The following is a 60948-nucleotide window of genomic DNA, read 5'->3' as shown; positions in this document are numbered from 1 at the left end:
ACAGAAGAGAATTGGGATGAAGGCTGGAGATTGCCACCCACTGTCCTCATCTGTCCACAAAGGAGAATTGGGATGAAGGATGGAGATCACCCTGCCCCTGTCCTCACCACACGGTAACTGTGTTTTTAGTGTCTTCTACTTCTGTAGGAGGAATCTTCATGTCATGAACAGGAATTTGAAGCTGGTCTCATCAGTGGTGGCAGTATTGGTGTGAAGATCCAAAAATCACATTTTTATTTTGTAGTAATGAATACATGAAGGAGTAACAATACAATATAAAAATGGAGGAATTGGAGGAAGGACAAATCACTCATTCCAGAAGAACGTTCAGTAGAAATCAGTCAGTAGAATCATCATCTGAATGTGAAGGAAAGGAAAATGATGAATATTCAGTATCATGAACAGGTCAATCTGATATTATTCCATTCTGGACATTCTCTTCATATCAGGATCCGAGTATTACCTATATAGATCTAGTCGCGTTCACAAAGACCATTTTCTAATCTTCTGGATATAGACACATTCCAGTAACCTCTACCCCTGCATAGAAGAATAAATGGAGAGTGTTAGAGGAGGAAATGTTCCTGTGATGATGGAAAAGGGGGAGCTCATAGTATGCTCTGTAAGAAATGATGGTCATTTTTATATATGTATCCCCAGCCCATCAGGAGCGGCTGTTGAATTTGGGTTCCCCTATAGTCCTGCACTGCCAGCCCATTAGCATTCCCCACATACACATTCATCCATGGTCAGAAATCAGCACAAGTGACTACGTACGCTCTAGACCTCTCTCCCGCACAATTCTTGCTCCACCACTCCTCACTCCCTTTTAAGATGTACCATAAATCGTTGGCCCTGTATATGGTAAACGCAGCAAAACAGTGTATCCCAGTTCATTGGCACTCCACACATGTCCCTACTATTCGAGAATGGTTTACTAGGATCAACAAAATTGAGGAAATGGAGGAACTGATTTCTGTGGTGCAGGAACGCCCCAGAGATTCAGGAAAACATGGGAATGTTGGAGTCACTTCAAAACCACCACTACCTACCACACAACACTGCATGTCCAATCTAGACCCCCAGACTGAATGGTTATACATAATGATGTTTCAGAGAATGCCCAGTTCATTAAGGAGATTTTAGATTTACAATTAGATGGGTTGAAAACTTGTTGCATAACGGGCGTCGGAGTGTTTGACCCATATCTTGCCCTATTGATTGTCCATATGCATATTATCTGCTAAACTAAATGATGACTTCACCGGCTCGTCTCCTACATAAGAATATGATCCATTTAACCGCACTTATCTGTCCCTCCATTGCTTCTTCTCCTTCCCCCAAATTCATATTTGGAGGAGGAGGGAAGGGGAGAAGGGAAAGGGGAGGAAAGAGAAGTAAAGGAATAATTTATTATCGTTATTGTTTTTTTCCCCCCCTCCCTTCCAATTACACCGCTTCACATTCCTTTCTCTACCTGTTCTATTTTCTCAGACTTAAATACTCACATCATCCACATTTCCTCAACAGAATATAGCAGTTACTTCCTTACAGATGCAAATACTTCTAGGTAACACATTTTCTAATCACAACACAGAACACGCAACCTCTTCAAAGCTACCCGACACTTCGTACCCCCCATCATAAAAGCTCATCATTACATGGGTCAGTTCCCTTTACTATCTACATTACCTCGTCTAGTAAACTCTTCATATCTGCATATATGTAATATACACTTGTCTTACTGCATTGTTACGCTATGATTGCATTGTAATCTATATGTCTGACCCGTCTGCGATACGGGACGCCGTTTATTGTGTCTATTCTCGGACTGCGATCCGTAGTTGTATTTGCTTTGCTATGCCTTTTTCTTTAATAAAATATTTTTAGAGAACAAAAAAAAAAAAAGAAATCAGGCCTTAAGCATTGGTTTTGTTTTTTCATTAAGGGGATTGAACTTGGATGGGTAAGGGATGCATAAGATGCCCAAGGGAACTGAAATCTTGAAGACACACTTCCTGAACTATTAAACTGGCTGTACAGGCTCAAGGTTTTTTTTACCATTATAAATTCTATGCATGAAGGTTAAAAAACCCTTCTCTGTGCAGCAGCTCCCCCCAGCCCCCCAATTCTCACCTAAGCCCCCTTTTGATCCAGTGATGGGCACTGGAGTCTAAGCTATCCTTGGATTCCCTCTTTTCATTGGCTGAGACAGCAATGGGAGCCAAAGAGAATAGAGGGGGCAGGGCCGAGCCTGAGGATGGGGGGGGGGGTGTTTTTTCTTTAAAGGATAAGTTCACCTTTTGAGCAAAAATAATAAATGCAGTTTTTTTGCAAAAATGTGCATTTATTTTTTTTGTCTACAAGAGCCTGGAAAGCATTGTGCCAGCGGTCAGCAGATCACTCGTGCCATGCAAGTTTTCTGCAGATCTGTTAGTATATCAACTCCCATACGGGATGTACGAGAAAGCAGAACTACTGACAGGAAGATTCAATGAACTACCATGGCGCTCCACAGCTCTGTGGTAGTTCATTGAAAACTGCAAGCCGACAGCCGCTAAGACTTGCAATTCATTCATTCACAGAGCGCTGTGAAGGAATGATGTGGTTGTGTGGGCAGAGCCCCACATGGCCACGTGGTTCTCAAAAACGGACTAGTATAGGGAACTTCTCCCCGTATTTCTGTCAGTGGGGGGGGGGCAGTGGGCAGCGACTGCAGTGTTAGGAACATGTTACATGCTCCACCCTAAAAGTGGGTGGAACATGTAACGTGTTCCCAAAGGTGAAATTATCCTTTAAAGGTAAAACCTTGTGGGAGTTTGTAGGACCTGGCTGATCTGATGTTCCTCATCCACTCATCTGTAATGATAAAACTTGGGATGAGGAATAAATTCTCAATCATCTGGGAAATCTGTGACTGGCACAGGAAATCTCAGTCATCTCATTATCTGTATAACTCCAGAGACCTTCAATGGGTTCTATAGACATTGTATAGAATGGTTGTCACCCCGTCCTTCCATTTTCATTACAGTGCAGCCTGGGTGTCAGAAGACCCCCCAACAATGTCCCCCTTCCATCATCTCATCACCATCCAATGTGGTCTACATTTTACTCTTCACATTCTAAGACTTAGTATGTGTGTTACTCCAAATATATCACTTCTTACCTTCTATATACAGTGAAGCCGGCATTTTTGAGGACCTCATAACAATGATCCATTTCTGAGTCTGACATCTTCTTATCATCATCCAATATTATCTCCAGTCTGGTCAGAGTTGGGTTTGTGGTGATAAGTGAGCGAAGATCATTACAGCACGATAATGTCACATTACAGGCAACAATACTGGTGAAAGAAACAGGAGAAGGGAGGTGAAATGTTCTTTCAGTGACTGGCAGAAGTAGTCACATTCCAATGAATAATCAGTGGGCAGGTCTCAGAGAATGAGATGTTGGGACATTCGGATGGATGATTTCATGGAATATTGGTTGGACCTCCCCTGTGAAATGGAGGTGAGTTGTCACCCACCTGAAAAGTCTGGATTTACACTCTTGCGGGTACATTGCAGCGTACGTGGTGATGTACACATTGGAGGGGTGAATGGCTCCATATAGATTCCCTTTCACACTAAACTGTGGCACATAGATGGGAACCGGCCACATAGGAAATAATGGGATTTCTACTTGACATGTGTCTCCATACAGCCAAACCCATGAGTATTGCTGCATGAAAACAATGTGAATAGGAGCTTAAGGCTGATATCACATGTATAAAGGAGACTTGACTCATCAATATTGAACTCCTTAACCCCTTCACACTGGCTCCTCCTGGCCCTTTAAGGGATTTCTGACACTAGGAGGCGGGGCAGGGTTTTGGGTCATGTGATCGCTGTCATGACAATCACATGATCGGAAATGTCCTGATCGCAAGGAAAGATTGGGACCTTTCCATGGGACTCCTACCCATGTGCTGGGAGCTCACAGGGCATGCACTCTCAGCATGTGTTTGTTTACAAATGGTATGCAAATATGCGGCTGCTCGGCGTCAAGGCCCAGCCGAATTTATGTGTACTGTCAGTGTGAAGAGGTTGTAGTGGTTCTAACGTTTTCTTTGACATTAATGAATTCTAAGGTAAAAAACCTTCTGTGTCCCAGGATCCTCCCCGGCTCCCTGTGGGCGGGGTTACTTGCTCTGCAGGCAGGGGTACTGCTCCTCTCGTGTGCTCACTCATCAATGCCCAGGACCAGGTGGGGCTGTGTTAATGTGAAAGTCAATGGTTAGGCAGAACCCCGGTCTACAGATGAGTTGTACACCATGTGCAGCTGTGTAATATACATCCCATGTCACTACACACCTTCCTCATTGTATGTAGCATTAGGAGGGACACACTGAGCCCATGTTCTCTCCACCAGCCCAGCGATACCTCTGCCACCTCACTCCCAGTGACAGAATGGGGTCCCCCTGTACACCTAGGACGTATCTCATGTGTTCACTTCACTTTACTCCTTCAGCTCTCCCATACCATGTGGCCAGGTACATGAGATCTCCGTACCATGGGTTTGGTCCCAGATACTTCTGGGGAACTGACCACTAGGAGATAGGCAGAACACCAACCCCCTCACTACCAGTAACAGAATGGGGTTCCACTGTGCACCTAGGACGTATCTCATGTGTTCACTTCACTTCACTCCTTCAGCTCTCCCATACCATGTGACCAGGTACATGAGATCTCCGTACCATGGATTTGGTCCCAGATACTTCTGGGGAACTGACCACTAGGAGAGAGGCAGAACACCAACCCCCTCACTACCAGTGATAGAATAGGGTTCCGCTGTGCACCTAGGACGTATCTCATGTGTTCACTTCACTTTACTCCTTCAGCTCTCCCATACCATGTAGCCAGGTACATGAGATCTCCGTACCATGGGTTTGGTCCCAGATACTTCTGGGGAACTGACCACTAGGAGAGAGGCAGAACACCAACCCCCTCACTACCAGTGATAGAATAGGGTTCCGCTGTGCACCTAGGACGTATCTCATGTGTTCACTTCACTTTACTCCTTCAGCTCTCCCATACCATGTAGCCAGGTACATGAGATCTCCGTACCATGGGTTTTGTTCCAGATACTTCTGGGGAACTGATCACTAGGAGATAGGCAGAACACCAACCCCCTCACTACCAGTGACAGAATGGGGTTCTGCTGTGCACCTAGGACATACAGTATGTCATGTGTTCACTTTACTCCTTCAGCTCTCCCATACCATGTGGCCAGGTACATGAGATCTCCGTACCATGGGTTTGGTCCCAGATACTTCCAGGGAACTGACCACTAGGAGATAGGCAGAACACCAACCCCCTCACTACCAGTGACAGAATGGGGTTCCGCTGTGCACCTAGGACATATCTCATGTGTTCACTTCACTTTACTCCTTCAGCTCTCCCATACCATGTGGCCAGGTACATGAGATCTCCATACCATGGATTTGGTCCCAGATACTTCTGAGGAACTGACCACTAAGAGATAGGCAGAACACCAACCCCCTCACTACCAGAGAACCTGTCACCTCTGCCAGATATGATGCTTATTGACCAGCTACTATACTATATGCTCCCTTGTTCTCCCTTTTCCTGGCCTACCAGTCTGCATGCTTGGATAAGGGTCTGGTATGTTTTTGGGGGGAGACCCTATTCTGTTTAGTTTTGGCATGGGGTTCCCCTCAAAATCCCCCTCAAAATCCATACCAGATCCAATGGGCTTGGTATGGATTGGGGGGACCTCTATGCTGTTTTTTTATTATTTATTTTTTTAAACCGGCACTTGTTTTGTTTACATACTGTTGACAGCGGGGAATCCCTCTGGCAGGATGCAGCGGTCGCCTCCTCCTTAACAACCTACTTCCTAATGTATCTGAAAATGTTGTTAGAACTTTTTTGGATTCATTCAGATTCATTACTATGTCTATTCGGATAGATGTCCGCTGCCACCTCCTCTTCACTCCCTCTCTCTGTTGGGGTCCATCAAGGTTCTGTCCTTGGACCCCTTCTCTTCTCCATCTACACCTCCTCCCTTGGTCACTTGATAACCTCCCAAGGCTTCAACTACCATCTCTATGCTGATGACACACAAATCTATCTTTCTACCCCTCACCTCACCCCCTCAGTCTCCTCCTCACCTCACCCCTTCAGTCTCCTCCTCACCTCACCCCTTCAGTCTCCTCCACACCTCACCCCCTCAGTCTCCTCCTCACCTCACCCCTTCAGTCTCCTCCTCACCTCACCCCTTCAGTCTCCTCTCGCATTCATAACCTACTAAGCGGCATATCGGCATGGATGTCACTCCACTTCCTCAAACTCAATCTTTCCAAAACGGAGCTCTTAGTACTCCCCCCAGCTAGAGACGTGAACAATCACAAGATGTCACATTTCCCAATCACTGCAGGATCACAGATTACACTTACTCTAATTCCTGAATTTTACTCTCCAGGTTAATCAGAAAGGAAAGATTAACAGAGTTCATTTGATCTTGTGAAAAGGATTCTTCAGCTTCAGCTTTGTCCTCTCCTGGACAATCTTTACTGGAAATAGTACAATACTGAAATCTAAAGCATAATAATGAGATATTAATTATCACCAAGAATGGATTACCTCTGACAACAAGAATAAAAATGTAACAATCAACATTTCCCTTCCACATGGCTGCCTTCCCTCTGACTCTACAGTCCCATACGGGATCTGATGAGGACTTTTCACTGGTGGCTTTGAGCAGTGTTTGAAGTTACACTCCAGACAAAACTTAAAGGAAGCCCCTGATATGTATACATGGTCTCCTGTCTACCTACACAGGGGTTTCCATAATCAACAGATTCTGGAAAATCCTGGAACACCACTTTGGTTCCAAATATATAATGCAATCCAGGCATTTCCATCTCCACCCACTTCTGCAGACAACTGGCCCTCTCCAATGTTGGGATGATGATGTCACACCCCTGGCATTATTTCCATCCCCAAGATCTCTGAAAACTAAGCTTTCCCCCCATTGGCTGGACCCATTCCTGCCCACCAATGAATGACTGGCAGATCACACCTGACCTGGCAGGAGGAGGGTGATATGTCAGACTGCACAACTGCTGAACACTGGACAAATTCTATGAGGTGCAGACACACTGAGAAGGTCATAGAATCTATTGATGGGACACAGTATCACAATCATGGGGGGTCTATGAAGGGAAATGTGAGGGATTGCTGTCATTTCACCTCACTGGTCATCTCATCCCCATACAATTTTAGGGGAACCCTCTGTATCTCTACTTATTACAAGACCCCATAATCCTTTCATGTTGGGGGTCTATTCTGTATATTAGACAATAGGAAAGGAAGACATGAAGAGGGAACCTTCTGACTTGTGATTTCCAGGGAGACAAGATTGGATTTGTAGTGGAGGAAAAAACGTCAAGGTGGAGGAATCTTAGAATCTCCAATTTCACCGACTTTTCTAAACGGAGGAATAACTCTGGGGATTCCAGGTTTCTCCAGAAGAAAAAATCTCTTTTTATTACCACTACAGGTGGAACAATTATGGTGGGACAGAAAGAGGTTGCAGACAAGGCCATGGACACAATAGAGGCCAGAAATGTATCTATAAATGTGACAGCTGGATTCACTTCTTCTTGTAGAACTCCTCCTCTTCCTTGTAAAACCCCCTTTGCTTGTAGAACCCATCCCCCTCCTTGCAGAATCCATCCCCCTTACTTGTAGAATTCCTCCCCCTTTGCTTGTAGAATCATTTCCACCTTCTTTGCAGAGTTCCTCCCGTTTACTTGTAGAACCCATCCCCCTCCTTGTAGAACCCCTCCCCTTTACTTGTAAAATCCCTCCCCCTTACTTGTAGAATCCCTCCCTTAACTTGTAGAATCCCTCCCCCTTTACTTGAAACCCCCCTTCCTTGTAGAATTCCTCTCCATTCCTTGTAGAACCCCTCCCTTTCAGATGTCCTTGATATGCAAGGTATTGGCCATAAAATGGGTATGGGGACTTGGGTACTGCCCTGAGGGACATGAATCAGTGAAAAAAAAATTCAAAAAGTACAGTTATTAAAGCGGCAGTCATTTTTCATTGCTTAAAAGTACAAAACAATTGAAAAATTCCTTTAAATATCATGCCTGGGGGGGTCCCCTTAAACTACCTGTAAAGTTAGACATCTGTACAATGTATAGAACCTGCTGCAGGAGGACTGACTTTTAAAAAAACAAAACAAAATACAAACAGAGTGTGGTCCCCCCAATCCTAACCAGGTGCTTTAGGTCTGATAGGAAGGTTAGGAGGGAACCCACAGTGAAAATGTTTTTTTTTTGTTAACGTGCATGGGGTTCCCTCTAAAAGCCATACCAGGCCCTCTTAGCTGTCTGTGAGCATCTGCCTCTTCTTCTTGGTCTTTCAGACATGATGGGGATTTATATCACTTTATTTTACTGTGTGGGATGGGATTTTGGTGCTTGGGTGCAATATGTTTGTGCACCGCACCAGGCTACCGCTATACCATGGCACCGAGCAACCGATATAACACGGCATCGAGCTACCGATATAACACGGCACCAGGCTACCGCTATAACACGGCACCAGGCTACCGCTATAACACGGCACCAGGCTACCGCTATAACACGGCACCAGGCTACCGCTATAACACGGCACCAGGTTACCGCTATAACACGGCACCAGGTTACCGCTATAACACGGCACCAGGCTACCGCTATAACACGGCACCAGGCTATCGCTATCACACTACACTGGGCTACCGCTATAAAACTGCACTGGGTTATATAAAAAGCTAATACACACTGACCCCTGCATTATCTATTCTATATTGTATATGACATACTCCTGACCCCTGCATTATCTATTCTATATTGTACATGACATACTCCTGACCACTGCATTATCTATTCTATATTGTACATGACATACTCCTGACCCCTGCATTATATATGTTATATTGTACATTGCATACTTCTGACCCCTGCATTATATATGTTATATTGTACATTGTATACTTCTGACCCCTGCATTATTTATGTTATATTGTACATGACATTCTCCTGACCCCTGCATTATCTATGTTATAGTGTACATGACATACTCCTGATTCCTGTATTATCTGTGTTTTAGTGTACATGACATACTCCTGATTCCTGTATTATCTGTGTTTTAGTGTACATGACATACTCCTGACCCCCCTGCATTATATATGCTATATTGTACATTGCATACTCCTGACCCCTGCATTATTTATGTTATATTGTACATGACATTCTCCTGACCCCTGCATTATCTATGTTATAGTGTACATGACATACTCCTGATTCCTGTATTATCTGTGTTATAGTGTACATGACATACTCCTGACCCCTGCATTATCTCTGTTATAGTGTACATGACATACTCCTGACCCCTGCATTATCTCTGTTATAGTGTACATGACATACTCCTGATTCCTGTATTATCTATGTTATAGTGTACATGACATACTCCTGACCCCTGCATTATATATGCTATATTGTACAACAGATGCTGGTTGCTCAGCAGTCACTGGTAATGGATTTTTTACAGATCAATATGCTGAAGTTTGTTCATGACTGCTGTACTCAGTAACTGCTTTAATTGCTGTGCTACAAGTGAGAGTCTAAGGACTGACCTATGTTACTGTGTACACAGGGAACAGGGTCAAGTTTACACCCCAATTTGTCCCACCCACATTTTGTCACATCGTGGCAGGCGTGCTGTCAAATTATTGTACCTTAGGTGCCCAAGGCTGAACCCCACCAGGAAAAAAAATTATCTACGGCCCTGATTAGAAAACATTTTGTGACTTCTTTGCAGGTTTGTTTTTAGGTTTATTCAATTTTACACAAATATACAAAATATAAACCCCAAAGACCATCTTTGTATTCTCCAGCCCATCTGCTTTAAGAAAATGGGAAGTTTTGTGGGGTTCAAGTGTTCCTAAACCCCCAACAGTGACATCAGGCTGTAGATGCAGTAAAGCATGCTTGTTATACTCACTGTGGAACCTAAGGGGTTAATCCTCTGCATTGTGTAAAAACGCTGTTTGATCCTGTCTTCTCTGATCCTCCCCTTCTTCCGCAGTCCCCATTTCATCTACTGATAGAACACAGCTTCGGGAACACTCTGCACATGCTCAGTTTGGTGTGTACTGCTAGAGAGGTTTTTTTTTCTTGGGAGAGTGCATGTGATCAGCACAGAGCCAATCAGTGCTGCCCAGACAGAGAGTCAGGGGTCATTCAATCTCATAGGGCAGTGAGAGACTGAAAACTCCTCCTACAAGCTTTAACCAGTGTTCAGCTGGACACTGATATAAGTCACAAGACTGCTATATACTGCAGATGAGAAAAGGTATTCAGCAGTTTATATTTATTAAAATAATTGCATTTCCATGTTGTGTGTACTGTGGGAGAGCAGATATGGAGAATGTGGGGTCTGGGGAGAGCAGATATAGAGAATGCAGGGTCTGGAGAAAGAGGAAATAGAGAATGCAGGGTTCGGGGTTTAGTAACACTTTCAGTAAATTTTGGTAAAATGTTATCATGTGTGTGATAAATGGTATAATTGGGTGCCAATGAAAGGGTTAATACAATATAAATAATGATTTTACCAGAAGTTGTGTATAAGGTGATATGTGGGGAAACACCATTTAGGACTGAGGAAAGCATGAGTTCCCTGGACTTGTAATAAGTGTGGTAGATGGAGAACATGTCTGATCATCACCATTATACTGTATGCAGGTTCCTGCCCATTCTCGGAGTTCAGTTAGGATATCCTCACACTCACTTACCCAACTTTCTGACTCCTGTGTAGGAATGGAAATAGGTTTTTCTGGCACTCTGGACCCACAGTGAGTGAATCAAAATCTAAAGACTGAAAACACTCTCTCTTCAAAGCTTTCAAGCAATAGTTCAGCTGCTTGGAATAATTACTGTCCATCCACAAGTGATCAGTACGTGAGCCGTACAGCTTCAACCTTGAACAACCAGACATGATGTTCCTAATGAAGTCCTCATCCTGAGTCTCATACAGACAGAAGATGGTATGAGTACGGAAAATGTAATAGTTGTTCTTCATGGCCCATTTTTTCATTGCAGGTTTGGCTCGGAGTGAGATGTTGATGCCTGTGCTCTCTGAGAATGTCTTCACCTGCTTTTCATTTAAGAGACCAAACAGGAACTGTATAGCTAATACTAAATGTGGGTAATCTGAACTGAAGCCAAAGAGTGATTCCCCTTTACAGATCTCCGGGAGGAAAGTGCCTTTCAGAAATCCAAACTTATTATCCATCCCATAATACAGAGCAGCAAGGAACTCCTGTACACTCAGGTGGATGAAGCTGTAGCAGGTCTGGGTGCGGACGTCCCAATGAAAGATGTTCTCATTCAGAAATACAGACTCCACCTCAGACAGAGAAAGTCCATGTCTTTCTAGATCTTTCTTCTCAAATAGGATTTGTTGGTTCAGAACTCCCTGATTGGCCAGAGCACACAGCTTCTTCAGACAGGTTTGTTTCCTGCGTACTGACTGCTCCTTCTTGCTGTGATGGGTTATCAGAACCTCCAGGTAGAGAAGGTAAATTAAAGTAATTGTATAACACCGAATTAATCCCAAATCTTTCTTTATTTCTTGTTTCATTACAGTGCAGACAATCCAGCATGTGATGGGGACGGCACACATGGTGTACAGAACTTCATTGTCTTTTATTATACTGAGAACCTTGTCTGCATCGTCTTTATTTCCAAAGAATTTATGGACATATTCCTCTCGATCTTCCCTTGTAAATCCCTGGATTTCCACATTGCAAGGATCATCAATGAATGTGTTAAGTTTCTCCATGGCCAGTGACCTTGTGGTGATTATCAGAGAAGACTGTTGGAGAACCTGTTTCCTGAGCAATCTTTGAAGAATTATCTCTTTATGGGTTTCTATAGTAATGTCAAGGCAAACCTCAGATGTCTCTTCCAGAGTCCACTTCAGTTCATCAAACCCATCAACTATAGTGAGAAGTTTTCTATGATTTCCAGGATCCTTCAGAATAGACAGAAGGTCATCTGAACTCGGCAGTCTGCAGTCTCTGGATAAAAGTCCCGCAAGGCTTATGTTTCCAGGGATGGTGTTGAATTCTCTACAGCTCAGATAAAACACAAAGTCAAACTTGTCTTGGTAGAGAATCCCAGAGGCCCAGTCCAGCATGATCTTCTTGGAGGTCATTGTTTTTCCAATCCCAGCAGGTCCTTGTAACACCACAATGTTAGGGATGAAACCATCTTCATCAGGGTCAAAAAGAGCCTGGATTGTGGTTGGGGAGTATTCAGATCTTTTCTCCATGATCTGTAGATGTCTTCTGCCTGAACTCCTTAGTTCTTCTTCCTTTTCCTTTTTATTCTGGTGTCCTCTTCTCATTGATAACTTGGTGTATCTTATTTGTAGATGAACAGCCTCCCCCATACAGTAGTTATAGTCTTTAATCCTCTGGTACCTCTCTTTCACAGACTTTCTGCATTCCTTTCTGCATTCTTTATGAGAGAAAGGAGAATATTTTATTCCTCATACATACATGAAATAGTATTTATAAGACAGAGTTGAAATATTGTATTCTAACTATAAATCCAAATATTAACCTTAAAAGAATATATTCCATCAAATACAGGAGGATGGTGGAAGCATGCAAACTATGTACACATCATCTAGACTACAACAGAACAAAATGTTCATCCAGAAGAAATTTCATATCAAGCATGGATGTCCTACTAACCTGATGATCTGTTGTCTTGTGTCATCTGCTTCAGTTTGACTGGAAATAAGATTAGGAAACGGATTAGTCCTGACAAACCTCTGAAATGTATAACATATTAGGAGAGTTATTAATGTATCAGATCCTCCCAGATACCATTATCCCACCAACCCTCTGGAGATTGGAGCCTCTCCTCTTCCAAATTCTACATGCAGGTGATGGGTAATGTTTTTGTCGCCTGGTAACATTTCAGCACATTGCAGTGATATTTGACCATAGTGGGGGGGACCAGAAAAGCACCCAATTCTCTTTGCAGGGTTTTACAGACACACACTTAAAATCTGGAGCCTCTGACTCCTCTTTCTGATGGCGGTTCAGGTGGATGCATGAGACACAAAGCTCAGAACACCGAACAACAGTCAAGAGGGTCCCCCAGGAATACAGCTATAAATGTAGAGGTTCTGTATAATAGGCAATAGTGCAATTGTTCTCTCAGTTGAGTGGCTTCTATCCATGTAATAGCTGTGTAATGTGTAAAGTAGAGTAAGGTGGAAAAAAGCCACTAGCTTTTGTTCCATTAGTACAAGGAAAGACTATGAGATCGCATCCTTCCTCACATGTAATACTAGATTTGTAGTTTACTTACTGCAATGTCCCTGCAGTAAACAATATGCACACAGGCTGAGGGACATATTGAGAGAGCACATTTAAAATATTTCAGGAGGACACAAGGCACACAGTTTATCTACCCACTTTAGGAAATGCCACCACAGAAATCCAAAAGGTTTGCAGTTTTGGGCTATAGACACAATAGATCCACAATGGAGGGGTTCAAGTAGGGTACAACAGGTGTCTAAATTAGAGACATGGTGGGTATATGAGATGAAGTCAACCACACCATTGGGTCTTAATGTGGATATTGATATTATTTGTTTATGGACACTAATTTATGTATTTATATATTTTTCAAATAATATTTTTTAGTAGTTTCAAAATTTCAAGTGTGCATAGATGGTAAGCATCAAAATGTTTTCTAATCAGGGACGTCCATATAACATACAACACTACTAACACTTGGAAAGGAATAATTTCTCTGTTAGCAATCCAAAACTTAAGTAACGTAGTTAAACAGTAGTACAGTGGTTCAACACCAATCTGACCACGGTTTCCATATTTTATCAAAGATATCACATTTGCCTTAGCTAATGGCTAGGGAGCCTTCATATGAATAGTTCAATTTGACTAAGGCTATAGCCCCCAATGTATTAGGGGCCTGGCACTTTTTCCGTTGTGTGGCTATCAATGTTTTTGCTGAACAGTGGTTGTTAGGAACGGCGGAGGAATTTCATAAATCTTTTAGTTCAAAATGGCTAAAGCAGGATTGGACAATAACAGTGCACCTGTTGTGGCAGATATTTGCTTAAATATCACATTACAAAAATGGGTAAGGTCTAGAATATATGCTATATGTTACCTACCTGGTCTCCAGCAGAGGGCTGAGTTCTTTGGTGAAAATTTGGACAGTTGGTAGGGAGTAAGGTACCATCTAGTGGTTCATTTTTGAAGTAATTCCCAATGATTAATGCAGTAGGGAACTTTATATGTATTATTTACTGTAAATGCCCAGAGCCATTGAGAAGGAGTAAAAGATTAATGAAGGTCTGATTCCCATTTGAGTAGTGGGGAGGATTAATAAACATAATTTTGTGTTAAAGGAGATTATAAAATAAGGAGAATTCTCTAATGTTTGAGGAGTTGGAAGAAGGATACAGTGGGGCTAAAAAGTATTTAGTCAGCCACCAATTGTACAAGTTCTCCCACTTACAAAGATGAGAGAGGCCTGTAATTGGCATCATAGGTAGACCTCAACTATGAGAGACAAAATGAGAAAACAAATCCAGACAATCACATTGGCTGATTTTGCATTTTCTGCCCGCTGCTTTGTACCGCACTGCTCCCACGGCTACCGACTCGGCTTGTCTGACCACACTCCTCCTCATCCATCCATCCATCCACCTCGCTTTGGCATATCCGCCTCTTCACATCAGGCTCTCCCCCTGCAGAAACCTCTGGCAGATCCCTCTACCATGGGAGGGTGTACTAAGGAGCCGCAACCTGGTCTTGGTTCGCTCCAAGTCCATCCCCACCATCAGGGGCCATGGTGAACCGGGACTTAAACTCTGTGCTCTGGGGAAACCTAACCAGTGGGCTGCTAGAGGTACCACCAGGCGGTTCTTTACAGTACCAAACGGCCATGACTGAGCCTGGGAGAGGACCATCCCCATTGGAAGATATATGCCAGCACCTGGCGGCCCTGACCCAAGCCGTCAAGATGCTGCAAGATGGATTTACCCATCTAGAAAACCGTATCCAGACATTGTCTGCACCTGTCGCCACCTCCCAGGGCCTGGCCTCCCCTGCCCCATTCGGGGGAATCTCCAGGACCATCCACAGGGGCTTCAGCCGCACTGCCTACTTCTGAACCCCACGTCCCATTACCATAACGCTTCTGCGGGGACCGAGCACGTTTCAGGGCCTTCCAGAACGCATGCCTCCTGTATTTCAAATTGCAGCCACGCACGTTCTCTACGGAATCAGTCAAAGTGGGGTTCATAATATCCCTGCTCCAGGATGAACCCCAAGATTGGGCTCATCGATTGATGGAGAACCACGACCCCCACCTGGAAACAGTCACAGATTTTTTTGAGTCGATGGCCATACTTTATGATGACCCGCAGCAGGCAGCCTCCGCAGAATCAGCCCTATACTCCCTTAGACAGGGCCGCCAGGCAGCAGAAGAATATGCATCGGAATTCAGACGGTGGATACAAGGTGGAACGCCGCCGCCATACGCCACCAATTTTGCGTAGGGCTCTCCGAAGCTCTTAAGGATGAACTAGCCCGAGTAGGTCTACCCGAGTCCTTGGAGGAGCTCATTGTCTTGGCCATTCAGATAGACCGCAGGCTGTGGGAATGCAGGTTTGAAAGAACCAGCCAGGGTCAGAGAACAACATGGGCACCCTTCCGGGGAACAGTCCAACCTACGCTAGAGGGGAACCGTACTTCAGAACCTATGGATACCCACGAGCCCATGCAGCTGGGACTGGCTCGGCCTTCATTATCAGCAGAGGAGCGCCAGATGAGACGGTCAAAGAACCTTTGCCTGTATTGTGGAGAAGCCGGTCACATGGTGCGTTCCTGTCCGCTGAAAGCGAGTAAGTCTGCCTCTACTTTTTTCAGCAGAGATAGAAGAAAAAATAAACAGTCCAATTACTTAGCCTTACCTATTTCCTTCCAGCTCCCAGGAAGAACCGTGGAAGTGACGGCCATAATCGACTCCGGAGCATGCAGTTGCTTCATGGACCTAAACTTTGCCCATCAGCAAAAAATTCCCCTCCAGACTAGAGAACAAGGCCTTAACATATTTTTGGCCGATGGATCGCAAATTAAGTCGGGGTTGGTGGATCAGGAGACTCCTCCTATTTCCACTATGGTAGTGGGTCTTCAGCAGGAGTTTCTCCAACTAGACGCCATAGCCTCCCCTCTTTTCCCAGTTATTCTGGGGCTTCTTTGGTTGCAGGCCCATAACCCCCAGATTGATTGGGAAACCGGTTCTGTTCAGTTCTTATCCCCATATTGTCGGGAACACTGCCACGCCTCGGGCCCCGCAGCTCCCCAATTCCTCCTATGCTCGGATGGAGACTCCAATCTAAGGCAGGTTGTCCCTTCGGCCTACCACAGTTTCTTGGACATCTTCAGCAAACGAGGGGCAGACGTCCTACCTCCACACGGAACATATGACTGCCCAATTGACCTTCTACTAGGCTCAGAGATCCCATTCAGTCAAATTTTTCCCCTGTCCGAGTTAGAATTAGGAGCTCTTAAGGAGTACATTGACAAGAATCTCCAAAAGGGGTTCATCCGCCCCTCCACTGCACCAGCAGGGGCTTGAATCTTCTTTGTAGAAAAGAAGGATAAGTCCCTAAGACCCTGCATTGACTATCATGAACTAAACAAGGTCACGATAAAGAATCGTTATCCATTGCCCCTGGTCCCCGAACTCTTCCAGAGACTTAAATCTGCAGCCATTTTACTAAACTAGATTTGAGGGGTGCGTATAATCTGGTCCGTATAAGGGAGGGTAATGAATGGAAAACGGCATTTCGTACTCAATTTGGCCATTTCGAGTATTTGGTCATGCCATTCGGACTCTGCAATGCCCCGGCCACGTTCCAACATTTCATTAATGATGTATTCAGAGACTATCTTGATATTTTTGTGATTGTCTATTTGGATGACATACTAATATTCTCTTCCTAACTCAAAGCTCATAGGGGCAATCTCCGTTTTTTGCAAGCTATGGGTTCCATCCCACATTCCTACCTGATTTGGTTGCCGAAAGTTCAGTTCCTGCCACTCAAAGCACACTCACTTTTTTTTCCACCACTAACAAGTTGCTTCAGGAAGCTATTTCAAGAGCTCAAGAAGACAACAAAAGAGCCTTCAATAGGAAGCGAAGGGGAGAACTAGTGTTGCAACCGGGGGATCAAGTCTGGTTGGCAACAACAAACCTGAAGATGTTGTGTCCTTCGAAGAAACTGGGACCGAAGTTTGTGGGTCCATTCCGAGTGAAGCAAATGATTAACAAAGTGGTGTATGAACTCGTTCTTCCAGAGACTTTCAAAATCCACCCAGTTTTCCATGTATCACTTCTGAAGCCAGCTGTGCCAGGTCCATTTCCAGATCGGGAGTCCAGACCTCCAGAGGCTATAACCATTGAGGAGCATGAGGAATTTGAGGTGGAAGCAATCCTGAACTTCCGGAAAAGGGGGGCCAGACCCAGTTTTTGATCAAGTGGAAGGTTATGGTCTCGAGGAAAACTCATGGGAACCAGCTCAAAATGTTTATGCCCCCAGGCTTATCCAGGAGTTCTATCCTAGTCACCCACGGTGGAGAGTTCAGTTGGGCACCCGGAGGTTGCCCGTAGGGGGGGCAATGTCAGGAGCCACCACAATCCACAGCTCAGCGCAGGTGCACTGTGCCCGTTCACGCTAGTGTACGGGCACTAGGTCCTGGCCGGCCATGGCGGAGACAGAATCCACGAATGCGCACTTGAAGCCGTGGGTGCGCGCCTGGCACCAATGACAGCGCAGGGCACGGTATTTAAACTTCCCTGCGCTGTCAGGAGTTGCCGTTTGGTCTCCCTGTTTTCCTGATTTGCTGTTCGTGATCCCTGATTGTTGCTGACTGGATTGTTCCTGACCTTGCTGTATTCTCCTGCTCTGACCCCTGGCTTGCCTGACCTCACTCCAGGTTGCCCCCTATTGGACCTGATATTCTGTTGCTGACCTGGCGTGTGACCCGACCATTTTCTGCCCGCTGCTTTGTACCGCACTGCTCCCACAGCTACCGACTCGGCTTGTCTGACCACGCTCCTGCTCATCCATCCATCCACCTCGCTCTGGCATATCCGCCTCTTCACATCAGGCTCTCCCCCTGCAGAAACATCTGGCGGATCCCTCTACCACAGGAGGGTGTACTCAGGAGCAGCAACCTGGTCTTGGTTCGCTCCAAGTCCATCCCCACCATCAGGGGCCATGGTGAACAAGCGTACCGGGACTTAGACTCCGCGCTCTGGGGAAAGCTAACCAGTGGGCTGCTAGAGGTAGAGGTTCTTTACAGTGTCCATCTAATAACTCCTATAAGCTCAGTGCATAAGGTTAAGACTGTTCATTGGTATCAGAGACGGATATTTTATTTTGGAGGTCAAGTGTATGGATATCAGAGAGCAATTTGGAGAGACGCATTTTTATTATGTTTTAGATTTAGCACTCAATTAGGATGCCTGTCATAAATTGTATGTGGGCATTCCATAGAGTGGTTGACTTTTCTATCTGGCAGATTGTTGTCCAGAGAAAGAAATTTTTGAAATGTTGGAGAAAAGTACAGTTGTGTCCAAAATTATTCAACCCCCACTGAAATTGAGTGTTTTGGCCAGTTTGACATTGCTTTTGATCATTCAGTCATCTTGCTTACATTTACATTAAAGAGGCACTTGTAGGTCAGACAAATATAACATAACAGTTATAATGAAATAACCACAAATGTCTTTTCTGTGCTCACAGCATTATCAGTTTTATTCAACCCCCAAGTGACATTCAATCTTAGTACTTAGTACAGCATCCTTTTACAGTTATAACAGCTTTTAAACGTGAAGCATAGCTTGACACAAGTGTCTTGCAGCGATCTACGGGTATCTTCGCCCATTCTTCATGGGCAAAGGCCTCCAGTTCAGTCACATTCTTAGGCTTGCGCACTGCAACTGCTTTCTTTAAGTCCCACCAGAGGTTCTCAATCGGATTTAAGTCTGGTGACTGCGATGGCCACTCCAAAATGTTCCAGCCTTTCCTCTGCAACCATGCTCTAGTGGACTTGGAGGTATGCTTGGGATCATTGTCCTGTTGAAAGGTCCAACGTCTCCCAAGCCTCAGGTGTGTGACGGACTGCATCACGTTTCCATCCAATATCTCCTGGTACTGAAGAGAATTCATGGTACCTTGCACACGCTGAAGCTTCCCTGTACCTGCAGAAGCAAAACAGCCCCAAAGCATGATTGACCCTCCACCATGCTTCACAGTAGGCAAGGTGTTCTTTTCATCATAGGCCTTGTTCTTCCTCCTCCAAACATAGCGTTGATCCATGGGCCCAAACAGTTCTAATTTTGTTTCATCAGTCCACAGAACACTATCCCACAACTTTTGTGGTTTGTCCACATGGCTTTTGGCATACTGCAGTCGACTCTTCTTATTCTTTGGAGACAGCAAGGGGGTACGCCTGGGAGTTCTGGCACGGAGGCCTTCATTACGCAGTGTGCGTCTTATTGTCTGGGCTGAAACTTCTGTACCCACATCTGACAAATCTTTTCTCAGTTCCTCAGCAGTCACACGGGGACTTCTCTCCACTCTACGCTTCAGGTAGCGCACAGCAGTCGAAGTCAGCATCTTCTTTCTGCCACGACCAGGTAGCGTTTCAACAGTGCCCTTTGCCTTGAATTTGCGAATGATGCTTCCTAAGGTGTCTCTTGGTATGTTTAACATCTTTGCAATCTTCTTATAGCCATTGCCCTTCCTGTGAAGAGAAATCACCTCTTCTCTTGTCTTCCTGGACCATTCTCTTGCCTTCACCATGTTTGTAACCACACCAGTAAATGTCTAGAAGGAGCTGAGTATCACAGTCATTTTAAAGCTGCCTAATTGGTGCTTATTATGCTTGATTGCTGCTCGGTGACATCCACAGGTGTTTTCAATACCTGATGGAAAGCACCTGTATGAACCTCTGTTCTTCAGAGTGGTAGTCTTTAAGGGGTTGAATAATTGTGGCAATGAAGAAACCACATAAGAACCATTTACTACTGTATTACATAAACAATTGATGTCATTTTAGTTGCATTTGGGTAGTTACAACGTCCTTGTAGGATTTGATTCTGAATACAATTCCAAATGTACACTATAGTCCCTAAACCCCTTTACAGCATTGGGGGTTGAATAATTTTGGACACAACTGTAGATTGGTACATAGGGGATTGCACAATGGAATTATTACAACGCCAAACATACATGGGAGAACAGGAGTCCTTCTCCAGGGTAATAGAGATGACAGCATGGTCTGACCAAGTGATATCATATATGGCGGAGGACACCTGTTTTAACATCCACTTATCCACAATAAACAGGTCAATACGGGAGTAGCGATTATCTCTAGCTGAGTGGAATGTAAAATGTCTCTCACTGGTGTGATGGCAGCACCAAACATCATATAATTCATCTCTATGAAGAAAAAGCAGCCAGGGAAGATCCTCTGCATCTTGCCAATGGTATGCAGTCTAGGATAGGTTGTGGTACCACAATACAATCTCCACACACACAATAAGATTACCATATTGCACCGTTGAGATTTTCAGGAAAGTTTACGGATGAATCACAATTGGTGGGTGTTAGGTACATACACTGATACTGTGGTATAAGGTTTAGTGTTAGGATCACATTGCATTTTATAAATCTGCCATCTTCACCAGAAATCATACCTTTACGTACAAAGGATACTGTATCTCTAACAGGTATTAGCGCTCCTCTCTTTTTTGCTGTAGTTGATGAAATACATGAGGAAAGTTTTTATGTGAACATTTTAGGGTAGTCTCTATGGAAATGTGTCTCTTGCACTGCTCAGACATCTGATTTATGATGTACAGCCTCTTGCCATAAAGAGCAGCATTTGGCTGGATGATTAAATCCATGAACATTAAGAGATATCCATTTCAATTCAATATTAGCCACTTCCCGTCCGCCGTTGTATATAAATGGCTGGACGGTGGCAGTGCAGGGTCGGGCGGCCGTTTATAAATGGCCTCCCCACCCCCTGCTTGTGCACGCTCCCTGGGAGCACGCAGCACCGCGATCCGGTGCCCGCTGCGTCCTTTTGAACACAGTGGAACACTGATCGTCGGACGGGACCTCTGTGCGAGGTCCCGATCATGTGATCACTGGTTGGCCAATCAGTGATCACATGCAGAGTAGTAAGCAAGATGTCACTTCTGACATCATTGATTACTAAGTGTGAAATCTGTGAATGATCACAGAGGTCACATGGTACAGGGCTATTCACAACAGTCTTGTACCATTTGACAAGCTGTGACCAATCACAGCTCACTCAGTAGTTCTCAATGGCTGCAAGAATGCAGCTAGAGAGAAGGAGAAATGATTGCTTTTGCAGCATTTATGGGTGTAAAAGCAATCAGTGTAAAAAAAATAAATCTTCATCACCCCCCCCCTGACAAGTAGTATAGTGTCACCATGGTGACACTGTACTGCTAGGGTGACAAGTATGTAAAAAAGAAAAAAAAACATAGATAATATAAAAAAATGTTTAAAAATTATACAATTTTTGGTTATAAACTAATTTGGGTTTTTTTTTTTGCTAAAAAGATAATGGAATACATTTTGGCCAAGATTTATTATGAAGTACTATTTATTTGCAACATTTTATAAGAAAAACACTTTTTTTCAAATTTTTGGGACATTTTCATTTACATAGCAAAAAAAATAAAAATTCCAGTGGTGAATAAATACCAACAAAATAAAGCTTTATCTGTCTCAAAAAAATGCTAAAAAAATTCATATGGTTATAGTGTTGCATGACCGCACAATTGTCAAAGTGTGATAGCGCTGAAAGCTGAAAATTGCACTGGACAGGAAGGGGGTGAAAGTGTCCGGACAGGAAGAGGGGGAAAGTGTCCGGACAGGAAGGGGGTGAAAGTGTCCGGACTGGAAGGGGGTGAAAGTGTCCGGACTGGAAGGGGGGTGAAAGTGTCCGGACTGGAAGGGGGTGAAAGTGTCCGGACAGGAAGAGGGGGAAAGTGTCCGGACTGGAAGAGGGGGAAAGTGTCCGGACTGGAAGGGGGGGAAAGTGTCCGGACTGGAAGGAGGGGAAAGTGTCCGGACTGGAAGGGGGGGAAAGTGTCCAGACAGGAAGAGGGGGAAAGTGTCCGGACTGGAAGAGGGGGAAAGTGTCCGGACTGGAAGGGGGGAAAGTGTCCGGACTGGAAGGGGGGGGAAAGTGTCCGGACTGGAAGGGGGGAAAGTGTCCAGACTGGAAGGGGGGGGAAAGTGTCCGGACTGGAAGGGGGGAAAGTGTCCGGACTGGAAGGGGGTGAAAGTGTCCGGACTGGAAGGGGGGTGAAAGTGTCCGGACTGGAAGGGGGTGAAAGTGTCCGGACAGGAAGAGGGGGAAAGTGTCCGGACTGGAAGAGGGGGAAAGTGTCCGGACTGGAAGGGGGGGAAAGTGTCCGGACTGGAAGGAGGGGAAAGTGTCCGGACTGGAAGGGGGGGAAAGTGTCCAGACAGGAAGAGGGGGAAAGTGTCCGGACTGGAAGGGGGGGAAAGTGTCCGGACTGGAAGGGGGGAAAGTGTCCGGACTGGAAGGGGGGGGAAAGTGTCCGGACTGGAAGGGGGGAAAGTGTCCGGACTGGAAGGGGGGGGAAAGTGTCCGGACTGGAAGGGGGGGGGGAAAGTGTCCAGACTGGAAGGGGGGGGGGGAAAGTGTCCAGACTGGAAGGGGGGGAAAGTGTCCAGACTGGAAGGGGGGAAAGTGTCCGGACTGGAAGGGGGGGAAAGTGTCCGGACTGGAAGGGGGGGAAAGTGTCCGGACAGGAAGGGGGGGAAAGTGTCCGGACTGGAAGGGGGGGAAAGTGTCCGGACTGGAAGGGGGGAAAGTGTCCGGACTGGAAGGGGGGGAAAGTGTCCGGACTGGAAGGGGGGGAAAGTGTCCAGACAGGAAGAGGGGGAAAGTGTCCGGACTGGAAGGGGGGGAAAGTGTCCAGACAGGAAGAGGGGGAAAGTGTCTGGACTGGAAGAGGGGGAAAGTGTCCGGACTGGAAGGGGGGGAAAGTGTCCGGACTGGAAGGGGGGGAAAGTGTCTGGACTGGAAGGGGGGGAAAGTGTCCGGACTGGAAGGGGGGGGGAAAGTGTCCGGACTGGAAAGGGGGGAAAGTGTCCGGACAGGAAGGGGGGGAAAGTGTCCGGACTGGAAGGGGGGGAAAGTGTCCGGACTGGAAGGGGGGGAAAGTGTCCAGACAGGAAGAGGGGGAAAGTGTCCGGACTGGAAGAGGGGGAAAGTGTCCGGACTGGAAGGGGGGGAAAGTGTCCGGACGGGAAGGGGGGGGAAAGTGTCCGGACTGGAAGGGGGTGAAAGTGTCCAGACTGGAAGGGGGGGGAAAGTGTCCGGACTGGAAGGGGGGGAAAGTGTCCGGACTGGAAGGGGGGGAAAGTGTCCGGACTGGAAGGGGGGGAAAGTGTCCGGACTGGAAGGGGGGAAAGTGTCCGGACTGGAAGGGGGGGAAGTGTCCGGACTGGAAGTGGTTAAAGAATTATTAATGCAGTGATATAACATCTGATGGTACAATGATGGAAAATCACCTTAGTGCATGGAGTGGATATGCGACAAGCTGGTGTAGAAAGTTCCATCTCCTCAAGGCAGAATTTGAGATGGTAGCATTCAGTAGTAATGAAATATTCAATAAGTGTTATCCTGCTATTGTTGCGCTTTAGATAAAAAAAGATACGAATACGAGTCACTTATAGTTTAAATGTGTTCCCACCAATAATATTATTAAGGCAAAATACATGAAACAGCAAACAATGAAAATGTCTTTTGATAACAAAATCCCGGTTCTGATGATCAGCCATGTGGACAATAATCCTCCACTTGTGTAGTGAAATAGAGACTCTGGTGCCCACCAGCACATAAACACACTGCTCCTTACAGAATAGTTAGACCCCAGATAATAGGTGGTCTAAGAGCATGAGGCTGAACATATCTCTCTTGTATCATCCTAAATGGAAAAGAGGTGTCACTGACTTCAGTATCTCTCCTCCTCTTCCTCCTTTATTGTGATCCGCTCTATACTCAGTCAAAAAGGACAATACTCCAGATAGTGTGATAACGTACAAATGATTTATTATAATGAATAAAAAAAACGTACAAACTTCAAAGACATATGAGCGTGTAAGTCATAAATGCTCCTGGTGCTCCAGACAGGCGTGGGTTCCGTCAGCACAATCTCAGCCCAGCCCCTGTATTTTTTAGCAATAGCACAACAACTGGATATCAGTTATTGAGTATTTGTATTGGTATTTGTGAGTGCAGCTATGGTTTCACTGTTTGTTTTACAATTCACAATTTGTTTGGATTTTTTGGGCATTCAGCACAGTTACATAATTTTCACAATCATGAGGTATTGCCAAAGATTCCTGAGAAGATAACAAGGCTTAAGGTGAGAAACTTGTTGCAAACTAGAAACATACCGCAACGGGGATATACTGAAAAATAATGACGTTCTAAAGAAAAAAAGAGAGGCCTTAAAAAGACCAAGAGCAGTGAAACTGCAAGTATTTAGGGGTGAAAAAGTACAATGGCTTGTACTTCTTTGGAGACTGGGAGCTGTGTAGTAAGAGTTGGCACAGGTAGATCAAAAAGAGCCCTTTTAAGCATGTTGTCTTTTCTTGTTGTGCTGGACTGGATGCCATTCCAGAGACAGTGATGGTCTTAGCGAAGTGGAGAAGGAGGGCACATTCTGCTGGAGAGGATCCATAGCTGCTGGAGAGTTGAGACCTTCATCCAGGGTTGAGATTCTCTTCATGAATCCCTGATGAGCTGCCAGGAGTGTAGCTAGATAACTCCACTGATAGGTTACCTTGTGGTTTCTGAGGACCTTGGTAACTGGTTGTAGATTTCTCCACAGCTGAAGTGTATATTTGGAAAAATTCTGTAGTACTTGAAGGCAAGCTATTTTCTCAGGAAGTTGGTCAGCGTGACAAAATATTGATAGTAGTTGCTCCTTTACTTCAAAAAAATGTATCCCAAGTAATACATCGCTGGGAATATTCTCAGATAGGTAAGGTTTTGGTTCCCTGTGCACTCTATGTATGGTAAGGTCTGAAGATAAGGATGGAATGGCTGTGAGGAAGACATCCCGCACATAATGAGGTAGTGGAGAAGATGGGATTGATTCAAGAATTCCTCTGATTTTTATGTTATTTCTTCTAGATCTAACCTCTAAATCTGCCATCTTTCCTTTCAGCCAGGTTATATCTTCCTCTTGTTCTGCACTTGCATCCACAAGTGAATTAAATGATGTTGTAGTTACACTCATTTTATCCTCCACATGGCTGATTCTACCTCCTAGCCCATGTACCTCAGCTTTATATTGGTGCAAACGTGAGAGAACATCTGACTGTATTGAGGCTCTCATTGGTAACAGCGTTTCTTTGAGCATGGTATCTGACATAGGCTGATCAGTGGTTGTAAAAGAAGCAAGGGGGCAGGGATTTCAGTATCCTTAAAATTCTGCTTAGAGCCACCTCTCACCCCAGACAGCTCTCTCTCATCATAGTTGGTATTTGTGTCTTTCTTGGGTTTGGACTTTCTCAGGGCTGCAAATGTCCGGAGAAAAGGATCCAGACTGTCCTGTAGATAGAGCTGTATCTTCTGAAGCATCTGATGTTTCTAGCAGCAGAGGAGAAGACATTAGAGGAGCGGTATCAGCCGGTGGGCTTTGGGAGCCACAAACATTTTGTTGTAACCTCCTCTGAGTGGCCAGAAAGAACTTTATTAGTCATTTTTAGGTGTTGGAGTAGCTCAGCAGCATCTGAGCATACTGCTATACAGAGCGGAAGGTTATGGCTCCCGTGGGTGCAATAGAGAGGTGATGTGGGTGCCCTGGAGGTTGGATTCCTCAGGAGCCTGACAGAGCTTTGTCAGCAAGCGGCCATACTACATGCCAGTAGCCATGCTCCCCAGTTGATTTATTTTTGTATCCAACCCTGGTCTTTTATTTTTACTTTCATTGTATTTCAAAAAGTATTATACATCTAAATGAAGTTTTATTACATGCATACATTGTTATATATAACAGGTTTTTTAACTTTGTCTATTATTTTTTATTTATTGTCAGTATTTCTTTGTATGTATCAATTTACATTACATTACATGGAGTTGGTTTCCCTTTTTCTCCATCCCCCCCATTTTTAAATAATTTTTAATTATGTTTAAAGTTATTATTGACTAATCTTCTGCTTTTTGATTTTTCTTTAGATATCTTTGTATTGTCCATTTTTAGGTCTATAGTTTCCCATGAATTATATATTTTTCCAACCATGGCACCACATGCCTGGAGTTTGCATGTTCTCTGGATTTTCTGATTTCCTCCCACACGCCAAGACACGCTGGGAGGTTAAGTGGATCCTGCCTACATTGTCCCTAGTATGTGTATGTATGAATGTGAGTTAGGGCCCTTAGATTGTACGCCCCTTGAGGGTTAGGGACTGATGTGAATGTACAATATACTGTATATGTAAAGCGCTGCGTAAATTGATGGAACTATACAAGTACCTGAAATAAATAATAAAATAAAAACGTTCACACTATTTATTGAAGGAGTTAATTGTCTTCTTGCTGTGTTTTTGGTTACTATACTGTCATGCTTCTGTGAACATTGATTCAGCACCAGGTTTTGCCTCCTATCCCAGTTGCTCGGGCTCTTGCCTATCCCCCCTGAACCTAGGCATTATTAAGTCACTGCACCTGTGTGTTAGTGTTTTAGCAACATGTCTTCACATAGAAGCCAGACCAACTCGGGTTCCTGTGGTGTTTACCGCCGTTTGAGCATTCTCATATCCAGTGTGTACCACGTGTCCTTCCAGCATGCTATTTGGTTGCACTGTGCCTGCACGGGTGTGTTAGAGAACCGCAACCTGGGGGGCTGCCATGCAGCACAACATCCACCCCTCCAGTGGCTCTGGTAAATACTGGGTGGCTCCTTAGATCCTGCAACTCGGATGCACCCCCATTTGCATGCAGTCAAACTGCTCCTGTGAGGATCAGTACACTTGTTTAGTTGTTTAAATTGGCACACTAGATATTGAGTTACAGTCCCAGGTGGTCTTACCCTCTGATCATGACATATACTACGGTCGTCTGTACATTACGATAAGCATATTATATTTATCTTTCATTGGCATTAATAGGTTTACAGGTATATATCTGAATGGGGGGGCATAATATTCAAGTCTTTTACCTACCACTTATTGTCTGTGTTGTTATAGTTAAATGTTTGGCTGCTTAAGTTTACCTATTAAATTACTGTGAGAATTCATATACCTCTTTTTTATACTTGGGATAATGGCTGATGAACTCCATTTAAATGGCGGCAGTATACAATGGCATTTCCTTGTCCTACAGGTTAGTGTTGATGAATTATATATGTTCTCATCCATGGGAAAATGGCCACTGAACTTCAAAATGGTGGCCGTATAAGTTATTATTAGCTTGTTATTTGTTTTTGCATCCATGAGAAAATGGCCTCTGAACTTCAACAAAATGGCGACTGTATACTGTGTACATTGGTTTTGATCAATGGGGAAAATGGCTGCCGGACTTTGGCAATATGGCAAATGAATACAGCTCCATTCATTGTGATTGTCATTTTTTTATATATAGTAGACATTTGGTAATCAGCACTCTTAGACTGGTGAAGATGCGGGGTGTCAAACTGGCAGCCCTCCAGCTCCCATCCCCATCACGCCTCTGCCTTTGGGAGTCATGCTTGTAACTGTCAATCTTGCAATGCCTCGTGGGACTTGTAGTTTGACACCCGTGTGCTAGAGCGTGAAACACGTTGGGTGGAACTAAGAGTGCTGCCGTATTGTTCTGTTTGTGGTGGCCATCTTTGTGAGTATTTTGTTATTTTATGTTGATGCGAGTTGCTCTTAAAAAAACTACTACACTATATACATTTGTGTTCAAAATAATAGCAGTGTGTTGAAAAAAGTGAATAAAGCTGAAAATCCTTCTAATAGCTTTTATTTCCATCCACACAAATGCATTGGGAACACGACACATTCTATTCCAAATCACAACATGAAGAAAAATACATCAAATTTGTGTTGTTCCTCTAAAAAAATGGAAGAAAAGTGAATATTAGACGGTTCAAAAAAATCGCAGTGTTTGTATTCTTCTGACAAACTGTCTGCGCCCACTAGACCCAAAAAGAACAATCTTACTTCCATCAGCCCACAAAATGTTGCACCATTTCTCTTTAGGCCAGTCAATGTGCTCTTTGGCAGATTGTAACCTCTTCAGCACACGTCTTTTTCCCAACAGTGGGACTTTGCGGGGACTTCTTGCAGATAGCTTGGCTTCACATAGACGTCTTCTAATTGTAACAGTCCTCACAGGGAACGTCACACCTTCTTTCATCTTCCTGGAGCTGATTGTTGGCTGAGTCCTCACAGGGAACATCACACCTTCTTTCATCTTCCTGGAGCTGATTGTTGGCTGAGTCCGCCCCATTTTGGCTATTCTTCTATCCATTCCAATGGTAGTTTTTCGCTTTCTTCCACGTCTTTCAGGTTTTGGTTGCCATTTTAAAGCATTTTCCATCATTTTAGCTGAGCAGCCGATCATTTTCTGCACTTCTTTATATGTTTTCCTCTCTCCAATCAACTTTTTAATCAAGGTACGCTGTTCTTCTGAACAATGTCTGGAACCACCCATTTTCCTCAGAATTTCAGAGAGAAATGCACTGTAACCAGCATGTCCAACATTTGCTGCCTTCCTTCCTTAAATAAGGGCAATAATTGCCACCTGTTTATCAAAGAATGAATGACCTCACTAATAGAACTCCACACGGCTATTATTTTGAACACGCCCCTTTCAATGAGTGATTCAATGACACAGAATCAGCAGCATGCATGTCATGACTGTGGGGTCTGTTGGATTTCTATGACTCTACTACACCTGCTAGGAAATTATTTGCCATGTAGAAATATCATTTCCACCAAAAACAGTGATTGATCCGGTTAGTGATGTCTGACTGCTAGTATTTTGAACACAACTGTATATTAATTTGGTTCTTGCTGGTGAGCACTCACTTTATGCAGCTTGCTCTGGATTCGGATGTCCTGAATAGATGCCAATATCAGAAGGCTCTTCTATTAAAGGGACCACATCTGCTGATAGAAGATCGCAGAGCTGATACAATACATAGAGCTTGTATGTGGTTTATAATTGATGCAGCCATACCTTCTGGTTAGAGATGAGCGAAGTATTCAAAAATTCGATTCGACTGATTCGGCGAATTCGTGGAAAATATTCGATTCGAGTCGAATATATTCGCTGTGAATTTAACTTATAAAAGGGTGTTTCTAGGCTTCAGAGAGCCTTTATATTAGTGCAGAACACTGTACCTTTAATTTAAATGCCCTTGGAGTCTGCTGGGGAAGAGAAATAATACTGTCTGTCAGTATGACATGCAGATGAGTGCCGTCGATCTTAGAATCACCGCACACTTCACTCATTTGGGCAGTCACGGGGCCAAAACCAGTGTTTGGAGCCACAGTGTGGCGGTGGAGGCAGCAGCAATGGGAGGCCATACAGCAACCTATGGCAAAATGGAAACCAGCAGCAGTGTGAGGAGACCTGAAAGTGGCACATGGCAGAGTGGGAGCAATGGGAGGCGGTACAGGGACCCATGTCACACTGTGGACCCAGCAGCAGCGTGACGAGGCGGTACGGGGGCCCATGGCAGATTTGGGGCCTGGCAGCACCTATAGGAGGCCTGTAATCTGCCAGCAACCTATGACAAAATGGAAACCAGCAGGAGTGTGAGGAGACCTGAAAGTGGCACATGGCAGAGTGGCAGCAATGGGAGGCGGTACAGGGACCCATGTCACACTGTGGACCCAGCAGCAGCGTGACCAGGCGGTACCGGGGCCCATGGCAGATTACAGGCCTGGCAGCAGCAATGGGAGGCCCGTAATCTGCCAGCACCCTATGACAAAAAATTGAACACACCAGCAGTGTGTGAGGAGACCTGAAAGTGGCACATGGCAGAGTGTGGCGATGGAGACAGCAGCAATGGGAGGCCGTACAGGGACCCATGAGAGACTGTGGACCTGGCAGCAGCATGAGGAGGCGGTATAGGGGCCCATGGCAGATTAGGGGCCTGGCAGCAGCAATGGGAGGCCCGTAATCTGCCAGCACCCTATGACAAAAAATTGAACACACCAGCAGTGTGTGAGGAGACCTGAAAGTGGCACATGGCAGAGTGTGGCGATGGAGACAGCAGCAATGGGAGGCCGTACAGGGACCCATGAGAGACTCTGGACTTGGCAGCAGCATGAGGAGGCGGTATATAGGGGCCCATGGCAGATTAGGGGCCTGGCAGCAGCTATGGGAGGCCCGTAATCTGCCAGCACCCTATGACAAAAAATGGAACACATTAGCAGTGTGAGGAGACCTGAAAGTGGCACATGTTTGGGGCATGATTCATGGCGGATTTAGTCAGTTGTGTCAGGAACTGGTGGTTTGAAATCCAGACTAATCCACGCCTGATTCATTTTCACAACCGTGAGTCTCTCCACACTTTGGGTGGACAGTCGTGTCCTCCGCGGAGTTGCAATACCTCCTGCCGCACTAAACACGCGCTCCGATGCCACGCCACTGGCCGGGCATGACAGCCTTTCAAGGGCAAATTCAGCTAGTTGGGGCCAAAGGTCAAGTTTCGTTGCCCAGTAGTCAAGGGGATTGTCTACCTCGGTTGGCAGGGTGCTGTCCAAGTAGGCCCAAGCCTGTTGTTTGAGGTCCTGCTCCAGGTCCACCTGATGCTGCTGCTGCTGCTGCTGCTGCTGCTGCTGGTTAGTAGTTTCCTCACTGCGCTGGTGAAGAAAGCTACTCATCATCGACTGCAGACTGAGGCAGCCGCTGCTGGTGGAGCTGCCACTGCTCCTACCACCCCACCCCTCCCCTGCTGCCATGGCAGCGGAACGCGAGCGCACAGGGCCCACAGTGTCTGAGGATGGACGTTGGCGCACAAAGGCAGAGACCAACTGACTACATAGGTGGTTTTTATAGTACGTTATTTTGGCCTCCCTCTCAGCAGGTGTGAAAAAGGCCACCATTTTGGAACGGTAGCGAGGGTCCAACAAGGTGGACAGCCAAAAGTCATCCCTCTGTCTGATGGTTATTATTCGGCTGTCGCTACGCAAGCAACCGAGCATGCTATGGGCCATTTGTGCCAAGGAATGCGAGGGACTCCCTGCCTCCATCTCCACAGCATACTGCCACGGTGCGTCTGGGTCCTCTGTCTCCTCCTCCTCCTCTACCAGATGCTCCTGCTCCTCCACTCCTGTCCGCTGAGTGGAAAAACCACCCATTTCACTCAATAATTCCTGAGCACCAATGTCCTCCTCTACCTCCTCCTCTTCTTCCTGTCCTGCCCCCACAGGGGTCATGTGGCGTTGAGATCTGTGCGCCACGTCTACCGCACCCTGACCAGCCATTGTTAACAGCATTTGTTCCAGGACGTGCAACAGAGGAAGGACGTCGTTCATCCCATAGTCCTGCCGACTCACGAATAGCGTGGCCTCCTCAAAGGGCCTGAGCAAGCGGCAGGTGTCACGCATGAGCTGCCAATGGCTGACATCGAAGTTACACAGGGGAGTACCTTTATCCGCTTGTAACATCAGGAAATCGGTGATGGCCTTTTGCTGTTCGTAAAGGCGGTCTAACATGTGTAGGGTTGAATTCCACCTTGTTGCAACGTCGCAGATCAGGCGATGATGTGGAATTCCGTTCTGCCGCTGCAGCTCAAGGAGGGTGTGCTTTGCGGTGTAGGAATGGCTGAAATGCATGCAAAGTTTACGTGACATTTTAAGGATGTCTTGCAGTGGGATGGTGGATTTTAGGAACCGCTTGACAACCAGATTGAACACGTGAGCCATGCATGGCGCATGGCACAACCTTCCTTGACGCAGAGCAGACACCATGTTCTTTCCGTTGTCGGTCAACATGGTTCCGATTTTCAGTTTGCGCGGAGACAGCCATCTGTCGATTTCTCTGTTCATTACACTGAGAAGTTCCTCCCCTGTGTGACTACGTTCGCCAAGGCATACCAGGTGCAGAACAGCGTGACACCGTTGCGCCCTGCACATGTGATATGCCGGTCGGGTAATGGGACTTGGCACGGGGGTGGCGGCTGAGGACATGGCGGAAGAAGAGGTGGTAGAGGCGGACATCTTTTGTGGACCAAGGACGTGCAAACGTGGAGGCAAAAGCGGCGTGACCTGTCCAAGTTGCTGGTGCGGCTGTGACGGCACCACGTTCACCCAGTGGGCCGTAAATGACATGTACTGTCCCTGACCGTAGTTACAGCTCCACACGTCGGCGCTGCCGTGCACTTTGGCAGAGACCGACATGCTCAAAGACTGGCCCACCATGTCTTCTACATGTGAATGCAGGGCTGGCACTGCCTTTTTGGCGAAGAAATGACGGCTTGGCACTCTCCACCGCGGCGCGGCACAAGCCATCATTTCTCGGAAAGGTGCTGAGTCCACCACTTGGAAAGGGAGGGACTGCAGCACCAGCAACTTGGACAGGAGGACGTTCAGCTTTTGCACCGTCGGGTGCGTGCTCGCAAACTGTTGTCTCTTGGAAACGGATTCCAAGAAAGACTGCTGACGGAATCCGTGAAGAGGAGTAGCAGGAGAAGGAGCATCTGAACGAGCGGAAGATGCCAACGAGCGACAACTCCCCTCAGCAGAGGTGTTGGAGCCTTGACTGGCTGATGGAGGGCGATTGACGTCGGGTGACGGAGCAAGTAACGGAGCGGGTGATGGAGCTGGGGCTGGGGTGGGCAGAACTGCCGTATCTTTATCACGGTTTTCCCAGGCCACCAAATGGCGACGCTGCATATGCTGCCGCAACGCTGTAGTCCCAACATGGGCCCCCTGGCCACGCTTGACTTTCTGGCCACATAGTCGACATACGGCTACGTTTACTTCCTCGGGCGGCTTGACGAAAAATTGCCACACCGCCGAGTAGGAAACTTTGCCCCCGATACTCCTCACTGGCTGACTGCTGCTTCCTCCGTGCACACCGGCACCACTACTGGCCGTGGTGGTAGGCTGCAGTGGAGCTGGTGCTCTACTCCGTGGCCGTTTGGCTCCACTGACACTGCTGCGACCCTGCTGCTGTCTCCTGGGCAACCCACCGACTGTTTCGCTCACTTCCAAGCTGCCACCCTCTTCTCCTGATGATGCGGAAGAAATTGCCTGATGACGACGAGGCTGCCAAGTGCGATCAACCTCCTCATCATCAAGTAGGGTCTCCGCCTCACTACTAGCCCCCTCGGCTGCGTCTGGGTCAGGAGACAGACCTGTCTCTAGACCGGCTACCGGGCCACTCTCCTCGCCACTACTTCTTCGCCTGGCTGCTGAAAAGGCGGATGTCTCCCCCCGTTCCTGACCGCCCTCTGTTAGCTCTTCCTCACTGTACAGTGGGGCTGAGCCCACAGCATGCGATACTTCGCTTGGTGAGGGAACACCAAAGGACAGGGGCAGGTAGAGGACACGTGATTTCAGTGGGCTTGGTCCCGGGCCATGCCAACTAACGGTTGTGTCTGACGTACCCACCGACCGTTGGCTGTAGGTGTCAGAGGTGACCTGGGAAGAGGAAGACGACCGAGCCAACCAATCGATGACGGCAGGGTTGTTGGTGGAGACACGACCGCTGGATGACACCGGGAGCACTGGCCTCTGGCTGCGAATAGTGCTGCCTCGACCCCTTCCTCTGCTGCCACGTCTGCTCGCTCCTAAAACATTGCCTCCTCTGCCACTCCTCTGCATGTTGTCTGACATACTCTTTAATTCAAAGATTCTGTGTCCCAGAGTAACAATTCTGTGTCCCTGAGTAACAATTCTGTGTCTGTCCCTGAGTAACAATTCTGTGGCCCTAAGTAACGGTTCTGTGGCCCTCAGTAACAATTCTGTGTCCCTCAGTAACAATTCTGTGTCTGTCCCTGAGTAACAATTATGTGGCCCTAAGTAACGTTTCTGTGGCCCTCAGTAACAATTCTGTGTCCCCCTGATTAACGTTTATGTGGCCCTAAGTAACGGTTCTGTGGCCCTCAGAAACAATTCTGTGTCCCTCAGTAACAATTCTGTGTCTGTCCCTGATTAACGTTTACGTGGCCCTAAGTAACGGTTCTGTGGCCCTCAGTAACAATTCTGTGTCCCTGATTAACGTTTCTGTGGCCCTAAGTAACGGTTCTGTGGCCCTCAGTAAAAATTCTGTGTCCCTCAAGAAACAATTCTGTGTCTGTCCGTGAGTAACAATTCTGTGGCCCTAAGTAACGGTTCTGTGGCCCTCAGTAACAATTCTGTGTCCCTGATTAACGTTTATGTGGCCCTAAGTAACGGTTCTGTGGCCCTCAGTAACAATTCTGTGTCCCTGATTAACGTTTATGTGGCCCTAAGTAACGGTTCTGTGGCCCTCATTCAAAATTCTGTGTCCCTCAAGAAACAATTCTGTGTCTGTCCGTGAGTAACAATTCTGTGGCCCTAAGTAACGGTTCTGTGGCCCTCAGTAACAATTCTGTGTCCCTGATTAACGTTTCTGTGGCCCTAAGTAACGGTTCTGTGGCCCTCAGTAAAAACTCTGTGTCCCTCAAGAAACAATTCTGTGTCTGTCCGTGAGTAACAATTCTGTGGCCCTAAGTAACGGTTCTGTGGCCCTCAGTAACAATTCTGTGTCCCTGATTAACGTTTATGTGGCCCTAAGTAACGGTTCTGTGGCCCTCAGTAACAATTCTGTGTCCCTGATTAACGTTTCTGTGGCACTAAGTAACGGTTCTGTGGCCCTCAGTAACAATTCTGTGTCCCTGAGTAACAATTCTGTGTCTGTCCGAGTAACAATTCTGTGGCCCTAAGTAACAGTTCTGTGGCCCTCAGTAACAATTCTGTGTCCCTGAGTAACAATTCTGTGGCCCTAAGTAACGGTTCTGTGGCCCTCAGTAACAATTCTGTGTCCCTGATTAACGTTTCTGTGGCCCTAAGCAACGGTTCTGTGTCCCTGAAGAAACAATTCTGTGTCCCTGAAGAAACAATTCTGTGTCTGTCCGTGAGTAACAATTCTGTGGCCCTAAGTAACGGTTCTGTGGCCCTCAGTAACAATTCTGTGTCCCTGATTAACGTTTCTGTGGCCCTAAGTAACGGTTCTGTGGCCCTCAGTAACAATTCTGTGTCCCTCAGTAACAATTCTGTGTCTGTCCCTGATTAACGTTTACGTGGCCCTAAGTAACGGTTCTGTGGCCCTCAGTAACAATTCTGTGTCCCTGATTAACGTTTCTGTGGCCCTAAGTAACGGTTCTGTGGCCCTCAGTAAAAATTCTGTGTCCCTCAAGAAACAATTCTGTGTCTGTCCGTGAGTAACAATTCTGTGGCCCTAAGTAACGGTTCTGTGGCCCTCAGTAACAATTCTGTGTCCCTGATTAACGTTTATGTGGCCCTAAGTAACGGTTCTGTGGCCCTCAGTAACAATTCTGTGTCCCTGATTAACGTTTATGTGGCCCTAAGTAACACTTCTGTGGCCCTCAGTAACAATTCTGTGTCCCTGATTAACGTTTCTGTGGCACTAAGTAACGGTTCTGTGGCCCTCAGTAACAATTCTGTGTCCCTGAGTAACAATTCTGTGTCTGTCCGAGTAACAATTCTGTGGCCCTAAGTAACAGTTCTGTGGCCCTCAGTAACAATTCTGTGTCCCTGAGTAACAATTCTGTGGCCCTAAGTAACGGTTCTGTGGCCCTCAGTAACAATTCTGTGTCCCTGATTAACGTTTCTGTGGCCCTAAGCAACGGTTCTGTGTCCCTGAAGAAACAATTCTGTGTCCCTGAAGAAACAATTCTGTGTCTGTCCGTGAGTAACAATTCTGTGGCCCTAAGTAACGTTTCTGTGGCCCTCAGTAACAATTCTGTGTCCCTGATTAATGTTTATGTGGCCCTAAGAAACGGTTCTGTGGCCCTCAGTAACAATTCTGTGTCCCTCAGTAACAATTCTGTGTCTGTCCCTGATTAACGTTTACGTGGCCCTAAGTAACGGTTCTGTGGCCCTCAGTAACAATTCTGTGTCCCTGATTAACGTTTCTGTGGCCCTAAGTAACGGTTCTGTGGCCCTCAGTAAAAATTCTGTGTCCCTCAAGAAACAATTCTGTGTCTGTCCGTGAGTAACAATTCTGTGGCCCTAAGTAACGGTTCTGTGGCCCTCAGTAACAATTCTGTGTCCCTGATTAACGTTTATGTGGCCCTAAGTAACGGTTCTGTGGCCATCAGTAACAATTCTGTGTCCCTGAGTAACAATTCTGTGTCTGTCCCTGAGTAACAATTCTGTGGCCCTAAGTAACGGTTCTGTGGCCCTCAGTAACAATTCTGTGTCCCTGAGTAATGTTTCTGTGGCCCTAAGTAACAATTCTGTGGCCCTCAGTAACAATTCTGTGTCTGTCCCTGAGTAACAATTCTGTGGCCCTAAGTAACGTTTCTGTGGCCCTAAGTAACAGTTCTGTGGCCCTCAGTAACAATTCTGTGTCTGTCCCTGAGTAACAATTCTGTGGCCCTAACTAACGTTTCTGTGGCCCTAAGTAACAATTCTCTGGCACTCAGTAACAATTCTGTCTGTCCCTGAGTAACAATTCTGTGGCCCTAATAACGTTTCTGTGGCCCTAAGTAACAGTTCTCTGTGGCCCTCAGTAACAATTCTGTGTCTGTCCCTGAGTAACAATTCTGTGGCCCTAACGTTTCTGTGGCCCTAAGTAACAATTCTCTGGCACTCAGTAACAATTCTGTCTGTCCCTGAGTAACAATTCTGTGGCCCTAATAACGTTTCTGTGGCCCTAAGTAACAGTTCTCTGGCACTCAGTAACAATTCTGTCTATCCCTGAGTAACAATTCTGTGGCCCTAATAACGTTTCTGTGGCCCTAAGTAACAGTTCTCTGTGGCCCTCAGTAACAATTCTGTGTCTGTCCCTGAGTAACAATTCTGTGGCCCTAACGTTTCTGTGGCCCTAAGTAACAATTCTCTGGCACTCAGTAACAATTCTGTCTGTCCCTGAGTAACAATTCTGTGGCCCCAATAACGTTTCTGTGGCCCTAAGTAACAGTTCTCTGTGGCCCTCAGTAACAATTCTGTGTCTGTCCCTGAGTAACAATTCTGTGGCCCTAAGTAACAATTCTCTGGCACTCAGTAACAATTCTGTCTGTCCCTGAGTAACAATTCTGTGGCCCTAATAACGTTTCTGTGGCCCTAAGTAACAGTTCTCTGGCACTCAGTAACAATTCTGTCTATCCCTGAGTAACAATTCTGTGGCCCTAATAACGTTTCTGTGGCCCTAAGTAACAGTTCTGTTGCCCTCAGTAACAATTCTGTGTCTGTCCCTAAGTAACAATTCTGTGGCCCTAACTAACGTTTCTGTGGCCCTAAGTAACAATTCTCTGGCACTCAGTAACAATTCTGTCTGTCCCTGAGTAACAATTCTGTGGCCCTAATAACGTTTCTGTGGCCCTAAGTAACAGTTCTCTGTGGCCCTCAGTAACAATTCTGTGTCTGTCCCTGAGTAACAATTCTGTGGCCCTAACGTTTCTGTGGCCCTAAGTAACAATTCTCTGGCACTCAGTAACAATTCTGTCTGTCCCTGAGTAACAATTCTGTGGCCCTAATAACGTTTCTGTGGCCCTAAGTAACAGTTCTCTGGCACTCAGTAACAATTCTGTCTATCCCTGAGTAACAATTCTGTGGCCCTAATAACGTTTCTGTGGCCCTAAGTAACAGTTCTGTGGCCCTCAGTAACAATTCTGTGTCTGTCCCTGAGTAACAATTCTGTGGCCCTAACTAACGTTTCTGTGGCCCTAAGTAACAATTCTCTGGCACTCAGTAACAATTCTGTCTGTCCCTGAGTAACAATTCTGTGGCCCTAAGTAACAGTTCTCTGTGGCCCTCAGTAACAATTCTGTGTCTGTCCCTGAGTAACAATTCTGTGGCCCTAAGTAACGTTTCTGTGGCCCTAAGTAACAGTTCTGTGGCCCTAAGTAACAGTTCTGTGTCTGACCCTGAGTAACAATTCTGTGGCCCTAACTAACGTTTCTGTGGCCCTAAGTAACAATTCTCTGGCACTCAGTAACAATCTGTCTGTCCCTGAGTAACAATTCTGTGGCCCTAATAACGTTTCTGTGGCCCTAAGTAACAGTTCTGTGGCCCTCAGTAACAATTCTGTGTCTGTCCCTGAGTAACAATTCTGTGGCCCTAAGTAACGTTTCTGTGGCCCTAAGTAACAGTTCTGTGGCCCTAAGTAACAGTTCTGTGTCTGACCCTGAGTAACAATTCTGTGGCCCTAACTAACGTTTCTGTGGCCCTAAGTAACAATTCTCTGGCACTCAGTAACAATTCTGTCTGTCCCTGAGTAACAATTCTGTGGCCCTAATAACGTTTCTGTGGCCCTAAGTAACAGTTCTGTGGCCCTCAGTAACAATTCTGTGTCTGTCCCTGAGTAACAATTCTGTGGCCCTAACGTTTCTGTGGCCCTAAGTAACAATTCTCTGGCACTCAGTAACAATTCTGTCTGTCCCTGAGTAACAATTCTGTGGCCCTAATAACGTTTCTGTGGCCCTAAGTAACAGTTCTCTGGCACTCAGTAACAATTCTGTCTATCCCTGAGTAACAATTCTGTGGCCCTAATAACGTTTCTGTGGCCCTAAGTAACAGTTCTGTGGCCCTCAGTAACAATTCTGTGTCTGTCCCTGAGTAACAATTCTGTGGCCCTAACTAACGTTTCTGTGGCCCTAAGTAACAATTCTCTGGCACTCAGTAACAATTCTGTCTGTCCCTGAGTAACAATTCTGTGGCCCTAATAACGTTTCTGTGGCCCTAAGTAACAGTTCTCTGGCACTCAGTAACAATTCTGTCTATCCCTGAGTAACAATTCTGTGGCCCTAATAACGTTTCTGTGGCCCTAAGTAACAGTTCTGTGGCCCTCAGTAACAATTCTGTGTCTGTCCCTGAGTAACAATTCTGTGGCCCTAACTAACGTTTCTGTGGCCCTAAGTAACAATTCTCTGGCACTCAGTAACAATTCTGTCTGTCCCTGAGTAACAATTCTGTGGCCCTAACTAGCGTTTCTGTGGCCCTAAGTAACGATTCTGTGGCCCTAACTCTGTCCCTAATACAGAGCGGTCTGCCTCTCTTGAATGACTGGAGGCAAATGAAGAATTCTAAAATGGCCGCCATTTATAGCTCAACCATTACACAGTGCTGGCTAGCTGGCTGCTGATTGGCTAATGCGATCACATGTCATTAAGGAATGCATTATGGGTCAGCGCGCCTTGTCTGCGCGCCTTCCCAGACATCCCCGCTCCGTCGCCGCACATGTCCGCCGCCATTTTAGGAAAAATTTCGATTCGCGCGTCCGAAGTAGGCTATTTTTCGGATTCGGCGCAAATCGAAAATTTTCCAATATTCGACTCGAATTCCACTTCGCCTACTTCGATTCGCTCATCTCTACTTCTGGTGAGTGCAGTGTGGAGGTGGTGGTGGACACAGTGGAAGCGTGTACAATAGTATTTGAATCATCTGGATGTCACTTAAAGGAATAACACCCACAAACTTGAATTTATATTATATATGATTCCTAGTTCTTCCTCTCACAGATATTGATCAGGAATTGGTAGGAAATGGTCATTATAGATGGGAACTCACCATTTTGTGCTCTGCTTTTGTGGAGGTCATTTGCAGGTCCCATCAGACCAATCAGTGTAAAGACTTTAATGGAGACATCCAGAGCCTCTTCTTCTCCATATGTGTCTATCAGGAGGTCCTTGGTGGTGATCCAGTCTGCATTCTCTAGTCTTCCTCGGGGGATGGGATGTTTATCTCCATAGGAGAAATCCGACAATCTGTTCCTAAATCTCTTGAAGTCACATTCTTTCAGATCCTCCAGAGAATATATGATAAGATCCCCGGGGGTTACATTCTTCTTTCTCCCAACACCAGGAGCCATCCCTGCAGACAGGAAAATTCCTAATCATAAACATTCATCCTGATTGGACGATTTCTGACACATGACAGCAGAAAAGTCTGTAATGGCAGCCAGCAACACTGTAAAGAGCATATAGAAAGGAAAGGAAAATATCCCCCAATATAGCTACAGTTGCAAGAAAAAGTATGTGAACCCCTTGGGATTACGTGGAATTTTGCATGAATTGGGCATAAAATGTGCTCTGAACGTCATCTAAGTCACAACAATAGAAGAACACAGTCTGCTGAACATAATACTACACAAACATTAGATGTTGCCATGGTTTAATTGCACATAACATGTAAACATTCACAGTGCAGGGAGGAAAAAGTATGTGAACCTTTGGACTTAATAACTGGTTGACCCTCCTTTGGCAGCAATAACCTCAACCAAACGTTTCCTGTAGTTGCAGATCAGACCTGCACAACGATCTGGAGTCATTTTGGACCACTCCTCTTCACAAAACTGTTTCAGTGTAGCAATATTCTTGGGATGTCTGGTGTGAATCGCTCTCTTAAGGTCATGCCACAGCATTTCAATGGGGTTGAGGTCAGGACTCTGACTGGGCCACTCCAGAAGGCGTATTCTGTGCTGTTGCAGCCATTGTTTTGTTGAATGACTTGTATGCTTTGGGTCATTGTCCTGTTGCATCACCCATCCTCTGCGGAGCTTCAGTTGGTGGACAGATGGTCGTACGTTTTCCTGCAAAATGTCTTGATAAACTCTGGAATTCATTTTCCCATCAATGACAACAATCCGTCCAGGCCCTGAGGCAGCAAAGCAGCCCCAAACCATGATGCTCCCTCCGCCATGTTTCACAGTGGGGATGAGGGTTTGATGTTGGTGTGCTGTGCCTTTTTTTTCTCCACACATAGTCTTGTGTGTTCTTCCCAAACAACTCAATCTTGGTTTCATCTGTCCACAGTATATTTTGCCAGTAGTGCTGTGGAACATCCAGGTGCTCTTTTGCAAACTTCAAACGTGCTGCAATATTCTTTTTGGACAGCAATGGCTTCCTCCGTGGTGTCCTCCCATGTACTCCATTCTTGTTTAATGTTTTCCTTATTGTAGATGTGTCAACAAAAATGTTAGCATGTGCCAGAGATTTCTGTAGGTCTTTAGCTGACACTCTGGGATTCTTCTTTACCTCATGCAGCATTCTGCACTGTGCTCTTGCAGTCATTTGTACAGGACGACCACGCCTAGGGAGAGTAGCAACAGTGCTAAACTTTCTCCATTTGTAGACAGTCTGTCTTACCGCGGACACATGAACATCAAGGCTCAAGGAGATACTTTTGTAACCCATTCCAGCTTCATGCAAGTCAACAATTCTTGATCGTAGGTCTTCTGAGAGCTCTTTTCTGCGAAGCATGGTTCACATCAGACAGTGCTTCTTGAAACCAGTAAACCCAAAACAGGTGTGTGTTTTTTAAGGGCAGGACAGCTGTCAGCAACACATCCAATATCATCACACTGATTGGAGTCAAGGTTGGCTCACTCCTGGCTCCAATTAGCTCTGGGAGAAGTCATTAAGCTAGGGCCTCACATACTTTTTCCTCCCTGCACTGTGAATGTTTACATGTTATGTGCAATTAAACCATGGCAACATCTAATGTTTGTGTAGTATTATGTTCAGCAGACTGTGTTCTTCTATTGTTGTGACTTAGATGACGTTCAGAGCACATTTTATGCCCAATTCATGCAAAACTCCACGTAATCCCAAGGGGTTCACATACTTTTTCTTGCAACTGTATATGTATATTACCCTATGGAGAGATTGGCTTCTCGGTGATAATCCTACATGCCTACCTCTAGAATGGTGACTTTCCACTCTGATGGATGAATATTGGCTGCAAACACCTACAGTCAGGGTCTATTGATAAAAACATTATCTTCACAAATAATCCCCATAATGTGTCTAACAGGCTTACTTCCTATGATCATCAACTCCATTTGGTGGCCAAAATACAGTATTTTCTTGAAATACCTCATTCAGGAAGATCTGGCTTTATGACTGCTAGATGGAGCTACTGATCATATGAATTATTATTACCCCAAAATTATTTTCATTTTTTCTTTATGTAATCTTTTCCAGCAAGTTACAGGTAATAGGTAATAAAGGTTTAGGTGTCACATAGACAACAATTAGTAGAATACATTGTAATTGAGATGTTATCGTACATCATTAGACATACAGCATGAATACCAGGGATTATACATAGTAACATACAACAGTGTAATATTTCTATTTGTCAGATCTGTATAACAATAGTCAGTGCCTAGGGTAGGTAGTGTGAAATATCAACTGTAACATTGGGAGAAAAAGAATTTCAAAGAAGCAGTCATTTTCATCAAGCCCTGTTCACATCCAATGATTTGGGATCATGGGCTGAATTGCTCGATTCTGCCTGCGATTCCAAATCACACTGCAGTGCTGCACACGTTTGTCTGCCATTCACTTTTAATAGTACAAGAATGCAGTGCGGTGTTTCCGTGATTGTCACACAATTTATCATGTAGCAATCAGAGCAATGGAGAACCCAGAAGTAGATTCAATGTCAATCACGATGAACGCCAACCACCAACCTGAATGAAGAGAAAAAATCTTGCTGTTTACTGAACACATCCTTTCCCATGTCTCATTGTGTCACTGAATGATACCACCTCATGTTTACCTGTCATTCAGCACTCTCAAAAAAGGTAAAAAATAGGAAATAGGACAGGAGAGCAGACATGTTTGGTCAAAGGGGGCTTCCATATTACAATAAGCTCCTCACCACCACAGTCCAGGGTTGTGGGGAAGAGGCCCTTGTCCCCATTAACATGGAGACAAGATGCTTTGGGGGAGAGTCCCCCTCTTCCAAAGCCCCCATGTTGAGGGCACATGGCCTGGTATGGTTCAGGAGGGGGGCTGCTCACTTGTCCCTCTTTCCTGGCCTGCATTCTTGGATAAGGGCCTGTTAAGGATAGGGGGGGCCCATGTTATTTTTTTTTATTTCTAATGCCGGCTCTTCTTTTGTTTACATTATGCTGTCAGCAGGGAATCCCAGTGACAGCAGAGCAGTCATAGTTGTTAAGGATGCAGCTCCGTAACAACAAGCTGTTCACAAATCAGTTTGGATCATTTGTTATTTCAGATGTTTCAAACATCCAAATGAAATAAATTAATTGTGTTGTTTCATTATAATTTATTTTGGCTTCATTGTAATTTGTTACTATTGTTTTTCAGATATTTGGATACATTCGAATCTACAAATAACAAAAAATTTGTACGAATTTCGATTCGTAACAAAATTAAAAAAAAAAAAACACATATGTCTACACAAACTCATAGCAATATTTCATGTGTAGACATCCTACTGTATATGTATGGATGACCATTTTTTAACATCAGGTTTAATAATTGTTTCATAGTAAAATAAAAGAAACTATCAGTTCGTAAAAAAACCTTATCCCTTGAATAGTAATGTGTTGGATCAGAGTGAACTCCAATTACCTGCAAATTTCCCAACTGAAGAAGGCTCCTGAACTCTTCTAATGGGTGGAGTGGCCAGATGTCTACAGGATATGTCCAGACTACAGAGATATAGGACATCCTATCATCTAAAGTCTCTGGTGATGTGAGATGGAGGAAAGACATTGGAAAGGATTGTCAGGATCAGCATTCATACCTGGTGAGGAGGAGGATGAAGAGGAAGAGGTCCCCGAGGAGATTACCTGAGATGACATCACCTGGAAGGAGCACAAGCATTAATAAACCCATTTGTAGAGTGATGAATGGAAACAATAAGGAGGATTTTGTTCCCTTAAGTGGATAACAATTGGCTGCCTGGTTGTCCAATCAGAGAATAGCAGATTTGGATGGGCTTCTGTCATTTACAACCCATATCTAGGCGTGTCAATCAGTACCTTCATTCTGGCATTCATCTGATTGGTATATTGTTTAGGGCCAGACATGAGTCTGTTGTACATGAAGAGACCAACTCCACAAATCTGTGCCATTCATAACTAAGACTGGTACTAATCAAAACCAAAGTATCAGCCAGCAAGTTGTCTGCAGAGAGGTCAGGTGATACGTCAGGTTTGTGGTCACCTAGGGGAAGGGAGGTGAAGATTTAAGGGACAGTTAGGGTCCAGGGGTTGGGAATAAGATTAGACATGAGGGTTGGGAGAAGGGACATAGTAAGTTTCAGGGTGATAATAAGAGGACATGGGGGATAACAGGGAACCCCAACATCTAACACTTGGATATGGGTGTCTAAATTACCATCTTGTGATATATTCGGGTTCCTCTCTTCATCTGGATCTACTGAGATGTTGGATGTGTAAGGACATTGTAAGTAGATTTCTGTTCTACTCAATCAATTTATTTCCAACATTTTGTAATACTCAGAATTGTACAGAATCTACAGAGTCGTCTGAACATCCATCCCTTCCACTCTATATTATGTCCCTCCAGTAATTGGAATAGGATAAGAAAGGGTAGGCTGGGACCTGCAGTTCCCCACAGCTAGAGAGTTTACATAGCTGGACACATAGGAGATATTAGTAGATGGATACTGTGACTTGTAGTTCCCCATGGTCAAACATCCAGGGGATATCAGTGGAGGGAAGCTGAGACATGTAGTTTCCCCATGGTCAGACATCGAGGGGATAGCAGTGGAGGGAAGCTGAGACGTGTAGTTTCCCTATGGTCAGACATCGAGGGGATATCAGTGGAGGGAAGCTGAGACATGTAGTTTCCCTATGGTCAGACATCGAGGGGATAGCAGTGGAGGGATGTATAGAATTGTACAGACCCTCCTCTCTATTGAATACTATCTATAAGATGCAAAGTGTTAGCTTTATTATAAAATAAGGAAATCTATCAATATTTGCATCATTTTATGATGGTTCTGGTTCTCCTAGGTGTATGGACTCATTGTTTGGTGTCTACTCAACAGCTGAACCTACAGAATTACACATACTTTTGGATTCATAATTTATAACACAATACATTATGAGTGTTTGAAGACTATAATTACTAAAATCCTACCTGTACTACTTATATAGGATGCAGCCTCCAGTCCCTTCTATCCATGTGGTCAGGTCAGGAGGGTGAAAAATCCACGATGATCTCTAAAAAAATTACAATTGAGAAATGCAATCATATTATTGTCATATCTGAGGGGTCTCATCTATCCTAGTGGGTATACTCCATGTGTTTTATCCAATCCCAGGGCAGAAGAAATAGTTTTTATTATCTATACCATGTGCCTGTGTTTATGTGTGTCTTACTTTTTAACTTCTGTTGTTTGTAACTGTTATTACCAAAGTGCACTGCCCACCTAGAGATATCAAATATAAAATGAATACAGTCCTTGATTTCTCTGAATATCACAACGATCTGTAGAGGCTGTGACTGGAGCGATCATACTAACTTTAGAGGTGATACTGGCTGCTTTATCTAACCTGTAGCTGCTAGTGAGAGCAGTGTGTGTGGTCTGTGATAACCTGTGTGCCTGTTTTTTTGATGGCCGAGTGTACTGACCAGTGGTGTATGGAGGAAAGCTCCTCATAAGCCCATAATTATGTAGGTTGTAATAACCTGAGTATTAGGTGTGTGTTGTTTATGGTTACTATCTGTGTCCACTTTGGGTAAAATTAGATTCCCATGAAAATTTTCCAGCGTGCTGGTCATTTCCAAGAACACATGATGGATGGTAATATATTGCTTTTTGGGCCTTTTATCACTGTACCTCTGTACCTTAACTTCTGACCAAATCCCCCTCTATTCCATGTAACCATCCTCACAGTGATGAACCTCCACCATTCCATATACTAATCATACAGAGGAGCCCTTACCATCCCACCAGCTATTGCAGCCTATGGCCATAGATCATCCCCTGCAGTGTTTCCTCCAGTGTCCTGTTTATAATGAAATACATACATATGATAAAGCCTGCCCCAATCCCTTCTCCTCCTCTTTCTCACCTCCAGCACCCATCCCCTCCTTCTCTTCATATTCTGATGTACTTAGCAACCATACTGCCTACAACCTAACCTGGCCTCTTTTGTTTAACAAAGAAACTCCTTTCAGGTATCCTGAGATCAGAGACAGGTTGATCATTAGAGAGAATCCTGACACTATCATGAAATGTGGTGAAGAGCTCCTTACAAAGAATGTCCTCAAAGTGGCACATTTTGTGCTCCATATTGGGATGGAGGCCGTGGATCGGTCATTTTGTCCTTTTATAATAGTCTATTAGACGGGCAGTGTTGTCCCGGTCTTGGTGTAGCACACACACGGGCAGTGCTGTCCCGGTCTTGGTGTAGCGCACACACGGGCGGTGTTGTCCCGGTCTTGGTGTAGCACACACACACGGGCAGTGTTGTCCCGGTCTTGGTGTAGCACACACACGGGCAGTGTTGTCCCGGTCTTGGTGTAGCACACACACGGGCAGTGTTGTCCCGGTCTTGGTGTAGCACACACACGGGCAGTATTGTCCCGGTCTTGGTGTAGCGCACACACGGGCGGTGTTGTCCCGGTCTTGGTGTAGCACACACACGGGCAGTGTTGTCCCGGTCTTGGTGTAGCACACACATACATGGGTAGTGTTGTCCCGGTCTTGGTGTAGCACACACACATGGGCAGTGTTGTCCCGGTCTTGGTGTAGCGCACACACGGACAGTGCTGTCCCGGTCTTGGTGTAGCGCACACACACATGGGCAGTGTTGTCCTGGTCTTGGTGTAGCACACACACATGGGCAGTGTTGTCCCAGTCTTGGTGTAGCACACACACGGGCAGTGTTGTCCCGGTCTTGGTGTAGCACACACACGGGCAGTGTTGTCCCGGTCTTGGTGTAACACACACACGGGCAGTGTTGTCCCGGTCTTGGTGTAGCACACACACGGGCAGTGTTGTCCCAGTCTTGGTGTAACACACACACGGGCAGTGTTGTCCCGGTCTTGGTGTAGCACACACACGGGCAGTGTTGTCCCGGTCTTGGTGTAGCACACACACATGGGCAGTGTTGTCCCAGTCTTGGTGTTGCACACACATGGGCAGTGTTGTCCCTGTGTTGGTGTTGCGCACACATGGGCAGTGCTGTCCCAGTCTTGGTGTTGCACACACATGGGCAGTGTTGTCCCTGTGTTGGTGTTGCGCACACATGGGCAGTGCTGTCCCGGTCTTGGTGTAGCACACACACACGGGCAGTGTTGTCCCGGTCTTGGTGTAGCACACACACACGGGCAGTGTTGTCCCAGTCTTGGTGTAGCACACACACACGGGCAGTGTTGTCCCGGTCTTGGTGTTGCGCACACATGGGCAGTGCTGTCCCGGTCTTGGTGTAGCACACACACGGCAGTGCTGTCCCAGTCTTGGTGTAGCACACACACGGGCAGTGTTGTCCCAGTCTTGGTGTAGCACACACACGAGCAGTGCTGTCCCAGTCTTGGTGTAGCACACACGGGCAGTGTTGTCCCGGTCTTGGTGTAACACACAGGCAGTGTTGTCCCAGTCTTGGTGTAGCACAAACACGGCAGTGCTGTCCCAGTCTTGGTGTAACACACAGGCAGTGTTGTCCCAGTCTTGGTGTAACACACAGGCAGTGTTGTCCCAGTCTTGGTGTAACACACAGGCAGTGTTGTCCCAGTCTTGGTGTAACACACAGGCAGTGCTGTCCCAGTCTTGGTGTAACACACAGGCAGTGTTGTCCCAGTCTTGGTGTAACACACAGGCAGTGCTGTCCCAGTCTTGGTGTAACACACAGGCAGTGCTGTCCCAGTCTTGGTGTAGCACACACACGGGCAGTGTTGTCCCAGTCTTGGTGTAGCACACACACGAGCAGTGCTGTCCCAGTCTTGGTGTAGCACACACGGGCAGTGTTGTCCCGGTCTTGGTGTAACACACAGGCAGTGTTGTCCCAGTCTTGGTGTAGCACAAACACGGCAGTGCTGTCCCAGTCTTGGTGTAACACACAGGCAGTGTTGTCCCAGTCTTGGTGTAACACACAGGCAGTGTTGTCCCAGTCTTGGTGTAACACACAGGCAGTGTTGTCCCAGTCTTGGTGTAACACACAGGCAGTGCTGTCCCAGTCTTGGTGTAACACACAGGCAGTGTTGTCCCAGTCTTGGTGTAACACACAGGCAGTGCTGTCCCAGTCTTGGTGTAACACACAGGCAGTGCTGTCCCAGTCTTGGTGTAACACACAGGCAGTGCTGTCCCGGTCTTGGTGTAGCACACACACGGGCAGTGTTGTCCCAGTCTTGGTGTAGCACACACACACGGGCAGTGTTGTCCCAGTCTTGGTGTAGCACACAGGCAGTGGACATGTACAAACACAAACAGGTGAACAGCCCCCCCTCCCCTGTCCCTCCTTAGCACTCCTTTATGTTCCCCTCACCTCCCTTCACTCCGGATATAATTCTTCCAGCATGGCAGCAGACCAAGCATGCGGGTTAGTGAGAGGGGAGGTGGAGAATGCACAAGGAATGAAGCAGCACACAAAGGTTGGGGATTCCCCTTCCAGACACTCAATGTGTGATGGGGACAGTGCTGGTGCTGGCCCCTCCATGCTGTGAAGGCTCAGGTGACCCAGAGTAGTGAGCTCCTGGGAGGTGAATGAGAGGTGACTCCAGCTCAGGTCTGCGGGATGCAGGGAATTAGGCCCCCTAATGACCCCGGCCAGTCGGCCCCTGGTTAAGCAAATTAGGCAGCTGCAAAGCCCCCAGGAGTGCAAGGTCTTAGGCAACTGCCTCATTTGGCTAATTAGAGAGCTGCCTCTGATAATATTAATATTATGTGAATGTGGGGGAGGGGACATTAGAGTGTAAGCTCCTCTGGTACAGAGACTGATGTGACTCTAGGGGAGGGGACATTAGAGCGTAAGCTCCTCTGGTACAGAGACTGATGGGACTATAGGGGAGGGGACAGAGTGTAAGCTCCTCTGGCTCAGTGTTCTCTGTACAGCGCTCTGGTATATGTATATATAACTGTATATGTGCAGCAAAGATCGGTATTACCTGAAGAATGTTTGTGGTTTTCAGTCTCCTTATCTCTAGAAGTATCTCTGTAGATGAAGATTTGTGGTAGGGAAGCTCTCCGGGTCACACATTTCTCTCTCGGGGTGTGTAGTGAACAGAATATAGGAGGAAATAGTCCTTTGGGATAAATGTTTGATTGGTGAAGGGGGGAGGGGCTCACTTTACAGGTAAACATTGCTGACAATGGAAAGGGCTTGGCAGGTTGTTGTGGAATTTCCAGATCAGGAGATGTAAGTTGGTTCCTGCAGCATAGAGCCTTGTGCATGGTGAGGGGGGCTCCAGGCATCTTTTGGGGGGTGCTATGCTGGTGCTTGGAGAATACATGGAAAGGCTTAGTCAGAAATGAACAAAGCAATGTTATGTAGAAACCATTCACAGTGCAATGAGAAGACGGTCCCTCTTGAATATTGTTAGGTGTGTGCCGAGGGCAGTTGTCTAAAGCATCCCTAACATTGATGGTCACCAAGTGCAAGAGCAACACCTTGAAGGAACTGAAAAGAGAAATGTGGTGCCCTATGCATGCTGCTGCCCACTGCTTTGTAAGGTATTAGCAAGAAAACATTTGGCTGGCATAGCACGCTTCCTATACATGCTTGTGGGCATGACTGAAAAAGTGGCCACAGTCAATAAACTGGGTGTTGCTTCACATGGTATGGTGTGTATGGTGCCACCTTCCCTTCTGGTGTATTGCTGTGCTAGAGGTGGAATAGGACCTTGAGGTACACTGAAGAGATTGTCCTTGGGGTACACTGAAGAGATTGTCCTTGGGGTACACTGAAGAGATTGTCCTTGGGGTACACTGAACAGATTGTCCTTGGGATACACTGAAGAGATTGTCCTTGGGGTACACTGAACAGATTGTCCTTGGGATACACTGAAGAGATTGTCCTTGGGGTACACTGAAGAGATTGTCTCTGGGGTACACTGAAGAGTTTGTCCTTGGGGTACACTGAAGAGATTTTCCTTGGGGTACACTGAAGCGATTTTCCTTGGGGTGCACTGAAGAGATTGTCCTTGGGGTTCACTGAAGAGATTGTCCTTGGGGTACACTGAATAGATTGTGGGAGTAAAATAAGCCCCATTGTTGGTGTCGGTGGTAGCATTACTAAATTACCCCAGCAAATGTCAGGGCCACAATAACCACATCATTTTGCCGGGGCCAACAAGAGCAACCTCCAGCACTGTGCCAGAGCCCACAAGAGCAAACTCCAGCATTGTGCCAGAACCCACAAGAGCAACCCCCAGCATTGTACCAGAGCCAACAAGAGCAACCCCCAGCATTGTGCCAGAGCCAACAAGAGCAACCACCAGCATTGTGCCAGAGCCAACAAGAGCAACCACCAGCACTGTACCACAGCCAACAAGAACAACCCCCAGCATTGTACCAGAGCCAACAAGAGCAAACTCCAGCATTGTGCCAGAGCCAACAAGAGCAACCACCAGCATTGTACCACAGCCAACAAGAACAACCACCAGCATTGTGCCAGAGCCAACAAGAACAACCACCAGCATTGTGCCAGAGCCCACAAGAGCAACCCATAGCATTGTGCCAGGGTTCACAAGAACAACCCCAATCATTGTGCCAGGGCCAACAAGAGCAACCCCCAGCATTGTGCCAGGACCAATAAGAACAACCCTGTCTCCTGGAATCTCCTCCATGCTCTTGAGACCGTGCTGGGAGACACAGCAGACCTTCTGGCAATGGCACATATTGGTGTGTCATCCTGGAGGAGTTGGACTGCCTGTACAACCTCTTTATGGTCCAGGTATGACCTCATGCTACCTGTAGTGACACTGACCCGAGCCAAATACAAAACTAGTGAAGAACAGTCAGAAAAGATGAGTAGGGAAAAAATGTCAGTGACCTCCACCTGTAAAACCATTCCTGTTTCTAGTGCACCTATTGTTAGTTTCATTAACACCAAAGCAGCTGAAACTGAGTGTATGTGTGTGCACGCGCACGCGTGCGTGCGTATTCCTATTTCATATTCTATGAAAAGATCTCCTCCTCCATATAGATATCCCAGAGTCCATCCATTTTGTGGCTAAGTGACCATTCAGAGTCCATGTCAGCATTAGATAAAGGTAACAAATCCACATATGATCAAAATAACCTGCACCCAATATATCCTTAGAGGGCTCTCAGGAAGGTCTAGAAGTCTCAGTTGTTACATGACATGCTAATAATTAAATCATTATATAAAGTTCTCCCAACTGTGTAGATTAACCAGCAAATAAGTGAGCTGGTTCCTTCACTTCTGGTCATTATTCCCATGTAGGGACTGCGGTGACGGCGTTCCTCACCATCCGTGGAAGGACTCCATTCCTGGATCTTTGGGCTGCACTGTACCTGTGTAATATTGATGACAAGCAATCACTTTTCTACTCTCTTGTGTGTTACTTACCTTTGCTGAATAACCCATACCCTGATACTACACTCAGTGGTGCCTCCATTGCTGAATAACCCATACCCTGATACTACACTCAGTGGTGCCTCCATTGCTGAATAACCCATACCCTGATACTACACTCAGTGGTGCCTCCATTGCTGAATAACCCATACACTGATACTACACTCAGTGGTGCCTCCATTGCTGAATAACCCATACACTGATACTACACTCAGTGGTGCCTCCATTGCTGAATAACCCATACACTGATACTACACTCAGTGGTGCCTCCATTGCTGAATAACCCATACCCTGATACTACACTCAGTGGTGCCTCCATTGCTGAATAACCCATACCCTGATACTACACTCAGTGGTGCCTCCATTGCTGAATAACCCATACCCTGATACTACACTCAGTGGTGCCTCCATTGCTGAATAACCCATACACTGATACTACACTCAGTGGTGCCTCCATTGCTGAATAACCCATACACCGATACTACACTCAGAGGTGCCTCCATTGCTGAATAACCCATACACTGATACTACACTCAGTGGTGCCTCCATTGCTGAATAACCCATACACTGATACTACACTCAGTGGTGCCTCCATTGCTGAATAACCCATACCCTGATACTACACTCAGTGGTGCCTCCATTGCTGAATAACCCATACCCTGATACTACACTCAGTGGTGCCTCCATTGCTGAATAACCCATACCCTGATACTACACTCAGTGGTGCCTCCATTGCTGAATAACCCATACACTGATACTACACTCAGTGGTGCCTCCATTGCTGAATAACCCATACACTGATACTCCACTCAGAGGTGCCTCCATTGCTGAATAACCCATACACTGATACTACACTCAGTGGTGCCTCCATTGCTGAATAACCCATACCCTGATACTACACTCAGTGGTGCCTCCATTGCTGAATAACCCATACACTGATACTACACTCAGTGGTGCCTCCATTGCTGAATAACCCATACCCTGATACTACACTCAGTGGTGCCTCCATTGCTGAATAACCCATACACTGATACCACACTCAGTGGTGCCTCCATTGCTGAATAACCCATACACTGATACCACACTCAGTGGTGCCTCCATTGCTGAATAACCCACACACTGATACTACACTCAGTGGCGCCTCCATTGCTGAATAACCCATACACTGATACCACACTCAGTGGTGCCTCCATTGCTGAATAACCCATACACTGATACTACACTCAGTGGTGCCTCCATTGCTGAATAACCCATACACTGATACTACACTCAGTGGTGCCTCCATTGCTGAATAACCCATACCCTGATACTACACTCAGTGGTGCCTCCATTGCTGAATAACCCATACCCTGATACTACACTCAGTGGTGCCTCCATTGCTGAATAACCCATACCCTGATACTACACTCAGTGGTGCCTCCATTGCTGAATAACCCATACCCTGATACTACACTCAGTGGCGCCTCCATTGCTGAATAACCCATTCACTGATACTACACTCAGTGGTGCCTCCATTGCTGAATAACCCATACCCTGATACTACACTCAGTGGTGCCTCCATTGCTGAATAACCCATACACTGATACTACACTCAGTGGTGCCTCCATTGCTGAATAACCCATACCCTGATACCACACTCAGTGGTGCCTCCATTGCTGAATAACCCATTCACTGATACTACACTCAGTGGTGCCTCCATTGCTGAATAACCCATACCCTGATACTACACTCAGTGGTGCCTCCATTGCTGAATAACCCATACACTGATACTACACTCAGTGGTGCCTCCATTGCTGAATAACCCATACCCTGATACCACACTCAGTGGTGCCTCCATTGCTGAATAACCCATACCCTGATACCACACTCAGTGGCGCCTCCATTGCTGAATAACCCATACACTGATACCACACTCAGTGGTGCCTCCATTGCTGAATAACCCATACACTGATACTACACTCAGTGGTGCCTCCATTGCTGAATAACCCATACACTGATACTACACTCAGTGGTGCCTCCATTGCTGAATAACCCATACACTGATACTACACTCAGTGGTGCCTCCATTGCTGAATAACCCATACACTGATACTACACTCAGTGGTGCCTCCATTGCTGAATAACCCATACACTGATACTACACTCAGTGGTGCCTCCATTGTTCTCCTATCAGTATTTTTCCTGCAGTGCTATGGGGAGCGTTCTTTAACAATTGGCCAATTATGGTTTTATTTTGGGACATTTGGTTTTTTGTATAATGTAGGTTTTCCCATAAAATGTTCACTTTGCAATTTATGTGTGTCGAGCCATTAACTGGGTCTTTTACCATTTTCAAGGATACATAACAGAATCTATACAGTATGTAGCACTACCCTCTTAGGGGCCACTGAGTATTGGGTCCCCCTTAAGATTTGCACAGCCTGGCAACATGCATTTGTCCACATCTTCACACATGGAGTCAGTAATACAGTCCTTGAGCTTGTTTTTGTAGTATTTTTGAGGAGTTAAGAACTTGGATGGGGTCTAGGAGTATATGGGATGCCCAAGCAACTGTAAACTTGAGGACAAACTGAATAGAAACCTGTACACTGTACAAAGATGTGGATTTGGAAAAATATATCTATCTCTTTAACCCCTCGCCTACAGGGCACTTATAACTCCTGTCCAGGCAAATTTCCAACTCTCACACTTTGAATGACAATTGCGCGGTCATACAACATTGTACCCATATGAAATTTTTAGCATTTTTTTGTGACAGATAGAGCTTTCTTTTGGTGGTATTTAATCACCTCGGGGATTTTTATTTTTTCCTAAACAAACCAAAAACCACTGAAAATTTTGAAAACAAAATTTTGTAAATAAGTGATTTTTCTCCTTCACTGATATGCACTAATGAGGCTGCACTGATGGCCACTGATAGGTGGCAGTGATGGGCACTGATGAGGAGGCCTTGGTAGGTGGCACTGATGGGCATTGACAGGCATCACTGATGGGCACTGAAAGGCAGCACTGATACATGGCACTGATATATGACACCGATAGGCAGCGCTGATAGGTGGCACTGATAGGTGGCACTGACTGGCACTGATAGGCGGCACTGACTGGCACTGATAGGTGGCACTGATTGGCAGCACTGATAGGTGGCACTGACTGGCACTGATGGGTGACACTGAAAGGCAGCTCAGATGGGCACTGATATGTGGCACTGATGTGGCACTGATGGGCACTGGCACGAGGCACTGATGGACACTGACAGGTGGCATTGCTGGGGCTACACTGATAATCAGGGCACACTGATCATCAGTGCCCTGATGATTAGTGTACATGTCCCCTCCACAGAAAGCCGATTACCGGATCTGCTCTCCTCTGTCAGCGTGACAGCTTGAGAGGAGAGAAATGCCGATAACCCTGTTTACATGTGATCAGCTGTGATTGGACACAGCTGATCACATGACTGAGCCGACATCTTCGGCTGTTTCCATGATCGGTGATCCGCTGTGTCCGAGGGACACAGCGCACCGCCGATTGCCGTGCTGCGCGCTCCCTGAGCCATGCATGTGCAGTGAGAATGGGAGGACGTCATATGATGTCCTCCCATAATGAGAGAACCACCTTGTGCCCATCATTGTACTATATGGCGGGTGGGAGGCGGTTAAAGAACACTGAAGAGCCCTTGGTGTACCTCCTCAGGCCCCAGATGAATCATCCTCTTCACCCGGCTATACCGAGGGAATCCCTGGGCAAGGGATTCCAAGAGCTAGCAATACTTCCGTCCCGGATGAGAACTAGTTGAATATGGCACCTGTCTGCCCTCCTTTGTCTGGACCAGGTGGTGTAGAAGTACTCACACTGTCCTGTCTTGTTAGCTTGGTGGATTGTAGCTGCTTTCAGGCCTTACACTGGGATGGCACAGTTGTCCTCCCTAGGAGATTTGGCACAGTGGAGATTCTTCTGTCCAGCAACCAGCCTGTAGATAGGCTCCCCTAACTGGGGCCCCCTCCCAGGATCCACACTCCAGCCTCCTCTCAGTCCATCTTCCACCTGACACTAACACACCCTTCCCTGCTGCCCTGGCTCTGCCACATTTAATTGTTGTCCTTGGTCACCATGCCCAGCCTCCTGCCTGGAGATTGGCCAAGTGTCCTTAAACATGCAAATCTGGGCCTCCTCCACTCCTCTTACAGAAAGTTTGCTGTGTTTTTGGAAGGGTGGGAGAGCTTCAGAAGCCCTGACCTTTATAACCACCCAGCCTGTCCTGAGGTGAACTCACTACCTCACTCCCAGGCTGACTCATCCCAGGCTTCTACTAAGCCTCTAACAAAAAATCCTATCTACCTAACCTAGACAGCGTTACATATATATTGAGGTTGAACTCAAGTCTGGTTTTGATGTTTTTCTTTTTCCTATGTACATGCATTCCAACTGCTCCCTCCTGTGACTCAAACACTTTTTCTTTTATTTTAATATACAGGAACTTTTTATTTACATTCTTTTAGTCAGCTAGCATGGCTGCTATAGTGGGAGGAAAAGGGTCAATTATTTTTTCTGTTTCTCCCGGGATTCTTTGGTGAACTTTTTGGGTCTGACCCACTGGTCCTGTGAACTGTAAAAGGGACAGAGACCAGGATCCCAGGGTAGCCGTGCTCTTTATGAAGGCGCTTATTACATGACTCTTTTATATGGGTGTAATATACATTTTATAAATCAGCTCAATATTATCTTTTATTGTATTAAATTGTGATGAGAATTGTACAGAAGGTCAATACATTTGCTATCGTGGATTTATTATATAATTATCCATTTGTCATGTCCTTCATGTAAAGTCCCATGGTTAGGGTTTACATTGCCGGTCACTGTACTGTCCCGGTGCCGGGACCGCGTGATTTCTGTGACCATGACATTACCATGGCATTCCTAAACAATGAATGGCTTCCTTTCATGACATTCATTGCTTACAATTGTGTTGCTAGCTGTGATTGGCCACAGTGATCACAAACAGGGCCAATGTCATGGATAACAAGTGTTGGTAAACAGGTGTGACCAGATATGAGGTGCAAGTAGAATGTCATTTATTAAGAAGAAATTAATAACAAAAATATAAATGCCCCTCCAATATATCAGAACTGTATACATCAAACCAGAACATCTAATCAGGGAGTGAACAAACAATAAACAACTGGCCCAACCAAATAGATACAGATATCAGGGTAGAAGTCTAGTCAGTGTCAGAGCCAGGGTCATACACAGGGGGTAAGACAGGGGGAGCATGGAGCAAGCCAGGACACAGAGAGGGGAAACGGGCAGGAACAAGCAGGCAGGTAAGAGGTCAGGGTCAGGACCAGGGTCATACACAGGGGATAAGACAGGGGGAGCATGGAGCAAGCCAGGACACAGAGAGGGGAAACGGGCAGGAACAAACAGGCAGGTAAGAGGTCAGGGTCAGGACCAGGGTCATACACAGGGGATAAGACAGGGGGAGCATGGAGCAAGCCAGGAGACAAAGAGGGGAAACGGGCAGGAACAAACAGGCAGGTAAGAGGTCAGGGTCAGGACCAGGGTCATACACAGGAGATAAGACAGGGGGAGCATGGAGCAAGCCAGGACACAGAGAGGGGAAACGGGCAGGAACAAACAGGCAGGTAAGAGGTCAGGGTCAGGACCAGGGTCATACACAGGAGATAAGACAGGGGGAGCATGGAGCAAGGCAGGACACAGAGAGGGGAAACGGGCAGGAACAAACAGGCAGGTAAAAGGTCAGGGTCAGGACCAGGGTCATACACAGGGGTGAAGACAGGGGGAGCATGGAGCAAGCCAGGACACAGAGAGGGGAAACGGGCAGGAACAAACAGGCAGGTAAGAGGTCAGGGTCAGGACCAGGGTCATACACAGGAGATAAGACAGGGGGAGCATGGAGCAAGGCAGGACACAGAGAGGGGAAACGGGCAGGAACAAACAGGCAGGTAAGAGGTCAGGTTCAGGACCAGGGTCATACACAGGGGATAAGACAGGGGGAGCATGGAGCAAGCCAGGAGACAGAGAGGGGAAACGGGCAGGAACAAACAGGCAGGTAAGAGGTCAGGGTCAGGACCAGGCTACAGAGTCAGCAGCAGGATGCAGGAACACAGGTCAGGGGCACATGGACAACTCCAAGGCACAGAGGAGAAGCCAAGGCAAGGTTTAAATACACTTACAGCAACAAGCATCAGGTGATACCTAATTACCATGAGCTTCTGACTGCTGAGAGACACCCACTGGTGGACATTGGAAATTCAGCCTATAGGTTTTAGAACCACAGTGCCACCAGCAGGTGAACCCCTTCCTGATAGCCAATCACAGCCCATCTGCACCATGTGATCAGCTGTGGCCAATCACAGCTCATTACAATAATAACTAGTGAATGAATCAGTTTCATTCAGTAAAATGGTTGTTTATACCGGGGAAATTCATTGGTATAAGTAAACGTAAAAACAACCTTCTGAACATTTGCGCAGAGTAGTATAGTGTTACTAATGGGAACATTGTATTGCTCTGGTTCATGGAAATAATAAAAAAGTCATAAAAAAATAATTACATATAAAAAAATTGAGAAAAAATATAATTTTTTGTTTAACATACTGTTAGCAGTCAGTGTCCCTGATCACTACCGTGCCAGTTATATGATGACACTGTACTACATGGTGACAGTATATTAACCGCTTCCCGTCCATCCTATAGTTGAAATACTGCTACAGGGCAGCACAGGTGCGCAAAATCACATGTATATATATGTGATTCACGCTCCCATGGTGATCGCGGGCCGGGGTCACGCACGCCAACCCACAGGTGACGTGATTCAGTGCCAAAGGGATTGGTCTTCTGATTTAGGTCAGTGATGGTCGACCTGAATCAAATGATCGATCCCTGCGCTATCAGGGATATTCCTGTACCTGTGTTTACACTTACACAGGTACAGGAAATTATGAAATCTTCTCTCTCTGGGCACATTCCGTCCCAGAGAGAGAAGAAAGCAGACACACAGAGAGTAAAACAGCACACTTACACAGTTAGAACATTTTAGGACACATTTAACCCCTTGATCCCCCCCAGTTAACCCCTTCACTGTCATGTCACCAGTGTCATTAGTACAGTGCACAGATTTTTTGCTGATCGCTGTGTTCACATAGCATTAGCGCCCCTTCCAGATAGAGTCAGATTGCCCAACAGTACACCACTCATCACATCACAATCACATTTAACCCTTTGATTGCCAGGAACTGTTTGGAGGTTCAAAGTAATTTCCTAGCAAAAAATACTGATTTTGTTCATGTGAACCAAAGGTTTCAGAGAAGGCTTGGTCTTCAGGTGGTTAGAAGAGTGAATGATGTGTGGCATAAACTTCTAATGCTGGGCATAAAATGCCCCCACCCCCCAAAATGACCTCTTTTTGGAAAGTAGACACCCCAAACTATTTTCTGAGAGGCATGTTGAGCCAATAGAATAATAAATTTTTCATCACAAGTTTTTAGAAAATGAAGCATGGTGAGTATTTTTCAGATCTCGTTTGTTGTCACAAGTCTTTGGAAAATGAAGAAAGAAAACAAAAACATATATTTTCTTTTCTTTTTTATATTTCAAAACCTTGTGAGAAAAAATGAGATCTGAAAAATACTCACCATGCCTCTTTTTAAATTCCTTGGGGTGTCTACTTTCCAAAAAGGTGTGATGGAAGCGTAGGCGGGACAGAATGCACACGGAGGATGATGAACACACAACGTTTTATTGAAATAGGAGAGACACTCAATCAGGGTAACAAGGGTAGTGTCCAGGTACCCAAAAATGGGGAGAAGAGGGGGAGGAGTCCAAACAGGGATAATCAGGCTCAGGATAGGGCAATTCAGGTAGCGATGGTCCGAGCACTCAGTGGGGCAGTCCAGGTAGCTACAATAATCCGGGCACACAATAGGGGCAGTCCAGGCAAGTATTAATCCAGGTACACAATGGGGCAGTTCAGGCAAGCGATAGTCCGGGTATTCAATGGGGCAGTCCAGGCAAGGGAGAATATGGGCGTACAATGGGGCAGTCCAGGCAAGGGAGAATATGGGCGTACAATGGGGCAGTCCAGGCAAGGAAGAATATGGGCGTACAATGGGGCAGTCCAGGCAAGGGAGAATATGGGCATACAATGGGGCAGTCCAGGCAAGGGAGAATATGGGCATACAATGGGGCAGTCCAGGCAAGGGAGAATATGGGCGTACAATGGGGCAGTCCAGGCAAGCGATAGTATGGGTATTCAATGGGGCAGTCCAGGCAAGGGAGAATATGGGCGTACAATGGGGCAGTCCAGGCAGGGGCAATATGGGCATTTAATGGGCAGTCCAGGCAGGGGCAATATGGGCATACAATGGGGCAGTCCAGGCAGGGGCAATATGGGCATTTAATGGGGCAGTCCAGGCAGGGGCAATATGAGCATTTAATGGGGCAGTCCAGGCAGGGGCAATATGGGCGTACAATAGAACAGTCCAGGCAGAGGTGACATGGGCACCTGTTTAGGCAGTCCAGGCAAGGGCAAGGGGCACACAATAAGGACATTTCCACACTCCATCACATGCGGCTTGTAGGGACACTCATGGCAGAAAGTTTCCAGGGGTAACCAGCAGACCATGTGCAGTAACACTCATGATTTCATGGGCGGCAGCAGCCAGGAGACAGGGACCCATGCAGCACTCAGCTTTCCAGGGACACAGCGGTCAGCAGGCAGGAACAGCTTTCCAGGGACAAACACCAGTCAACAGACCGGAACATCTTTCCAGGGATAAACAGCAGTCAGCAGACAGGAACAGCTTTCCAGGGACAAACAGCGGTCAGCAGACAGGAACAGCTTTCCAGGGACAAACAGCTTTCAGCAGACTGAAAACAGCTTTCCTGGGACAAACAGTGGTCAGCAGACAGGAACAGCTTTCCAGGGACAAACAGCAGTCAGCAGACAGGAACGGCTTTCTAGGGACAAGCAGCGGTCAGCAGACAGGGATTGCTTTCCAGGGACAAACAGCGATCAGCAGACAGGGATCACATTCCAGGGACAAACAGCGATCAGTGGACACTCAGCGGGGTCTGGCCTCAGCTCAGACCTCACACAGCTGTTCTCTTCCAGAGCAGGGGACCAACAGTGAAGCCGGGTCCTGCTCCAGTCTTCTTATTACCAGAGCAGGACGCTTCCTGGTTTCCCTGGCAATGGCCAGCCCTGCGTTGGGTTTAAGGGGCAATGAGGCCCGCCCCCTCACTCTGGCCATG

The 60948-nt window shown here is 46.2% G+C and overlaps 1 protein-coding gene across 1 annotated transcript; it reads right to left on the bottom strand.

Annotated features, from left to right (window-relative positions):
- Positions 1–353: 353 nt before the first annotated feature.
- LOC149461832 (NACHT, LRR and PYD domains-containing protein 3-like) lies at positions 354–50926 on the bottom strand. Its single transcript, XM_089677713.1, has 8 exons — positions 50432–50926; positions 43911–43971; positions 39921–40223; positions 12814–12852; positions 10846–12574; positions 6458–6598; positions 3167–3343; positions 354–357 (listed from the first exon to the last, which is right to left on the bottom strand). The coding sequence occupies exons 1-8, from the start codon at positions 50924–50926 to the stop codon at positions 354–356; spliced, it is 2949 nt and encodes a 982-aa protein (XP_089533839.1).
- Positions 50927–60948: the final 10022 nt, after the last annotated feature.

This window comes from Staurois parvus, unplaced genomic scaffold (genome assembly GCF_062004578.1).
Source record: "Staurois parvus isolate SC_StPar_1 unplaced genomic scaffold, SC_StPar_1.0 ptg000191l, whole genome shotgun sequence".
NCBI lineage: Eukaryota > Metazoa > Chordata > Amphibia > Anura > Ranidae > Staurois > Staurois parvus.
This window is presented reverse-complemented; position numbering and strand designations above follow the sequence as displayed.

Coding starts and splice junctions, on each gene's coding strand:
- LOC149461832 (XM_089677713.1), bottom strand. CDS start 50,926: ATGGAGGAGATTCCAGGAGACAGGGTTGTTCTTATTGGTCCTGGCACA. Junction 40,224..43,910: donor TTCATCCTCCTCCTCACCAG/GTATGAATGCTG, acceptor TCCTGTCTGCAG/GGATGGCTCCTGGTGTTGGG. Junction 6,599..10,845: donor CACAGGAGTCAGAAAGTTGG/GTAAGTGAGTGT, acceptor ATTATGCTTTAG/ATTTCAGTATTGTACTATTT.